Raw genomic sequence first — 72,089 nt, 5'->3', positions numbered from 1 at the left:
TTACATTCTACTATTAGTTTCACTTCTGCAAAAGTAATTTAGTTTTTTTTCTTTTCTTTCATTTCCATTCTGCAAGTGAGATTTCATTTTTATGGTTTGCAATGTGGAATATATTCTTAATTAATTGTGAGCAGTACTACAAATTAGCTAATTTGATGATCAATATCCTAGGGCTTGGAATTAGATGATTTGAAAATTATGCATTTAAGGGAGCTTGCTCTACAACTGTTTGTTTCCATGTTGTTCTTGGTGGGATTCTTCTTACAAAAATAATTGTGGGAAGTTGAACTGGTATTTTATTTGCTTGGCTCGATTGTCTCTTTATTAACGATATTACACCAACCCTCTTCGAACTGCACTTACACAGGCATTTTCGCTTCCCTGGAGTTCAGAGATTTGGAAGGCGAACCAATAAAGGTATCTACTCCAATGTTTGGTACCGGTATGTTTACATACGGTACTTGATTACTTCTTCGAACCATTCATAGAATGTGTTAATAATTCTTCTCGCTAACTAATGGAATTATTTGGAAAATTCTTTTTTAATCACACTTGTATATTTTTCTTAACCCTTCCTCTATTTACTAATTGTGACATCAATCATTCTTCTCCTTATAATGATTGATTCTGAATGTTTTCAAATTTGTGAAGTTTGCAGCCCCAACCTGAACCTAGGTTTTGGCATTTGACTATTCATGATATTGAAATGTAAAGTAGTGTTTTCGCATATTTACATCCAATGGCCATAAAGTTATGGAGCCAAGGATTTTGAGTTGTGTTTACCTAAATCATAGGGTTACGAGGGGAAAAAATTTAATGGCATCCGTTTCTATATCCTTTCTCGTCTTTTTTCTTATTTTTTATTTTATTTCCGACATTTTTTCAGTGGAACACAAGATCTGTATGGAAGTTTCTTTTGAAAAACCAAATCCAAGCTTATTAACAATTTTCGTATAGTGGCTCTGCAAAATTTGGGTTGAGGGAAATAACATAGAGTCCTTTTACAATAATATATATATATATATATATATATATATATATATATATATATATATATATATATATATATATATATATATATATATATATATATATATATATATATATAATGGGAGTGCTTAAATAAATGTGGGGGTATAACAATTAAATAATAGAATTTTCATTTGCCACTAAGTTTGATGTAACAGTTGGTTGGAGGCTACATTTAAATTAGAAAAAAAAAGAAATATTATTAGTTTTATCCCTTTATGGGTTTCCATGTAAATATATGTGTCTCATATGTGTATGATGTATCATCAATTGTGTTGTTGTGTGATTGATTAGCTATAACAAAAATAATATTAAATATTGGAAATTGTATAATACTAATTCATCCCACTCTCAATATTGTCCTAGTCTATAACATTTGTTATCAAATTCAATTCATTCAATAATAGTTTGTGAACACTAGAAGTTATATCTCAAGGGATCATGGCTAACCAATATTAGCTTTCCCCATTATATGGAGTATCATTATTGAATGGATCAGAATATGCACTCTCAAAGGAAAGAATGAAATTTATTTAAAGGATCTTGGGTTGGATGTATCACTATCCAAATGGAAAGAAGAATGACTACAATACTAAAGCTATGAAGACAATATTGAATGGGTTGTCTAAATCAAATTCTCACAAGGTAATATGTTGAGAGAGAGAAAACGAGATATGCAATAAGTTGCAATTCATCTATGACGAATATTCTCACATGGAATTTGAAGTCAAGAAATATTCTTAGAAGGAAAAAGTACACAAATATTTAAATAAGATCAAATAACATGATTGATTAAGTAATGAATCGTATAAGAACGAAGCTCGGATTGAAAGGAGGTATCACAAGAAATCAGAAAAATGTAAGCAACTTATTAAAAACTTCAAATGTGGAGAAACAAGTATGCTACTAATTTATCAAATGTCGAGACAGACAATAGAGAAGATGGAGAAGAAGTGAAATGCATAGGTATGTTTGTTTTCTTTTTTAATTGTAGAAGAATAATTTATCTTTCTTCTAAATGTTTATATGTAATTTCAGAAAATGGTAGTGATAATGAATAACATGATGTTGAGAGAAAATATTATGAGCTAAATAGGAAAAACCTTTACTCAGAAGATGATTTCTCGTTAGAAGAAAAGAGATAGATATACATCTAGTAGAGGTGAAGAAGGATATAAACTCATGACTATATAGGATCATCATATTGTTAAAGAAATTAAATCCAATCAGAAAGATATATCAGATTCATAAGAAAAGGAAGTTGAAAGTGAAATATACCTTAGATTTGAACATGTTAGTTCCCTTAATGAGCTAGATGAAGAATAATATAAAGTAAATCTTGAAGGAGAGTTGATTACTACTCTATATAAGTTAAAGAAGGCCAAAAGAGAGAACATAAGAATGAAGGAACAACTGAAAAAACCTGAAAAATAAAGTCATTCTTCTGATAAAAATTCAATGAATCTTTAAAAAGTCCATCTAGAAGAAGCAAAAAGAATTGAATAAATCCTATCAAAGCAGCTAAAGCACAAGGAAAATAGTTATCAAACATTACAAGATGATAATGCATCCTTAAGAAAGGATCTATCCAAGGAGCATGTGAAAGAAGGACACAGGTCTAAAGTTTCATTGTTCATAATCCTGAAAATAGAGTTAGAAGAATCCAAAAGAATGAAAGAAGTGATGACTAGCCAACTGATTGAAGGAGAAGGTCATTGTGAGAGATTAAAAGTTGAGATTGTATCATTTAGAAATGATTTGGAAAAGACCAATGAATAGATAAATCAATATCAAAATTTTGATAAGAGTACCAAGATTTTAAATGATATTCTTATTAGCCAAATATCTCCTCTCATCAAGACTATTCAAGGTTATGAAGAACAATGAAGCACCAACAATGTTGAAGGAAAAGAACCAATTAGCTATGTTAATCAAATCAAAGGAACTAACATCAATATAAATAAGGAAAATATAAATCAACAACATCAAAAGAGGGAAATATACAATAGTTCGAACAACTAAGAAGGTCAATAAAGAATTCAACAATATCGCTATGTCCCTCCAAGATAAATCTATTAAAGAAACAACAAACCATATCAAGAAATAAAAATTGTCGCTAAGTAGAATTTGTATTTATTTTTTTTATTTATCTTTTTAATTTATTTTTTAATGGTAGTTTTCATTCATGTACAATTTTGTGTCATAGAGTTTTCCATTATAAAACTTATTTATGAGATAATCATGTTAGAAATGAGCCTTATTAGTCGTCAAGAACTAGGGACAACATACTTGAAAATTCCCATAGCTACATTCATATAAGAAAAAAATTGTTTTCTCCTTTTCTCAATTACATTGAATGTTAGAATTGTACAAATTATGGACACAAAGCATTTGAGTGTAAAAGTGGCAAGATCAAACCTTCTTATTAGAATAAGAAAAAAAATAAGGAATAAAATATTGAAGGAAATGAGGCATAAAGAAGTAGAAGAACGTGAATTTGTACTCTATTCTTGAAGTCAAGGAAATTCGTGGCATATGGAGAATGGACATTTAGTGCACAAGAAAAGAGGTAAGAACAATGAAAACAAAGGCGCAAATCAAGCTAAGGACCAACAAATTTACATATTCGTATTAGCAGTAAAGGAAGCAGGTTAAATGGAGTAATAAATCAAACATAGATCTATTTTTTCTCATAAACCCAATTAGAGTAAAATTAAAAAAAAACTATTAAAATAATGAATTCCTCAAGAAGGCTCTCCTCATGTAACTTCGAAAGGAATAAATCGACTAACTCCCATGAAGGTGGTACTAAGTTACAATTATTTTTTTCCCTTATTGGATGTCCCTGATGGATTTAAATATGATAATCATGGACACCAAACAAGTGACTATAGAAGTTTCCAAATTAATACACCAAAATGAAACAAGTAAGGAGAAAGCACAAGGACGTGTGATCCAGAATTATGTAGGAACGCAAAATAATACAAATATAAACATAAACACATACATGAAAAATAAATAAAACTTCATTTCATTAATATCAAAGAACTAAATTACTTTACATACATAATGGAAATAAACTAGCTCGGGCGATGGTAGCTTATCTCTGAGAAGATATGTGGCAGCTACATGCCTCTGAACTATGTGACGATGAGGCTCGAAGGCCTATTTATTATTGAGAAACAATGGAAAATCCAAAAAATCCAAAAACCTAACCCTAGGAGATGAAGCGCCAAAACTATGGTCCCCATTGGGGTAAATTGGCACATCAACTTCCTAACTTTGGCATACGATCTTTGTTTGACATGCACGATACCTTGCTATAAATATATATCAAAGGAATATAAATTTTGATTTCAAACTTTGATAAAAGACTCATGTTTGCTCGTTTAAAAATAAAACATTATTTGGGGCCTCAAAACAACTCTGGAAGTTTAGGACTTGAAAAACTACCAAAAATAGTAAATTGTGCTACAATTACGAAAATTGAAAGACATAATCGTACAATGGTGGGGGTCCAAGTGGAATACGCGAGTGGCCAACAATATCCACTTGGATCATTCCTCCCCCCTTAGGAAGTAATGGATCCCATTGCGTTGAGAGCCTCCATGAGATGGGGAAACTTCATTGAACTTGGTCCTTGGTGAGCCACCTGCCTTGGTACAAGAGCTTGTTGACCTAGGTTGTCATTGATGTCAATATTCTAGATACTAGATGATCCATGAAGGGGAAGCAAAGCAGATCCATGAAGAGACAGGAGCAAGGCCATCAAGATAGCCAAGCCATAAGCAAGAGTCTGTTAACATAGGAGCTAACAAAAGAGGCATATCAAAGCTATCACTTATGCTTAAGAGTATTGCAGAATATTAGAGCAAGAGAGGCATAACAGAAAAGGCAGAAGCCATCAAGGTATGAAGGTATCAAGAGGAGGTCATTGAAAGACATTTCAAAGCCAGAGGAAGACATTGGAGCAAAAGGAGCCATATCGGAGGAACATCACATGTAATACATGCCCAAGAAGAACCAAGAGGAGTTATCATATTAGAGGAGCAAATCAGAGCTATCAGAGGAGCAAAACAGAGCTATCCATGTGTGGACCCGATGATATATATGTATGGGTGTATAAACAAGTGAAGTCCACTAAGTGTGTCGAAGCATGGTTTTTTAGTGTATTTCATATATTCGAGCTTTAAGCCTTTCCATGTTAAAACATGCGAAATGCGATAAATAAATAAATAAATAAATATATATATATATATATATATATATATATATATATATATATATATATATATATATATATATATATATGTTGCAGACCCGCTGCAACATTATGGAAGGCTTTATTGTTATATCACATCCGCCCTATTGGTACTCGCATATCACAATACACAAAGGGATTTCAGTCCTGTAAGCACTGATTTCGATGTATGTTGCGGACCCGATGCAACATTGCAGTTTGATTTAATACCACATCGCATCTGCAGGTGAATTGGCCATCAACCATCGGGAAGCTACAACTGCCGATTGTGATTACACAACGGACCCGATGCAGTTATAGATGCGGGTGTAATAAATTTGAAGTCTGGCCTTTAGTGTTTTGGTTGTTTTTCATATATTCCTGTGTATTTCGAAAATTTTATTGTGCGGTGTTTGAAGGCCAAAATGCATAAAGACATACCCAAGAGTTCAGGAGGAACTAAACAATGGCGATTGTGATTGTGGTGGTGATGTGGCATGTAGTGCCTTCCTATTGGTACAGTCTCTCCGTTAAACAAAAAAGTCCTATGTATGCCTATCATCATTGGAAAAGGGGCTCTGTTACAGTTTTAATATGCAACATGCTTTCTCTGTGTATTTTCAGTCCTCTCTTCTGGATTTACATGTCCCTAGAGTTTTGGTAAACTCGAAGAGATAGAGGAAGCCAAAATTCAGGTAGCCGAAGGATCAAGCGAGGCAGAGGAAACTACAGTGACTGAGGAGGAAGCCAAAGTGCCAGTGGAAAGAGGAAACTGATGGTTAGAGGCATCAGGAAGATACAAAAATGGAGAACAAGGAAAGTGGAAGTGTTATTGAAAAATCTGGAGGAAACAGAGGCAGCTGGAGGGTCCAACAGAATAGAAAAGGGCTGAAGGACCAACAGGACAGGAGGCATTCGAAGGGTGAGCTTCTCTACTAATCATGTTACCCTATGAAAGAATTAATTAGGTACACAATGTAGTCTGTAGAACAATTCTCGGATGTAATAAATAAAGTTTTATTTGACATTGTTTGAAGAGAGAAGTATTCAGTAGGGAAGTAGTCATGTTGAAGCATTTACTATGATAATAAGAACATATCCTTGAACAAAAAGTTGATTCTTATGTAGAGCTTAGTGAAGCTAATAGTAGACTCACTAAGGCTATGTGGAGACATTATCAGAGGTCATGAAGGCTATTGGAGACTCTGTGTGGACAATATGAAGAGTTGTAAAGACTTCTTCATAAGAAGACTCGTTGCCATTGATGTTGTAGCATGGAGACTACAGTGAAGCTGTAAATAGATAGAACTCAGTAAAGAAGAGTTCTGAGAGCAAAACATTACTATCAAACATGCCTTGACAAGATTGGGTCGAAAACCTTGGGGTTGGTGCCTCAGAAGTAAGAAGGATTGGAGTCCTTGGGGTTGATGCCTCAGAAGTAAGAAGGATTGGAGTCCTTGGGATTGGTGCCTCAGAAGTAGGAAGGATTAGTGTCCTTCGGACTGGTGTCTCAGGAACTGAAAGGATTGGAGTCCTTGGGAGTTGGTGCTCCTATGTCCAAGATTTTTGTCTTGACAAAAATAGAATTGGTGCTCTGGAGGTTGGAGCCTCACAAATAATGGGTTCAAAATTGAATTTAGTGAAGGTGACAACCCATGGTTATTAATTTATGGGCGTAGTAAACTCCTCATGTTGGCCCTATTTAAGCCATTGCATCATAAAACATAAACTATAAATACAAATTAAATGGTGATGATGTGGGTGTCACTGAGTTTATTGTGTGTGCATCTAAACCAAATCAAGGATATTAGATATAGAGAACCAAAGCAAGGGGGTTGAGTTTCTTTTTTATTTTTCTCTCTTTGTGTGACACGATTACCTTCTCACTTTACCTAAAGAACAAATCATAGAAATAATGAAGAGTGAAGAGGATGTTTAACTTATATCATTAAAAAAGTCAAATGAATTTGGCTGATGTATATTTGAAATGCATCTTGTGAATGACAATGAGAGGAACTACAAAAAAAAAGTTATCTTAAGTTCTTGTTTAAGAGATGTTGAGATCAGAGGTGTGAACCATATTATAGAGGAAGAAAAAATGACATCAAGAATCAATGAGTATACCATATGATACAATTTGAAAATTCTTATGAAAAGGGAGCCTATATTTAGACAATAGTAATGCATATTTGAGATAGAGAATAATATATTCAAATAACATGAGAACAAAAATATAAAGTATTAGATGTCTAAGCATATTTGTGTTGCAGTAAAATATCTAGCTGTGTGAGAGCTGAATAAGTAACATCATTAAAAATAAGCCAAACTATTTGAATTGAAATAAATATTATGGGTTTGAGTTTAAAAATGGATAAAAAAGGGATCTACAAGGGAAATCAGGGTGGTTCTTCCATATAGGGAGTGGGTGTTTCCATTAGGTTGCTTCCTATAAACTTCAAGGAGTTCTTTGTTCCTTTAGGTTGGTGCACGTAAAGATCATGGGGTTGATGCCTCCAATAGGTTGGTACTTGCAAACAATAAGGCTTGGTGGCACTAACAAGTGGGTGATTGTAAATTTAAAAGGGGTTGGTGCCTCCTGCAAGTTGGTGCTTGAAAATTAGGGGATGATTGTCTCCTTTTGGTTGGTGCCACTAAGTTTGATGTAACAGTTGGTTGGAGGCTACATTTAAATTAGAAAAAAAAAGAAATATTTTTAGTTTTATCCCTTTATGGGTTTCCATGTAAATATATGTGTCTCATATGTGTATGATGTATCATCAATTGTGTTTTTGTGTGATTGATTAGCTATAACAAAAATAATATTAAATATTGGAAATTGTATAATACTAATTCATCCCACTCTCAATATTATCCTAGTCTCTAACATTTGGTATCAAATTCAATTCATTCAATAATAGTTTGTGAACACTAGAAGTTATATCTCAAGGGATCATGGCTAACCAATATTAGCTTTCCCCATTATATGGAGTATCATTATGAATGGATCAGATTATGCACTCTCAAAGGAAAGAATGAAATTTATTTAAAGGATCTTGGGTTGGATGTATCACTATCCAAATGGAAAGAAGAATGACTACAATACTAAAGCTATGAAGACAATATTGAATGGGTTGTCTAAATCAAATTCTCACAAGGTAATATGTTGAGAGAGAGAAAATGAGATATGCAATAAGTTGCAATTCATCTATGATGAAGATTCTCACATGGAATTTGAAGTCAAGAAATATTCTTAGAAGGAAAAAGTACACAAATATTTAAATAAGATCAAATAACATGATTGATTAAGTGATGACTCGTATAAGAACGAAGCTCGGATTGAAAGGAGGCATCACAAGAAATCAGAAAAATGTAAGCAACTTATTAAAAACTTCAAATGTGGAGAAACAAGTCACAATGCTACTAATTTATCAAATGTTGAGACAGACAATAGAGAAGATGGAGAAGAAGTGAAATCCGTAGGTATGTTTGTTTTTTTTTTAAATTGTAGAAGAATAAGTTATCTTTCTTCTAAATTTTTATATGTAATTTCAGAAAATGGTAGTGATAACGAATAACATGATGTTGAGAGAAAATATTATGAGCTAAATAGAAAAAACCTTTACTCCTTAAAAGATGATTTCTCGTTAGAAGAAAAGAGATAGATATACATCTAGTAGAGGTGAAGAAGGATATAAACTCATGACTATATAGGATCATCATATTGTTAAAGAAATTAAATCCAATCAGAAAGATATATCAGATTCATAAGAAAAGGAAGTTGAAAGTGAAATATACCTTAGATTTGAACATGTTAGTTCCCCTAATGAGCTAGATGAAGAATAATATAAAGTAAATCTTGAAGGACAGTTGATTACTACTCTATATAAGTTAAAGAAGGCCAAAAGAGAGAACATAAGAATGAAGGAACAATTGAAAAAACCTGAAAAATAAAGTCATTCTTCTGATAAAAATTCAAAGAATCTTTAAAAAGTCTATCTAGAAGAAGCAAAAAGAATTGAATAAATCCTATCAAAGCAGCTAAAGCACAAGGAAAATAGTTATCAAACATTACAAGATGATAATGCATCCTTAAGAAAGGATATATCCAAGGAGCATGTGAAAGAAGGACACAGGTCTAAAGTTTCATCGTTCATAATCCTGAAAATAGAGTTAGAAGAAGCCAAAAGAATGAAAGAAGTGATGACTAGCCAACTGATTGAAGGAGAAGATCATTGTGAGAGATTAAAAGTTGAGATTGTATCATTTAGAAATGATTTGGAAAAGACCAATGAATAGATAAATCAATATCAAAATTTTGATAATAGTACCAAGATTTTAAATGATATTCTTAGTAGCCAAATATCTCCTCTCATCAAGACTAGTCAGGGTTATGAAGAACAATCAAGCACCAACAAGGTTGAAGGAAAAGAACCAATTAGCTATGTTAATCAAATCAAAGGACCTAACATCAATATAAATAAGGAAAATATAAATCAACAACATCGAAAGAGGGAAATCTACAATAGTTCGAACAACTAAGAAGGTAAACAAAGAATTCAACAATATCGCTATGTCCCTCCAAGATAAATCTATTAAAGAAACAACAAACCATATCAAGAAATAAAAATTGTCGCTAAGTAGAATTTGTATTTATTTTTTTATTTATCTTTTTTATTTATTTTTTAATGGTAGTTTTCATTCATGTACAATTTTGTGTCATAGAGTTTTCCATTATAAAACTTATTTATGAGATAATCATGTTAGAAATAAGCCTTATTAGTCGTCAAGAACTAGGGACAACATACTTGAAAATTCCCATAGCTACATTCATATAAGAAAAAAATTGTTTTCTCCTTTTCTCAATTACATTGAATGTTATAATTGTACAAATTATGGACACAAAGCATTTGAGTGTAAAAGTGGCAAGATCAAACCTTCTTATTAGAATAAGAAAAAAAATAAGGAATAAAATATTGAAGGATATGAGGCATAAAGAAGTAGAAGAACGTGAATTTGTACTCTATTCTTGAAGTCAAGGAAATTCGTGGCATATGGAGAATGGACATTTAGTGCACAATAAAAGAGGTAAGAACAATGAAAACAAAGGCGCAAATCAAGCTAAGGACCAACAAATTTACATATTTGTATTAGCAGTAAAGGAAGCAGGTTAAATGGAGTAATAAATCAAACATAGATCTATTTTTTCTCATAAACCCAATTAGATTAAAATTAAAAAAAAACTAGTAAAATAATGAATTCCTCAAGAAGGTTCTCCTCATGTAACTTGGAAAGCAATAAATCGACTAACTCCCATGAAGGTGGTACTAGGTTACAATTTTTTTTCCCTTATTGGATGTCCCTGAAGGATTTAAATATGATAATCATGGACACCAAACAAGTGACTATAGAAGTTTCCAAATTAATACACCAAAATGAAACAAGTAAGGAGAAAGCACAAGGACGTGTGATCCAGAATTATGTAGGAACGCAAAATAATATAGATATAAACATAAACACATACATGCAAAATAAATGAAACTTCATTTCATTAATATCAAAGAACTAAATTATTTTACATACATAATGGAAATAAACTAGCTCGGGCGATGGTAGCTTATCTCTGAGAAGATATGTGGCAGCTACATGCCTCTGAACTATGTGACGATGAGGCTCGAAGGCCTATTTATTATTGAGAAACAATGGAAAATCCTAAAAATCCAAAAACCTAACCCTAGGAGATGAAGCGCCAAAACTATAGTCCCCATTGGGGTAAATTGGCACATCAACTTCCTAACTTTGGCATACGATCTTTGTTTGACATGCACGATACCTTGCTATAAATATATATCAAAGGAATATAAATTTTGATTTCAAACTTTGATAAAAGACTCATGTTTGCTCGTTTAAAAATAAAACATTATTTGGGGCCTCAAAACAACTCTGGAAGTTTAGGACTTGAAAACTACCAAAAATAGTAAATTGTGCTACAATTACGAAAACTGAAAGACATAATCGTACAATGGTGGGGGTCCAAGTGGAATACGCGAGTGGCCAACAATATCCACTTGGATCATTCCTCCCCCCTTAGGAAGTAATGGATCCCATTGCGTTGAGAGCCTCCATGAGATGGGGAAACTTCATTGAACTTGGTCCTTAGTGAGCCACCTGCCTTGGTACAAGAGCTTGTTGACCTAGGTTGTCATTGATGTCAATATTCTAGATACTAGATGATCCATGAAGGGGAAGCAAAGCAGATCCATGAAGGGACAGGAGAAAGGCCATCAAGATAGCCAAGCCATAAGCAAGAGTCTGTTAACATAGGAGTTAACAAAAGAGGCATATCAAAGCTATCACTTATGCTTAAGAGTATTGCAGAATATTAGAGCAAGAGAGGCATAGCAGAAAAGGCAGAAGCCATCAAGGTATCAAGAGGAGGTCATTGAAAGACATTTCAAAGCCAGAGGAAGACATTGGAGCAAAAGGAGCCATATCGGAGGAACATCACATGTAATAAATGCCCAAGAAGAACCAAGAGGAGTTATCATATCAGAGGAGCAAATCAGAGCTATCCAAAAGAGATCGGAGGAGAAAAACAGAGATATCAGAGCTATCAGAGCCATATTAGGAGTAATGTATGCTAAAGGACTATCGAGAGCAATGGATGCCAAAGAGAAAAATACATACATACATATATATATATATATATATATATATATATATATATATATATATATATATATATATATATATATATATATATATATATATATATGCGAAGAGTTAAAGGAGGCAGAGTTTACATGTATATCGATATACACTATCAGAGGCGGAAAAGATAGATATATTGGAGTATAGAGGCGGCATATATATATATATATATATATATATATATATATATATATATATATATATATATATCTCGATGATATTGTAATCGGCAGGTTCTACAATGAGCCACTACTCGAAACCCTTGACAACAATATATATGTGTGGACCCGATTATATATATGTATGGGTGTATAAACAGGTGAAGTCCGCTAAGTGTGTCAAAGCATGGTTTTTTATTGTATTTCATATATTCGAGCTTTAAGCCTTTCCATGTTCAAACATGCGAAATGCGATATATATATATATATATATATATATATATGTTGCAGACCCGCTGCAACATTATGGAAGGCTTTATTGTTATATCACATCCGCCCTATTGGTACTCGCATATCACAATACACAAAGGGATTTCACTCCTGTAAGCGCTGATTTTGATGTATGTTGCGGACTCGATGCAACATTGCAGTTTGATTTAATACCACATCACATCCGGAGGTGAATTGGCCATCAGCCATCGGGAAGCTACAACTGTCGATTGTGATTACACAACAGACCCGATGCAGTTATAGATGCGGGTGTAATAAATTTGAAGTCTGGCCTTTAGTGTTTTGGTCGTTTTTCATTTTTTCCTGTGTATTTCGAAAATTTTATTGTGCGGTGTTTGAAGGCCAAAATGCATAAAGACATACCCGAGAGTTCAGGAGGCCTAAACAATGGCAATTGCGATTGTGGTGGTGATGTGGCATGTAGGACCTTCCTATTGGTACAGTCTCTCCGTTAAACAAAAAAGTCCTATGTATTTTCAGTCCTCTCTTCTGGATTTACGTGTACCTAGAGTTTTGGTAAACTCGAAGAGATAGAGGAAGCGAAAGTCAGGTAGCCGAAGGATCAAGCAAGGAAGAGGAAACTACAGTGACTGAGGAGGAAGCCAAAGTGCCAGTGGAAAGAGGAAACCGATGGTCAAAGGCATCAGGAAGATACAAAAATGGAGAACAAGGAAAGTGGAAGTGTTATTGAAAAATCTGGAGGAAATAGAGGCAGCTGGAGGGTCCAACAGAATAGAAAAGGGCCGAAGGACCAACAGGACAGGAGGCATTCGAAGGGTGAGCTTCTCTACTAATCATGTTACCCTGTGAAAGAATTAATTAGGTACACAATGTAGTCTGTAGAACAATTCTCGGATGTAATAAATAAAGTTTTATTTGACATTGTTTGAAGAGAGAAGTAGTCATGTTGAAGCATTTACTATGATAATAAGAACAGATCCTTGAACAAAAAGTTTATTCTTATGTAGAGCTTAGTGAAGCTAATAGTAGACTCACTAAGGCTATGTGGAGACATTATCAGAGGTCATGAAGGCTATTGGAGACTCTGTGTGGACAATATGAAGAGTTGTAAAGAATTCTTCATAAGAAGACTCGTTGTCATTGATGTTGTAGCATGGAGACTACAGTGAAGCTGTAAATTGATAGAACTTAGTAAAGAAGAGTTCTGAGAGAAAAACATTACTATCAAACATGCCTTGACAAGATTGGGTCGAAAACCTTGGGGTTGGTGCCTCAGAAGTAAGAAGGATTGGAGTCCTTGGGGTTGATGCCTCAGAAGTAAGAAGGATTGGAGTCCTTGGGATTGGTACCTCAGAAGTAGGAAGGATTGGTGTCCTTCGGACTGGTGTCTCAGGAACTGAAAGGATTGGAGTCCTTGGGAGTTGGTGCTCCTATGTCCAAGATTTTTGTCTTGACAAAAATAGAATTGGTTCTCTAGAGGTTGGAGCCTCACAAAAGTCAAAGTTGGTGCTTGGCAACTGATTGCAACCATTTATATATTGTATCTATTTTACTCAAATATTATATTAATAAAAGCATTTATACCTGGATGCGGGTGACTCTACCAGCATTCAATGATGGACTCTACCAGATAGACATCTGGCCTGACGGATGGCAGGCGGAAGGATCGTATGGTACACATCGTAGGATGGTATATCAAGTTCAAGTCAGAGGAATTAAATACCGCGCAGCCTCGAATTTGGTTTGAATTCAATGCAAGCATGGCTGCTCTGCATACACTTTGGCTCATTGACATGGATCCGCGCAACGCAGTTAATGACTATGTTTATTATGAAGCAAAGCTGCTTTAGATCCGCTGTACAGTCATTCGGGTCTGGATGTTAGAAAGGTTCTGGAAACGCCCTGAATTTCTCAACGCTTTCATTACTTCTGGTTTGCTCTGTTTCAATCGTTCTCCCAGTTCTTTCGCCTCTGTAACCATGCCTCGTAGACGAGGAATCCCGCGCAGAGGAAGTCACTCAGGGAACAGAGGAAGCGTTTTCGACATTCCCCTTAGAATGTTGCTCCCATTGCCTTAGCTCCTCCTTCTTCTCCGCCTTTGGACCAAGATAGGCTTCTCCCGAATAATTCTTATCAGACCTCCAGGTTTACCTTCCAAAGTTGGCTTAACAGGCCCATGGTGACAGTAAATTTTACCATATTTGTCTCGGAGGAGGAGAGCAACCAGTTCAGTTCGACTCCTTCCGTTTCCTCACATTCTCAGGATGATAGTGTTCTGCTAAGGGACCTGACGGGGAGAGTGTTTCATGCGGACCACATGCAAGAGGATGCACCTGTTTCGGAAGCGCCTCAGCAACCTGATCCAATACAGGAAGATTCTTTAGCTTGCGGGCCATCTCAACGAGAAGCTGGTATTCTACATTTGGTTACCAATCCTGATGGAGGTGCGCCGGTACTGGACGAAGACGGTCTCGTGACCTGGGTAGCTTCTACTAGCTAGGTAAAGGAGGATACGCCAGCTTCACCAAGTCATGTAGATTGATCACAACTCCTTTATGCCGGGTGGCTTTCTCGCTTATATGATATGCAATCTTGGTCTTGTGTTTTTGAGTCTGAAGTTAGAGGTCTATGTCTGGTTTATTCTCATGCTACAGGCAGTAACAACAGCCAATATAGGCTTTATTTTTTGTCTTAAAAATGCCTATGCTAGTTGCTACTTTGTTTTTTTGGTCAATGTAGGTTATGAAGATGGTAGGTCTGGTAAATTTGGTCAGTATGTCAGGAACCAAAGCCAAATTTTTGAAGTCTGTAATGTAAATCTGGTTGAAGGGCTGAACTGTAATGTCCCTGAATTTTTGGCTGAGGAAAGGCTTCGGCCTCCTCTGAGGTCTTGACCTCATTGTATATATTTTTTCACCTTTTTTAATAGAATTAGTATTTACGGAGAAAAAAAAATAAAAGCATTTATTCTTTTTGTTCATCTTATGTACTAAATATAAATATTTTTAACTGGTAAAACAATAGTTTAAAAAGTAATATTGATTCACCCCCCCTTTCTTTATTTCTATTAATTGGTATCAGAGCCAGTACCTTCATTCAAAGCCTAACAGCTCGAAGGTTGATCTTTAGAACACAAATGGTGAGGTAAAGAAAGAAAGTCTCCAATCCTCCTAAGGATGTGTCTCCCTCTACTACTAAAATAGAAAACAATCAATTTGAGGAGGCTCCATGGTTCAATCGGAACTTCGATATATGGGAAGCAAGAATGAGGAATTTATTACAGACTCAAGGCATTAAAAGCTGGAAATTAGTGATTGTTGATAGCAGGATGGATGAAGAATCCAAGAAGTACAATGCAAAAGCAATGAAGGAAATCTTGAATGGGCTACTTGATTTTATAAAGAACAATCTAGGAAAATATTCATCAGCAAAGGGTATATGAAACAAACTTCATTACCTTCACCCAAAAGGAGAATTGACCATGACCATCAGTCAAGAAGATGATGGAAGTCAAGAAAGAAATCCAAAACCCATCATAGAAGCTGAAAATGAGAATGATGACATCAAGGCTAAAGTAGACCTAGAAGATGAAGAGAATGAAAAATATTTTGTAGAAGATCTCCTTGCTTAACTTATGGCTGCCATGGAAGAGATTAAAAATCTGAAAAAGGAAAATGAGCAACTTAAGAAGGTAGCACTAGCTGGCAACCAAGATCAAACAAGGGAGAAAGTTGACCTTGTCAAGCTTCAAGTACAAGAAAGGGATTAAGAGCTTGCCAAGCTTAAGAAGGAATTTCATCAAAGCAAAAGAAAGCATCATGAGGAAGTCATATCCATGAAAAATCAATTGGATAAAGCAAAGAAATAGGAAGATACCTTTTCAAGTCAACTTGAACAAAGGCACAAGAGCATGAACAAACTTGAAGAAGAGATTGGTCAGTACAAGGTAGAGGTCTCCTCTCTCAAATCTCAACTACAAGAAGCAATGAAATAAGCACAAGGAGCTGAGAAGACAATGGAAGCATTGGAAGTCATAGAAGGACAAGTTGATGAAGCAGGAATGGAAATAAACACCATGATATGTCAACTAAAAGCAAAGGACGAAGAAATCTTCAAAATTAAGTCAGATATCATCTCCCTTAAAATAGAAGCAGATGAAGCTGCTCGTATCAAGGAAGAAACTGATAAATAACTTGCTAAGAAGAATAATGAGTGTGAAAGATTGGAAGAAGAGATTGTCTTCCTCGGATAAAAGGTTGAAGGGATGAGCAAAATCTTGAAGAGATCTCAGGCCTTGGATGACATGCTCAGCTATCACAGATGTCCATTTGATAAATCAGGTCTCGGGTATGCAGGTTAATCCTCAAACAAGAATGATAATGCTTCAAACAAAAGGGATGTGAAGAAGCCAGAAAGAAATGGTGATGTTCCCAGTTCCAGTAACGGCAAGGAGAAACATCATGGCTACAATGGAAGAAATTCTACTCCAAGAAGAAATGTAGATCATGTCAAAGATGCAAGAGGTAATGGTTATGATCAAGGGATCTCAAGGAAGAAAGGCTTTAGAAGTACATCAAGGAAATATACATCTCCCAGGTACCAAAGTTCATTTTTTTTCTATTGTTATTCTTGTACAAACTTTGATCACATGGCAAAAGATTGTAAAGCATATCATAGAGATAGATGTTATGGTCCCCAAACATCTCATAGAGACAGATATTATGGTCCCCAACAATCTCCAAGGAATAATTTTGCAGGAAGAAATCATGAATTCTTATTCATGAACAATGTAGAATGCTTCAAGTGTCATAACATTGGTCATATGGCACGTGATTGTAACTTAACCTAGGCTCTTACACAAGCTAGAACCATGCAAAAGAAGAAAGTTACACAAGTATGGAGAAGGAAGCAAATACAATCTGAAAGTCCCTTGAACTCTCTAGCCAACAACACAGGTCATTGGCCTAAATTTTGACAATCTAAGAATTTGATGGGAAGACTCTGCCAAAAGAGATGATGCATACAGTTAGGGGAAGCATGTAATTCTTGATCATTATTGTAGAAGCTATTAGTGAAAGGGTCCTTATGAAATCCTTGTTGAGCTATATTGACAATCATTCTTTGATAAAGATCATTTCTAGGAGTACTCCATTGAAGAACATGATCCTATAACCATTCTCTGGACTGTTGTTCAAGATTCTTTCCACTTAATCTCTAAGTAGTATTTGGAGCAACAAAGAAGGTCATCTAATGCTAGAGAAATAGGGAAAATAACTATGGTTATGATATTACAGATGTTAAATGTCTTGACTCAGGGATTTAATGCGAGAATAGGTAAATTATGGACACAAATAGAGGCAACCTTCAAAAAAACAGATACATCTGGAATGGATTTTGAAGTAAGAGCAGCTGGTAGTGTATAACAAAATTGAAAGAAGATGCAAATAAAAAAAATGAATTTAAAAGACAGTCATAGATTGGATATCTAAATCTGCTAGTGGAAATAACTTGCAATGATATGTACAAGAACACAAGGAAAATATGGCTCATAGAAAGGAGAATGTTGTGCAGTCAAATAGAACTTAAGCTGATACTAGTCACTTGGAAAATATAGCAATAGTGAGGCACAACCTCTCACCATTTCATCCAAATGCAATGATGTTGAACACTGGATGCAGTGACTTAAGGAGAAGCACAGAAACAGAAAGGAACTCGAATCTGAAGAAAGATAACAAGAAAGAAAATTTCAGTGGCATTTTCTCTTGATTCGGACTATGAAGGCCTCTCAATTCTGACTATAGAAACAACAATATGGATTATGGATTGAAGCATAAAAACTTGGACTTGGACACTTGGTTTATGGCTATTTGCAATCTGATTGAAAGAATTGAAGTAGAGCATCTTTAAGAATTGTTGAAGCCATGATAAAGTAGTTCTAAGACATGAAGAGGGAATAATGTGTTAATTGATGATAAAGCATCAATCCTTCTATATTGAGTAAAAAGAAGAGCACTATGACACGAGGAGTCACAGACCCATGAAGATCTACCATTCATGTAGAACAGAAGCAATTTCATATATTCGGGCTTTAAGCCTTTCCATGTTAAAACATGCGAAATGTGAGATATATATATATATATATATATATAACTACGATATGTTGCAGACCCACTACAACATTATGGAAAGCTTTATTGTTATATCACATCTGCCGTATTGGTACTCGCATATCACAATACACAAAGGGTTGCCACTCCTGCAAGCGCCGATTGCGATGTATGTTGCGGACCCGATGCAACATTGCAGTTTGATTTAATAGCATATCGCATCCACAGGTTAATTGGCCATCAGCCATCGGGAAGCTATGACTGCCGATTACGATTAAACAGTGGACCCAATGCAGTTATGATGCGGGTGTAATAAATTTGAAGTCTAGCCTTTAACATTTATGTTGTTTTTCATATATTTCTTTGTATTTCGAAAATTGTATTGTGAGGGGTTTGAAGGCAAGAATACATAAAGGCACACCTGATAGTTCAGGTGGCCTGAACGATGGTGATTACGATTACGATGGTGACATGGCATGTGGGGCCTTACTGATTTGCATAGTCTCTCCATTAAACAAAAAAGTCTTGTGTATGCCTATCATCATTCAAAATGGGGATCTGTTACAGTTTTAATATGCAATATGTTTTCTCTGTGTATTTTCGGTCCTCTCTTCTGAATTTATGAGTCCCTAGAGTGTTGGTGAACTCGAAGAGACAAAGGAAGCTGAAAGCCGAGAAGCCGAAGGATCAAGCGAGGCAGAGGAAACTACAGTGACCGAGGAGGAAGCCAAAGAGATAACGGAAAGAGGAAATCGACGGTCAGAGGCATCAGGAAGATACAAAAACATAGAACAAGGAAAGTGGAAGTATTGTTGAAAATGTTGGAGGAAATAGAGACAGTTGGAGCGTCCAGAAGAACAGAAAATGGCCAAAGGACCAACAAGACAAGAGGCATTTGAAGGGTGATTTTCTCTGCTAATCGTGTTACCCTATGAAAGAATTAATCGGGTACACAATGTAGTCTGTAGAACAATTCTGGGATGTTATAAATAAATTTTTATCTGACATTGTTTGAGGGGAGAAGTAGTTAGCAGAGAAGCAGTCATGCTGAAGCATTTACTGTGACAGTAAGAATAGATGCTTGAATAGAAAGTTGGTTCTTATGCAGATCTTAGTGCAGCTAATAGTAGACTCACTAAAGCTGTGTGGACACATTATCAGAGGTCATGAAGGCTATTGGAGACACTATGTGGACAGTATGAAGAGTTGTAAAGAATTCTTCATAAGAAGACTGGTTGTCATTGATGTTGTAGCATGGAGACTACAGTGAAGCTGTAAATAGAAAAAACTCAGTAAAGAAGAGTTCTGAGAGCAGAACATTACTATAAAACATGCCTTGACAAGATTTGGTCGGAACCCTTGGGGTTGGTGCCTCAGAAGTAAGAAGGATTGGAGTCCTTGGGGTTGATGCCTCAGAATTAAGAAGGATAGGAGTACTTGGGATTGGTTGCTCAGAGGTAGGAAGGATTGGTGTCCTTGGGACTGGTGTCTTAGGAACTGAAAGGATTGGAGTCCTTGGGAGTTGGTGCTCTAGAGGTTGGAGCCCCACAAAAGTCCAAGTTGGTGCCTGGCAACTGATTGCAACCATTTATATATTGTATCTATTTTACTGCAAAGAGTATATTAATAAAAGAATTTATTCTTATTGTTCATCTTGTGTTCTGAATATAAATGTTTTTAACTGGTAAAACAATAGATGAAAAATAAATATTGATTCACCCCCCCCCCCTTAGTATTTCCAATAGAGCTAGCCAACTTTGACAGGCCACTACATTTGGATCTTTTACTACTGAGTGTTCTTGATCTACGTGTCCATGATCCAATCAGTTGTGACCTATTTCATGTAATCTAAGTTTATCTTTGTTGGTGTGAGTTGTTCTGCAGTGTGTGATGTGTCTAGTAATGGTGGAACAATCTACATTGAACACTGGGTGCAATCCAAGGAATGGAAGAATGTTGTGCTCAAAATAATTATCTCCCACAACCTTGGTAATGTTTTAAGGCCCATATCAGAGTGGCATGAGCTTCCAATTTTCTATGGTAAGGTGTTCTTTCTACAAATGAAACCACACTTTGTTGTGCACCTGAAACTTATGTGGCACCCAATGTTGATCATGTCATTGCTTGTACTTGGAATTGAAATTCTCCAAGATGTCGTGAACCTACAGGCAGATGTGTTGGATGAATTAAATAAACCTGGTTGCTTTATCAACCTCACATAGTACATGTGTGGATTCTATCCATGTAGTCGCATGAGGCATGAAAACATCAATCAACCATAAAGGTTGAAATCCTAAACCCACTTGAAAGGGACATTGACCATTTGAGATATGGAGAGATATGTTATAACTATGTTGCACATAGGGAAGACTCTCTTACCAGTTTCGTCGATGCTTGGATTTGTACATGCAAAATATGTGCACTATCATCCTGTTGATGACCTTTATCTAGCAATCTGTCTAGGGATGGAATACAGTCAAATTGGTGAGCTTGGTTTCCAATAGTGTCTAGAGGCTTGACCAGAATGTGCTCAAGAACCTTCTATCCCGATATGATATAATGGCATGTGAGATCCCAAAATGTACCCAAACTCATTTAAAGAAGATTTTGGTAGTGTACTCTATTGTGATACTCTTCTTATAGGCTGCTAATATAACCATCTTAGAAAAATTGTCCACGATGACAAATACAAAATCATTGCCATGTTTGGTAGAAGGGAGGCTAAACAAATAGTCCATGGAGATGGATTCCTAAGGTTCGATGGGATTAGGAATAGGAGTGTACAATCCTTGCTTCTTTATGCTTAGCTTGTCAATGGTGTAGGCAATGAAGGATTTGATATATTTCCCAAAATCATGTTCGAGTTTTGGCATATTAAAGTACTTGTGTAGTACAACCACAATTTTCTCCACACCAAAGTATCCTATGACCTAACTGTAGTGTGCCTCCCAAATCAGCTTGGCACGCTCACTTGAACGAACATAAATGTAGCCTAGGTATCATAATACTGTGTCCTAGAGGTGGAATTTCGGAACTTGGTTGCCATCCACTAGCATCTGGTCTGTGGAGGTCAACTCTGGATCTAGTTGCATCCATCCAAAGGTATCGTGGCCATAAGAGTTAAGAACAATATTCAATGATGCAACTGGGAGCCGGCTGAGGCAGTATGCAACATGATTGTTTTTTCCCTTTTTATATTTAATGTCAAAGTGGCATTGTTGTAGATACGTAGACCACTTCTGATGGTGATTGTTTTGAAACTTCCATTGTGTCTGTATAAACTAAAGAGGTCGGTTATCGGTGTGGACGACTGTCTCCTTCTCAAGAATGTAATGTTTCCATTTCCGAGAAGCATGCACTATGGAACACATCTCTTTATCATATGTGGGATACTTTCAAATTGTACCAAAAAGTGTCTCACTATGATAGGTCAATTGATAACCCTCATGGGTGAGGACTACACCAATAGCATAGTCAGAGGCATCTATCTCAATTTCAAATGGTTGTTGTAGGTCTCGCAATGTGAATACCGGTTTAGAGAAAACTTGGTGCTTCAAATCAAAAAACACCTTCTATTGGGACTTGGACCAGGAAAGTTTTTTTTCACTCCACCCTTGGTAATATGACTCAAAGGCCAAGCGATATGGAGGAATCCCAACAAAAACCTTTGATATAAATTTGTAGGGCCCAAAAAGCTACGAAAGTTTGTTAGAGTGGCTGTGGCTCGAGAATCCCAAATGACTTGGATCTTAGGTAGATCCACATGCACACCTCGCTCATCTATGATGAACTATATATTGGACCTAGCTCATGTCAAAGGTGCATTATCAAAGTTGGCACATTGTTTGTGCTGCCGCAGGGTTTGAAGGACCCACCAAATGTGTTGGAAGTCTTCTTCCTAACTCTTGTTGAAGATGAGGATGTCATCTAGATAAACAACCATGAATTAGTTGGTGAAGGTCTGCAAGATTTCATCCATTAGCCTCATAAAAGTAGCAGGGGAATTTTTGAACCTGAAGGGCATAACCAACCATTCAAAAAGGCTTTCCAGGAATTTGAAGGGAGTCTTCCATACATCTATGGGATCTATTGGAACATGGTGATAGATAGAATTCAAATCGATCTTGCTGAAATACTTGGCCGCCCTTGAGTTGGTCCAGAATGTCATCCATTCATGGGATTGGATACCTATTCCTCACATTGATCTTGTTTAGTGCCTAATAATCAATGTAAAGCCTTTAGGTCTCATCCTTCTTCTGTACAAGTACAATCAAGCTTCCATAAGGCGAGGAACTTAATCAGATGTTCCCTTTTTGTAGCAACTCTTGGATTTTCCGCTTGATCTCTTCATTTTCGAAAATGGAACAATGATATCTCAGCCCATTGGGTAGAGGTGCTCTGGGAGTCATATCAATCGAATGCTTGACCTGATAGTGCAAGGGTACCCCTGTGGGTGAGGAGAATATGTCCATGTATTTTTCCACGACCTTATCCACCGGCTTCTGCTGTGTGGAGGAACCCTTCCAGAGGGCTATGGATGTGGCCATGATCTTCCCCTTACTTTGAGATTGAATAAAAAAGAAAACAAATTTCCTAATATCAGAGATGATCTTACTACATTGATTAGCAAAGATCAAAGAGATGATGGCAAGTGGGGCTACCTTCGGTATCTTGTATAACTTATTACTGAGAGAAATAATAATAGTGCAAGTCCTCGAATCATACACAACATGACACTTCCATAGTATGGTTGTCTTAATAATACATCACAAGGTTCAAGAGGAGCAACATCACACAATACCTCATCTAGGAAGGGCTTGATGTTGTAGGGAAGGTGACGCTGCTGGCTACTGTGGAGATATTTTCCTTGGTGAAGCCACCTGATGGTGTACAAATGTGGGTGTGGTGTGATCGATAAGACCAACTGCTTCATGACATCTTCTGAAATGACGTTCTTTTGGCTTCCATTGTTGACAATGAATTGCAATGATGAACCCTTCACCCACATATGTGAGTGGAAGAGACACTTCCCCTTCTCTAGGTCTTCGGGCTCAATCTTTTGGATCTTGGTGGTGGAAATAGTGGCACTGGAATCCGCATCAATAATGTACTTCCCTTTTTCATTTCCCTTGCCAGGTTCGGACTTAGACTGCTTGGCTAGTGACTTCTTGGCTCGACACTCACTTGTGTTGTGAGTGGGGCTCGTGTGGAACTCACACCACTTTCGTGTGTCCTTCTTTGTCTTCATGGTGTTGTTCTTTGATTGTGGCTTCGATGGGTTTTCCTGGGTCACCCCACCTTAGCTTTCTCATTTGTTCTATAGTTTCAGGGCTTCTTTACCTCTATTTGGATTCACAGATCCAAAGTATCGCTTCTTCTATTTAAGCTTCTTCTCAATCTTGACATCATATCAGTGGGCAGCGCCAAGCAAGGAGATGTCGAGAAACTCCATCTTGTTTTGGATGTATTTCTGCAGATAAACTCGGTACTTGACTACTAGATGCCACTCAGAATCCTTGATACCAAACTTTGTACGAAGTGTGTGAAAAATATTTGTGAACTTCGACATGTATTGGTCCCTTCCCTATTGTACTGTGGTCTGCTTTATGTACTTATCTATATATCTCCCAACAGGTTAATACTACTCCTTGATGGTGTCTCAGAAAGAGTTCCAAGTGGGTGTGGCTAGAAACAGTGAGGGTTCCTTCTCATCCTTCTGCTCACAATAGGTTTCCCACCAGTTCTTGATGTGGGGAGTGGCTTTGAGGAGTGAAAAAGTAATCTTTTCCCTATTGGAAAAATTTTGAACTGAAAAAAATACCCTTCAAACTAATTTAACCATTTATCTACAATGTTTTCATCTATCTAGCCTTCAAATATGGGAATGTCAAAGTTGACTTGTAACTTGAAGGGAGTGGTTCTTCCAAAGTGGCTGCTAGATGAAGATGCATCACCTGTGGGCATCCGTCGAAGGATCTGGGAAAATTTGTCCATCATCGTGTTCCTCTATTGCTCGAGGTATTCCTCAAACAATATTTTGAAGGGATCTCTTGCTCCTTCACCTTTCTTTTCTTTTGACATGGGAGGTCGTTGAGGTTTACCACGCTAGCAATGAAAAGGTTCAACTAGTTCAAGCCCTAACTCCTTATACCCTGACCTCATTCTAGACATGCGAAGAAAAACATAGAAAGAGCATACCGCTCTGATACCATTGATTTAGAGTTATGTAGGAACACAACAAAATACAGATATAAACATAAACACATAGATGAAATAGAAATAAAACTTCATTTCATTACATTCATAGAACTCAGATATGCTTACATACAAAATGGAAATAAATCAGCTCGGGTGATGGTAGCTTATCTCTAAGAAGAGATGTGGCAACTACATTCCTTTGAACTGTGTTACAATGAGGCTTGAATTCCTATTTATTATTGAGAAACAATCTAAAACCATAAACATCCAAAAACATAACACTCAGAGATGAAGTGCCAAAACTATGGGCCTCATTGGGGTAAATTGTTACATCAACTTTCAAGGGTTGTAACTTTGGTATATAATCTCCATTTGATGCAAATGAACCTCACTATAAATATCTATCTGAGGACTATAACTTTTGATTGCAAACATTAATCATAGAATGATGTTTTCTCATTTTCCAAAAAAACGTCATTTAGGGCCTCAAAATGGCTATGGAAGTTCAACACCTGAAAAATTACCAAAAATAGTAAATTGTGCTACAATTACAGAAACTAAAAGAAATAATGTTACAATAGTGGGGGTGAAAGTGTAATAGGTGGGTGGCAACCAATATCCCCCTGGATCAACATGGAAAAATAAAGAATAAAAGGATAAAAAAATGTATTTTAGCTCTGTGTAGTCAAGATAAAGAGGACCAATGGTATGTAGATAGTCATTGCTTGATTCACATAACATGAGACAAATAAAAACTTATCTCACTAAAGGAAGTCAAAAGTGTCAGTGTCATTCTTAGGGACAATACATCAACCAGAATAATGGGTAAAAGACTAGTTGGCCTTGATAATGAGAAAAGTAAGGCTAAAGAAGTCTTGTTTGTTGAATGTTTAAACAAAAATGTTTTACATTTAAGTAAAATGGTTGATAAAATAAGAGAGATCACATTCTCATATAAAGGATGTAAAATGAGGAAGAATCTGGTAAATTGTAGCAACAACAACTAGGACCTCAAACATTGCATACGTCCTTAATAAATGTAAACTGAAAGATTGTAGTATGAGAATGTTATCTCTCTTACCACATCAATAAAATAAAAGTGAGTGACAAAAACACGTCAATTAAAATAAAGAAGATAAAAATCATTGATGGTGAGCTACAAGAGAATAATGGTTACTTGAAAGGTCCACTAGAGATATATTGAGGGTAGTATGTAAATTTCATTTCTCTAGAAAGCAAGATGAACAAGTGAATTGAGGTAAAGATGGTGTCACAAGGTGGTGTGAATAGTAGATATGGATCCATATGAATATCTAATAAGAAAAAAGAAAGAAAATAAGACTATTATATTTATCTTTTAAATTTATAGATTATTTACATTAATAAAATTATTTTAAAATTATAAAATATTAATAAATAAATAAATATTATAAACTGCGTTGAACAATCTTTGCGTAAACTGCGTTGAACAATTTCCTTTTCCTCAAATCTTGTGTCCATTTCATAGAGTATTGTCTCATGTATAGAAGTGTCCCAAATGATTTTGTTTTAGTTATAGAAATTTCATTTTAACCTAACAAAGAAAACATATTCATTTTAAGTTTTAACCAAGAAGTGCAGCAGCCAGCTCCTGCAACCATTCCAAAAGCCTTCCTATCATGATGTGCAACTCAAACATCATAGATAGCAAGACCTTGAAGATGTTAATGAACATGTCATTGGAATTTGGTTCTTATCTTAGGGAATTCCCTTGGCCATGTGTCAAATAAATCACTCTTTTAGAGAATGCCCTTGGCCATATGTGAAATTCCTCATGGCCCCATCAAGACGCACACATTGGCCATGAGCTCAGTGCCTCTGGGTGCCCATCTGATATGATCTGATCTGTAGAACTTGTCCTTCATAACTTCACCGCATAGTTCATAGACCGACTGCTCGTAGAACTCTTCCCGCACACTGTCTGCGAATTTGACCTCAGAGTTGTGTGCAGGATTCGAACTCGCGATCTTGCGAACGTAGAGGACAAGGACCTGAGGCACTCGATGGGGCCGACTAGTTGAAATCCTGTACTTTTCAAATGTAATCAACGTTCAAAAATAAAGTATAAAACTAACCAAAAAAGTCATCTATTGTTTGTTGTGGTCTTTTCAGGCTGCTAGAGTTTCCCTTCATTGGAGAAAGCAATGTTCGGTTAAATGATGATCACTTCATTCAAAATTTTCTTTTCTATGAGAAGAATATTCAGACAATTTAATTTTAATAATGCGTGCTTTTTGTTACTTTTATATGAGAGTATTTTATGCGTTTATTACTAGTAAATGTTAGTTTTATGAAAGTATTTTATACTATTTTATGTTAGTTTTATGAAAGTATTTTATGTTAATAGGTTTTACGAGCATTACTAGTGATATGAAAAGGTTGATCCTAAGAGATCAGAACTACATATTTATCAGGTTGGAGTGTGATATGTACATGCAAAGCAATTGCTTTTGATGTAGATAATATGTTGACGTTCTTGGGTGAGAATGGAAATGTAAATAGAATGTAGGTTGCACGCTTTCACTGTAACAGTTTGTGTGTATAAGTTTATAGAGTGAACCTAAAGAGTTAATGGCGTTTTAATCCTAAACCTATGATTTTGGGTTTGTGTTTTGATATTTTACTTAGAAGGTTGCGTTCTTATAAATTTGGAATGAATGAATTTACTTTATTTAAATATTTTGAGAACAGAAAAAATACTTCTGAATAAAATATTTTAAATTTAGAAAATATTCTTAATTTAAATTCAACAATAAATAATTAAATATAAAAGGGAATTTTATAAAATTATTGAAGCACTGTTGAGGCTCTAAATTCTACTTATATTTTAGGCTTTTCATTTATATGTAATACGAATTTAATTTCTCTAACTACTTAATTGAAATAACTAGTTCTTTCTAAATGATTTTGAACTATGTAATACGAATTTAATTTCTCTAACTACTTAATTGAAATAACTAGTTCTTTCCAAATGATTTTCAACTATGTTTTTACTTCACACAATTATGCTTTTATATTTTAGAGTTCTAGAATTATTGAAGCGGTGTTGAGGCTCTAAATTCTATTTATATTTTATGCTTTTCATTTATATGTAATAAAAAATTAATTTCTCTAACTACTTAATTTAGATAACTAGTTATTTCCAAATGATTTTGAACTATGATTTTACTTCTTACAATTATACTTTTATATTTTAGAGTGATAAAGCAGGGAAGGGAATTTTATAAAATTATTGAAGTGGTGTTGAGGCTCTAAATTCTATTTATATTTTATGTGTTTCATTTATATGTAATAAAAGTTTAATTTCTGTAATTACTTAATTTAGATAACTAGTTATTTCCAAATGATGTTGAGCAATGCTTTTACTTCATACAATTATACTTTTATATTTCAGAGTGCTAGGTTAGGGTACGGTAGGGTATGGTAGAGTAGAGTAGAGTATGTTAGGCTAGAATAGAGTAGCATATAGTAGAGTAGAGTAGAGTATTAGGCTAGGCTAAGCTAGGCTAAGATCAGATAGGGTAGAGTAGGCAAGGTTAGGCTAGAGTAGGCTAGGCTAGAGTAGAGTAGGCTAGGCTAGGCTAGAATAGAGTAGAGTATAGTAGAGTAGAGTAGTGTAGGCTAGGCTAGGCTAGGCTAGGCAAAGATTAGATAGGATAGGCTAGAGTAGGCTAGAGTAGAGTAGAGTATAGTAGAGTAGGCTGGGCTAGGCTCTGCTAGGCTAGGCTAGAGTAGAGTAGAATAGGCTAGATTAGAGTAGAGTAGAGTAGGCTAGAGTAGAGTAGAGTAGAGTAGGCCAAGCTAGGCTAAGCTAGGCTAGAGTAGAGTAGAGTAGAGTATGCTAAGCTAGGCTAGGCTAGGCTGGAGTAGAGTAGAGTAGAGTAGAGTAGAGTAGAGTAGAGTAGAGTAGGCTAGGCTAGCGTAGGCTAGGCAAAGATCAGATAGGCCAGGCTAAAGTAGGCTAGAGTAAAGTAAAGTAGGCTAGCCTAAGACCTAGGTTAGACTAGGCTACGCTAGAGTAGAGTAGAGTAGAGTAGAGTAGAGTGAGTAGGCTATGCTAGGCTAGGCTAGCATAGAGTAGAGTAGGCTAGGCTAGAGTAGAGTAGAGTAGGCTATGCTAGGCCAGGCTAGAGTAGAGTAGAGTAGTAGGCTAGGCTAGGCTAGGCTAGGCTAGGCTAGGCTAAGATCAGATAGGCTAGAGTAGGGTAGGTTAGGCTAGAGTAGGCTAGGCTAGGCTAGGTTAGAGTAGGCTAGGCTAGGCTAGAGTAGAGTAGAGTAGGCTAGAGTAGAGTAGAGTAGAGTAGAGTAGAGTAGGCTAGGCTAGGCTAAGATCAGATATGCTAGGCTAGAGTAGGCTAGACTAGAGTACAATAGAGTAGAGTAGAGTACGCTAGGCTAGGATATGCTAGGCTAGGCTAGAGTAGAGTAGAGTAGAGTAGAGTAGGCTAGAGTAGAGTTGAGCAGAGTAGAGTAGAGTAGAGTAGGCTAGGCTAGGCTAGGCTAGGCTAGGATAGGATAGAATGGAGTAGGCTAGGCAAATATCAGATAGGCTAGGCTAGAGTAGAGTAAATTAAAGTAGGCTAGGCTAGACTAGGCTAGCCTAGGCTAGAGTAGAGTAGAGTAGAGTAGGCTTGGCTAAACTAGGCTAGCGTAGGGTAGAGTAGGATAAGCTAGAGTAGAGTAGAGTAGAGTAGGTTAGGCTAGAGTAGAGTAGAGTAGGCCAGGCTAGGCTAGGGTAGAGTTGAGTAGTAGGCTAGGCTAAGATCAGATAGGCTAGAGTAGGCTACGTTAGGCTAGAGTAGGCTAGGCTAGGCTAAGTCAGAATAGAGTAGACTAGGCTAGGCTAAGTCAAAATAGAGTAGGCTAGGCTAGGCTAGAGTAGAGTAGAGTAGAGTAGAGTAAAGTAGGGTAGGGTAGAGTAGAGTAGAGTAGAGTAGAGTAGAGTAGAGTAGGCTAGCCTAGAGTAGAGTAGGCCAGAGTAGAGTAGAGTAAGCTAGGCTAGGCTATGCTAGGCTAGGCTAGAGTAGAGTAGGCCAGAATAGAGTAGAGTAGGCTAGGCTAGGCTATGCTAGGCTAGGCTAGAGTAGAGTACATTAGAGAAGCCTAGCGTAGAGTAGAGTAGAGTAGGCTACGCTAGGCTAGAGTAGAGTTGAGTAGATTAGAGTGGAGTAGATTATGTTAGGCTAGGATAGGATAGAGTAGAGTAGGCTAGGCTAGAGTAGGCTAGAATAGAGTAGAGTAGAGTAGAGTAGAGTAGAGTAGAGTAAAGTAGTGTAGGCTAGGCCAGGCTAGCCTAGGATCTAGACTATGATAGGCTAGGCTAGAGTAGGCTCGAGTGGAATAGAGTAAAGTAGAGTACGCTAGGCTAGGCTAGAGTAGACTAGACTAGAGTAGGCTAGAGTAGAGTACAATAGAGTAGAGTAGAGTAGAGTAGAGTAGAGTAGAGTAGAGTAGAGTAGAGTAAAGCAGAGTAGAGTAGGCTAGGCTAGTCTAGAGTAGGGTAGGCTAGGTTAGGCTAGAGTAGAGTAAGCTAGGCTAGGCTAGGGTAGAGTAGTCTATAGTAGAGTAGGCTAGGCTAGGCTAGGCTATAATAGGGTAGAGAAGAGTATAGTACGCAAGGTTAGGCTAGGTTAAGATCTAGGCTACAGTAGGCTAAGCTAAGATCTAGGCTAGGATAGGATAGGATAGGATTGACTAGGCTACGATAGACTAGGCTAGGCTAGGTTATGCTAAGGCTAAGGTAGACTAGCCCAGCTTAGGTTAGGCTAGAATAGGCCAGGCTATGCTAGAGTAGTCTATAGTAGGCTACTCTAGGCTAGGGTACAATAGGGCAAACTAGGCTAGGCTAGAGTAGAGTAGACTAGGCTGGGCTAGGCTAGGCAAAGATCTAGTCTAGAGTACGCTAGACTAGAGTAGACCAATAGGCTAGGCTAGAGTATGTTGGGCTAGGATATAGGCTAGGTTAAGATCTAGGCTAGGCTAGGCTAAGATAGGCTAGGCTAAGATCTAGGCTAGGCTAGGCTAAGATAGGCTAGGCTAGAGTAGAGTAGGCTAGCATAAGCTAGAGTAGGCTAGTGTAGAGTAGGCTAGGATAGAATAGGTTAGACTAGCGTAAACTAGCTTAGGCTAGGCTAGTTTAGAGTAGACTAGCCCATCCTAGGTTAGGCTAGAGTAGGTTAGGATAGAGTAGGCTAGGCTTGGCTAGAGAAGGCTATTATAGGCTAGGGTAGGTTAGTGTGGGCAAGGCTAGACTATAGTAGGTTACACTAGGTTTGGAATGTGAAGGCTAGGCTAGGAGAGAGTAGTTAGGCTAGGCTAAGCTAGGCTAGAGTAGGCTAGGTCAAGAAAGGCTAAGATAGGTTAGGATATAGCAGTCTAGGATAGGTTAGGGTACAGTAGGATAAGATAGCCTAGAGTAGGCTAGGCCAGGCTAGAGTAGAGAAGGCTAGAGTAGAATAGCCTAAGTTATGCTAGGATATACTAGCCTACATAAGGTTGTGCTTGGCTACAATATAGTAGTCTAGGCTACGCAAGGCTTGGCAATGCTAAGATACACTAGTCTAGAGTAGGATAGCCTCGGCTAAAGTACAATAGAGAACCTAAGCTAGGCTAAGCTAAGCTAGAGTACAATAGGCTAGGATATACTAGACTGGGCTAGGATAAGCAATAGTAGGCTAGGTTAAGTAAGAGTATGCTAGGCCAGGCTAGAGTAGGCTAAAACATAATAGGCTAGGCTAGAGTAGGCTAGGGTAAAGTAGGTTAGGTTGGGCTAGGTGAGGTTAGGCTGGGCTAGGTTAGGTTAGGTTACGTTAGGTTAGGGTATGCTAGGCTAGAGTAGGCTTGGTTATGCTAGAGTAGTCTAGGCTAGCACAGTATAGGCTAGGCTAAGCTAGGCTAATCTATACTAGAGTAGCATAGTCTAGGCTATGATAGGCTGGGCTAGGCCAGGATGGCCTAGAGAATGCTAGGGTAAGCCATGATATAGTAGACTGCTCTAAAGTAGTTTAGGCTAGAGTAGGAAAGGCTAGTCTAGGTTATGCTAGTCTAAAAGGCTAGTCTAGGTCGGGCTAGTCCATGCTATGCCAGGGTAGGTTAGGCTAGGTTAGGCTATGCTAGAGTAGGTTAGGCTAGCCTATTTCAATCTATCGTAGGGTAGACTAAGTAATTCTGGTGTAGAGTAGGCTAGGCTAGGAAAGGTTAGATTGGGAAAGGCTAGGCAAGGTTAGATTGGCTAAGGCTAGGAAAGAGTAGGCTATGTTCGGCAAGAGTAGGCTAGGCTAGGTCATGTAAGACTAGGCTAGTATAGGGTAGAGTAGGCTAGGCTATTCTAGAGTAGGCTAGGCTAGGCTAGAGTCGGCTAGTATATAGTAAGCTATACTAAAGTAGATAAGGCTACATTAGTCTAGGCTAGATTAGTCTAGGCTAGGCTAAGCTATAGTAGGGTAGGCTAGGATAGTCTATAGTAGACCATACTATCCTAGGCTAAGCTAGCCTAGGATAAGCTAGAATAGCTCATGCTAGGCTACGCTAAGAAATTTTAAGCTATAGCAAGAAAGGGTAGAGTACGTTAGGTTAAGTTAGAGTAGGCTAGGATAGTGTAAATAAGGTAGGCAAGAGTAGGCTAGGCTAGGTCATGTAAGACTAGGCTAGTATAGGGTAGAGTAGGCTAGGCTATTCTAGAGTAGGCTAGGCTAGGCCAGAGTCGGCTAGTATATAGTAAGCTATACTAAAGTAGACAAGGCTAGATTAGTCTAGGCTAGATTAGTGTAGGCTAGGCTAAGCTATAGTAGGGTAGGCTAGGATAGTCTACAGTAGACCATACTATCCTAGGCTAAGCTAGCCTAGGATAAGCTAGAATATCTCATGCTAGGCTACACTAAGAAATGTTAAGCTATAGCAAGAAAGGGTAGAGTACGTTAGGTTAAGTTAGAGTAGGCTAGGATTGTGTAAATAAGGTTATACTAGGTCAAGTAAGAGTAAGCTAGTATAGGGTAGAGTAGGTTAGGCCAGAGTAGGCTAGGATGGAGTAGGATAGGATATAATATGTTACTATAGGGTAGAGTAGGCTAGGCTAGAGTAGGTGGCAGAAAAGTAGGCTACGCAAGAGTTGGTTAGGTTAGGAAAGAGTAGGCTAGGATAGTGTAAATAAGGTTAGTCTAGGTTAGGTAAGAGTAGGCTTGTATAAGGAAGAGTAGTCTAGGCTAGAGTAGGCTATGCTAGAGGAGGCTATGATAGATTAGGCTAGGATATAGTAGGCTAGGCTAGAGTAGACAAGGCTAGATTAGTCTAGGCTACTCTGAATTGGATAGGCTATAGTAGGTAAGCCTATGATAGTCTAGAGTGGGCCAAGCTAGGGTAGAGAAGGCTATTCTATGACAGGCTAGAGTAGGGTACTTTAGGCTAGGCTAGAGTAGGGTAGGCTAGGATGGTCTGCAACAGGCCATCCTATACTAGGCTAGGCTAGGGTAAGCTAGAGTCACTTAGGCTAGGCCATGCTAGGCTAGGCAATGTTAAGCTATCGAAATAAATGACAGAGTAAGTTAGGTTAGGCAAGAGTAGGCTAGGATAGTGTAGAGAAGGTTAGGCTAGGTCATGTAAGAGTAGGTTAGTTTTCAATAGAGTAAGGTAGGCTAGAGTATGGTACGCTACAGTAGGATAGTATATAGTAGTTAATATAGACTGGAGTAGGCTAGCATATGGTGGAGTAGGCTAGTATAGGGTAGGGTAGGCTAGGCTAGAGTAGGATATGGAAGAGTAGGTCAGGTTAGACAAGAGTAGGCTAGGATGGTGTAAATAAGGATTGGCTAGGTGAGGTAAGAGTAGGCTAGTATAGGGTAGAGTATTCTAGGCTAGAGGAGGCTAGGATATAATAAGTTAGGCTAGAGTAGACAAGGCTAGATCAGTATAAGTTATGTTGGGTTGGCTAGGCTATAGTAGGTAAGCCTAGAATAGTCTAGAGTAGGCTAGGCTAGGGTAGAAAAGGTTAGGATCAACGAGGCTAGAGTAGAGTAGGTTATGATAGACTACAATAGGTCATACAATACTAGACTATGCTAGGCTAAGCTAGAGTAGCTTAGGCTATGCTAGGAAATAGTAAGTTACAGTAGGAAAGGCTAGGTTATGCTAGGCCAGAGTAAGCTAGGTTAGGCGAAGGTAGAGTAAACTAATATAGATTAATCTAGTTTAGAGTAGATTAGGCTAGGTTAGGGTAGGATATAGTAGGCAAGGCTATGATAAATTAGGCTAGGTAGCCTAGGATAGAGTAAGATAACATCTAAGGTAGGTTAGAGTAGGCTATGCTAGAATATCATATGCAAGGCTATGGTAGGAAAGAGTAGGCTAGGCTAGGATATAATAGAGTAAGCTAGGCGAAAGTAGGCTATGATAGAATAGGTTAGTCTAAAGTAGGCCACGCTAGGCTATGTTACGCTAGGTTAGGCTAGAGTATGCTTGGCTACTCTAAGTTACATTAGTCTACTCTAGGCTAGGGTAGTCTAGGCTACAATTGCCTAGCCTAGAGTAGTCTAGGCTAGAGTAGGCAAGGTTAGGATAGATTAGGCTAGATTACACTAGGATAGGTCTCTCTAGGATAAAGCATGATTTTCTAGAGTAGGTGACACTAGACTAGGGTTGGGTATGCTAGGCTAATCTATGCTAGAGTAGGTAAGGCTAGGGTAGAGTACGGTAGCCTAAACTAGAGAAGGCTAGGCTAGGCTAGAGTAGGTTAGGCTAAGTAAGGCTAAGTTGGGCTAGAGTAGATTAAGTTAGGCTAAGCTAGGAAGGGTAGATTGGGCTAGGCTAAGCTAGGTTAGCTTAGGAAATGGTAGGGCAACCTAGGCTAGAGTAGGTTAGTCTAGAATGGGCTAAAGTAGCTTAGGAAATCCAAGAGTGGGCTAGGATAGGTTAGGCTATGGTTGGTTAGGCTATGGTTGGTTAGGCTATGGTTGGCTAGGCTAGGCAATAGTATGCTAGGCTAAACTAGGCTTGAGTAGGTTGGGCTAGAGCAGGATAGGCTAGTGTAGGCTAGGCTACGCTAGATTAGGCTACGCTAGTGTAGGCTATGCTAGTGTAGGCTAGGCTAGGCAAGGCTAGAGTAATCTAGGCTAGAGTATGCTAGGATAGGCTACATTAGTGTAGGATATAGTTTGCTAATTTAGGCTAGGGTTGGCTTGACTAGATTAGGCTAAGAAAGAGTAGGTTAGGCTAGACTAATGCAGGCTAGGCTAGAGTAGTTTAGGCTAAGCTATGCTAAAATATGCTAGGTTAGGCTACGATAATCTATTGTAGGGTAGGATATAGTAGGATACAATAGGCTAGGCTAAGCTAAGCTAGTGTAAGCTTGGCTAGAGTAGGCTAAAATAGAAAATAGTAGGCGAAACTAGGATAAGCTAGGCTAGAGTAAGCTAGCCTCACATATTCTAGAATTCAGGAGTGTATTCTACATTAGTGTAGGCTAGGCTAGGCTGGGCTAGACAAAGCTATTCAAAAATAGGCTAGGCTAGACAAAGCTATTCAAAAATAGGCTAGGTTAGAGTAGAATAGGCTATGCTAGGCTAGGCTAGGCTTAGTTAGGTAGTGTTTTTGCCCCACATGATTTGGTTATTTTATTATCTTGTTTTCCACCATAGCCATTGAGTTAGTCATTGAGATGATACTAAAATTCTGAAAGAGTGCCATTGACTAGATTGTTGGATATTGCTAAGGCTTTGACTACTCTTGCATCATTTTGGATAAGATAACTAATGGTTAATTACAAAGTTACATGTAATTTTTAGGGTTAATTATTTTTTCATTTCTCATGTTGACTATATTTTCCTTAGTTTATTCCTTTAGGAGAAAATTTTGTGTTTATTACTAGTAATGAAGTGTATTTTATATTATTTTTATCAATATTTGTTTTATTAGTTTTACTAGTAATATACAAGGGTTGATCCAAGGAGATCATAATTGCATATTTATCTTGCTTCAATGTGATAAGTACATGGGAATAGATTTTTATCCATTTACATAATATCTTGATGTAGTGAGATAGAAATGTAGTGTAGGTGACACACTTTTAGTGCGACTAGTTTCAGTTTGTGTATTTTTATACAACGAGTCTATAAAATAAAATAAATTGATTATTAATATTGAACCTTTAGCTTTACATTTGTGTTTTGATAATTACGATGTATCAAAATTTTGCATCAATAATATAACTAAATTTGTGAAAAAATAGTTATGATTCCTTAATTTTTTTATCTTGATACGTGTGTATATGATTTCTAGAATTTTAATTTAATTATCAATAATCAATAGTTTGGTGCGAGATATTCAATATTCAATAATTAATATTTTTAATATTAGCTGTGAATAGAATATTGAGATTTATTTGAATTGTAGTTATGATCTCAATTCCTTCTCAATTTAATTAAATAAATTATTTCAAACATAGTTTAGAATATAATGTATATAGAATATGATGTGTTGATATTCCATCTTCTTAAATTAATTAATGTGAGATCATTTAATTAATAGAGTATATTTAACTTGAAAATAAGTCTTATCATTGATATGTAAATTTTACCATGAATATTCCAACATATTCCGCGGGTTCAGAAATCTTATCATTGATATGTCAACATTACCATGAATATTCCAACATATTCCATGGGTTCATAAATCTTATGATTGATATGTAAATATTATCATGAATATTCCAACATATTTCATGGGGTTTAAATATCTACGATGAACCTAATAATTAAATTATAACTATGGAAGATCTATTCTTACGATTAGCATAATTATAGGCATATATATTTTTGAATTTATTTTAAATTTAAGTTAAAAGAAAATATTAACATTAAATTAAGAAAAACTAGGGAAGCCATATAAATTAAATGGATCGAAATACAAATAAAATTCAATTTCATCCATATTTCAACTACAACAAAAAATCTTAGTGGAGAATTTTAGTGGTGAAATATGTCAATATTACTATGAATGTTCCAACATATTCCATGGGGTTTAAATATATGCCATCAAATTAATAATTAAATTATAACTATGAAAGATACATTCTTTCGATTAGCACAATTATAGGCATATGTATTTTGGAATTTATTTTCAATTTAAGTTAAAATAAAATATTAACATTAAATTAACAAACTAGGGAAGCCATTGAAATTAAATGGATCTAATTGGAAATAAAATTCAATCCATGATAATCATCAAAACTGGTAATCCATAATACCTATCACATCTCCTAAATTAAAAAGAAAATAGAAATTAACAAAATTATAACTTTATTTCAAGTTATATTGTGATTATTTATAATAATATTTTTTCATGCATATTTCAACAAAAAATAATCTTAGTGGAAAATTTTAGTGGCGAAATTTAGCCCTTGGTCTAAATTAACGGGTTTTGAATTTTGAATGGAAAATGGTTTTGTATCACATTGCATTATTAATAGTAGCCCCAAGATTATTTTATAAGAGAAATAGGTATGGAGATTAGCATAGCCTTATTTCAATGGAGGAGCTACTAATTTCCATTTACCACAATTTTCAAAGACAGGGATTTACGGTACCCATTTCTCCCTTCTCATTTGATTTTAAATGAGCTCTTTATTTCATTGGCCCTTATATCATGGCATTGAGATTAATTTGCAGAGAACAACCCACATTTAAGTATTCAATAATCTTCTTTCCATTTTCTATGTTTTCATACGATTAATGATTGTCATATTTAATATAGGAGGCTTGTGTATTTTCTTTACATTCCAATACCTTGAGCATTCTCTCCTTTCCCTCCAAAATTTTTTTCCTTAATTTTTGGGAGATGTAATCATTTTCTTTTTGGAAATCCGACCAAACAAGTAACCTAAAATGTTTCAAAATATGAAAAGAAAAATATATATTTTATGGCTCTCAGATACAAGACATGACATTTATCTATATGGCCATAAAAAATAGAGCTAAGACAAGGAAACATAAATGAAAACCAAAGATACATAGGTAGATAGGCATCCATGCATATTTCAAGTGATCAATAACCTTTATTGGGATTGGATGTTAACTCCTAGGAGTGAACCAACGACTGGGAGGAGGCACCATTTTCTATAAAAAAATTTCAACCACACCACTTGTAAGAACAACATCAACAATCGAACCTTCCATATCAGCAAACACCTCAATGTTTTTTAGGATTATGTCGCTCATTGGAAAGTTCCCTTTCCACCTAAGTGATCACTTCTTGAATTGGTTAAGTGTTCAAATCTCACTAATGGTTGGTTGCACTCTCAATTCGAATTTGAGCTCTAGAATAACCTATCTCTTGGTAGTAATATGTTCCTCGGTAGACATTAGCACTTTGTCTAGGCATGGGAAACAACAACAAACAATGAGAGGGCTATGTTAGACTTGAATGGTTCAACAAGGGTGGAGAAACCCAAACACAACCCCCTATCCTTGCCAAGACCTTCTAGTGGAAGAGCTATCTTGAGGCATAAAACTTCTACAAGAGGAGAACATGGAAAAAACCAAGGATTAGGAATAAAAATGTATAAATAAATATTCTTAACATACCTAGGCCCAATGTCTATACTAGGTTCCTCGGGGGGTTTTATCACTACTCCGGATCTCTAAGGCTGAGGAAGAGTCGAGCTGAGGTAACCATAGACCAACCTTTTGACTTGGTAGCTAGCCATATGAAGTAGGAGAGGGCTCTCTCCAAAGGATCACAGCCAAGAGGGCTGGAAAGATTAGGGTTTTAGGCTAGATATGATGTGAAAAGTTTGTTTAATTTGATTTGGTGGGGTTGTTGGAAGAGGATTAGGTCTAAGAGACTAGGTGAGGGAAAATAAGGGTATGATTGTAGACATCTAAGTCTATATGTATAGATAATATCATGCGTAAAAATATTATGCAAAACATTTTATATTTTTTTAATAGACTATGTATTAATAGACTTTATGTGATAATTTGAATTAGGATTTGGTTATGCAACATAATGATAATTGGAAGGATTGTTTCAATATAGACATGTCTAGGAATAAATTGAAGATATGTAATGATTTCTAGCTTAGACAAAAAAATAAGTGATTTACACCTCCATAGTAATGCTTGAGAACAATAAATTTTGGAGATTAGTTGTTCCATCTTAAACATTATAATTTTTGAAACAATAATATAATTTGAAGTAGAAAAGTAATTTATGTTCCCTTCAATTTTTTTGGATTTTGTAAGCTTATGATGCCATTTTACTTATAGTGGAGTAGTCATCTTTGTTTTATCCTACAAAATCTCACACAAAAGTATATTAATAGTCATATAAATTGTTGTTCCATTACACATTCTATTCAAAGTTTAACTAATTGGTATCAGCTAAAACCTTTAAATTGATAAATTTGGTTGTCATATTCAACTTAAAGTTAGAGAACAAAGTATCTCCATTGACAACATACACCAAAATATAAAGATGTAAAAAAACTAAAATTTAAATACTCTTACAGAAGTCTACGATCCATATTCAAGAAGTTCATAACGTTATTGAGAAGAAAGTGTTGTATGCCCAACTAGATCACAGGGTTATATGTCAAGTAGATTTGATTGAATTTATTGTTCTTCTGCATTCAAGGTATGTTCTAAATTATTTATTATAACAAGATTACTATATGTCAATATCAAGCTACAATTTAGATAGAAATAGGTTCTACAATTTATGTTTTATTTTGAATTCCAATTTCTTACTCTAAAAGGAAATCAATGTTATTTTAAATTTTAACTTTTAACTTTGCCATCAACAATTTGTTCTTACTAACTTTGAAATTATCAATCTTTTACCTTAAAAGACATTAACTGTTTTTTTTTTTTAATTTAGCTTTTAATTTTTGAGTTTACATTTTTTAAAATTGAAAAGTTAATTATTTCGGTTTGTTTATTTTTTATTTTTTTAATTTAAGGTTAAATGTTATTTTTGTTTGTGAAACTTTCAAGAATGTAATCAATATTCAGCGTTGTAAATTTAGATAACTTTTTGTTTTTTTCGAGGTTGTAATTAATATTTCTTGAATTCAACTCTAACATTTAGTTGAATTTGAGCCATTTATTCCAGGTGGATTTCACCATTGCAATTTTTTTGTTTTGTTTTTGGAACATTCAAGAATGTATATAATATTTAGCTTTTTAAATTTAAGTAACGTTTTGCTTTTTTCCGTTTTGGTTTTTTTTAGGGTGGTTGTAATTAATATTTCCAATTCAACCCTAACATTTAGTTAAGAGTTGCTAGAGGAATTCGAGCTATTTCCTCATTGTTCAACGCGGATTTCACAATGCAATCTTTTCAACCGTAGCATTTAGTTAATTGGGAATTAATAGTCGTTTCCTCATTGTTCAGACGGGATTTCAAAATACCAATCGCTCCCACTTGTTTCAAGGTGTGGCCATTAAAGAAAATAAGTCAGACAGAATATATGAAGATCGTGTGTTCGATACACAATGTTGTTGCTTCGGTATTTTTGTTGGGAGAGGGTTGTGTGTTTGATCCACAATGTTTTTGCCTCTGTCTTTGTTGCGAGAGCGTAAGACTGAATATATGAAGGTCGGATCCACAATGTTGTTGTTGTTTATCTTGGGAGCCTGTTCACTTCCAAACGTTCAATTTGTTGTTTATCTTGGGAGCCTGTTCACTTCCAAACGTTCAATTTGTTTATCTGGGGAGGACGTTATCGTGTGGATCGATTTTCTATTGAAAAGTTTGCATTACTCCATTTCTCCGAAGAAATTATTGAAGTTTTTTTATGAAGTCTACGGGAGAGGAAGATCGCATGGAAGCTGTCAAATCGCTTCAGGAATCCATACAGGTTTTCATCAAGTATTTGATCTTCTTCTGCGTTTTAAAATTTCTTGATGTGCTTAATTTCTTATTTCCAGGCAATGGAGTGATTGTATTAGTTTAGAAAAAATCAAATTATTAAGTATATAAATGCAATAGCACAAGTTTAATATATATATATATATATATATATATATAAATTATATATGTACTGTCCAGAGAAAAACGCTGAATATGTTGTAAACTAAAAACTCTTAGCTCAACCCGCAGGGTCTTCCATGACAGAAATAGAACCCATAACATAACAATAACCTCCACTAAGTATGATGGAAAACGACAATAATAACGCTTATGACCAGTGGAGATTTTATGAAGTTTTATTGTGTTGTGTTTGTATGTTACCACAATTTACGTCTATGGTAATTCTGCTTTTTGTTTATCTTATTTTTTAAATATTTTGTATAATTAATATATTGATTTTCAATAATCTTGGACATTAAAAATAAACATTGATTTGGATGTGATTTTTGTCAATAGTTTTTGATATTATTTATGTAATTTTTACAATTTTTTTTAATTAAATTGTTTTTCTCATAATTACTAATTTATATTGCAAATTTCTATACATGTTATTTGTTATATTATCATGCATATATTGATATCTGAATTATCACTCTAAAGAATGTATTCTAAATAAATATAACGAAATGATATGCAGTGTTATAAATAAAGAGAATGAAATGATATGCAATTTTGATTTTTTTTTAGGTTTTGTGATGAGCCAAAGGCGAAGGCGAAGGCCGAGGCAGAGGCAAAGGCGGAGGGAGAGGGAGAGGTGGAGGTGGAGGTGGTGGAGGAGGAGGTGGAGGTGGTGGTGGTGGTGGAGTAGGAGGAGGTGGTGGAGGAGGAGGTGGTGGTGGTGGTGGAGTAGGAGGAGGTGGTGGAGGAGGAGGTGAAGGCGGAGAAGGTGGTGGTGGTGGTCAAGGTGGAGTAGGAGGAGGAGGTGGAGGAGGTGGTGGAGGCCGAGGCAAAGGAGGAGGTGGTAGTGTTGGTGGAGCAGGTGGTGGTGGAGGAGGAGGTAGAGGTGGTGGAGGAGTGTGAGGTGGACGAGGAGGTGGCAGAGGTGGAGGAGGAGGAGGATGGGGTGGAGGTGGAGGAGGGGGTTGAGGAGCTCGTGGAGGAGCTTGCAGAGCTGGAGGTGGTTGTGGAGGTGGAGGAGGAGGATGTTTAGAAGGTGGTGGTGTTGGCAGTGATGGAGGATGAGGAGGAAGAGGTAGAGACGAAGGCGGAGGTGGAATTGCGGAGGGAGAGGTGGAGTTGCGGAGGGAGAGGTGGAGGTGGAGGTGCAGGAAGATGAGGTGGAGGAGGATGAGGTGGAGGTGGAGGAGGAGGTGGTGGATGTGGAGGTGGATGAGGAGGTGTTTGTGGAGGTGGAGGACGAGGTTGTGGAGGAGGTGGAGTTGGAGGAGGACGAGATGGTGGTGGTGGTGGAGGTGGAAGTGGAGGAGGAGGGCTAGGTGAAGGACTAGGAGGATGAGGTGGAGGAGAAGGAGGAGGTGGAGGATGTGTTGAAAGAAGAGGTGTAGGTGGAGGATGAGCAGGAGGAGGACGTGGTGGTGGAGGAGGCGGTGAAGCTCGAGCTGGAGGAGGAGGGGGTGGATGGTGTGGAGGTGGAGGTGGTGGAGGTGGAGGTGTAGGAGGAGGTGGTGGAGGAGAAGAGGGGGCGAGGCAGTGGAGGTGGATGTGTCGATGGAAAAAGAGATGGATGAGTTGAAGGTGGAGGTTGAGGTGGAAGTAGAGGAGGTGGTGGTGGAGGTGGAGGAGGTGGAGGAGCGGAAAGACGTGGTGGTGGATGAGGAAGCAAAGGCACAAGAGGAGGTAGAGGGGTAGGCAGAGGTGGTGGAGGAGGTTGATTTGTAGGTGGAGGTGTTGGAGGAGGAGGTGGAGGAGGTTGTGGTGTAGGTGGAGGAGGTTGTGGTGTAGGTGGAGGTGTTGGAGGAGGAGGTGGAGGAGGTTGAGGTGTAGGTGGAGGTGTTGGAGGAGGAGGTGGAAGCAGAAATGGGGGAGGAGGAAGCATAGGTGGAGGAAAAGGTTGTTGACATGGAGGAGGTGGAGGTGGATGAGGGAGTGGAGGTTAAGTTTGTTGAGGTGGAGGTAGGAGGTGGTGGAGATATAGGTGGAGGTGGAGGATGTGGATGTGAAGGTGGTGGAGGAAGAGGACGTCAAGGAGGAGTAGGATTGGGATGTGGAAGGGGAGGAGGAGTAGGTGGAGGTGGAGGAAATGTGGAGGAGGAGGTAAAGGTGGAGGTCAAGGAGGAGGAAGTAGAGGAGGAGGAGGTGAAGGTGGAGGTGGAGGTGGCGGTGGATTTAGAGGTGGATGTGGGGACAAGGCAGAGGAGGTGAAGGTAGAGGTGGAGATCAAGGTAAAGGAGGTGGTGGTGGAGGTGGAGGAAGAGGATGAGGTGGTGGAGGAGGCAGAGGCGGAGGAGGAGGAGAAGGTGGTGGAGGTGGAGGTGGAGGTGGAGATATGCAAGTTAATTTAAGATTCATGACTTAAGTTCAAATATTAAATTGTCACCCTCTTCTCCATAGTTGGCAATAAAAACTACAGTCTCATGAATCCAAAACATATCTATTCACATACATAATATCCTACTATTAAATGATAAGTAATACATTTAGGAGTATTTCATCCATGCACAAATATAGTCATTCAAGTACATGAAATTTATTTAATGTTTAGATCTGATGCCTGAGCCAATAATTTGAAGCATTTTTAAAGATTAAAATTTTGTGTTTATTTCATTTAAAACTTTTATTAGTCCCTTAAACACTTATAGTTCTAATTTTTTTGTTCAATACCGATTGTTTGGGAATGACTGGTTTCATCTAATTATCATTGACTTTAAAAGTAGTGGGTAAAAGTTAATGTTATTTCTTGATTAAGAAGCCTTATGTTCTTCTGTTTTTATGTTTACTTGAGAAACCTAGGATATTAGGAATCATATATGGCTTTGTTTATTGATTTGTTTTTCCACATATTTTGCGTAATTAATATTACTTTTTTATATATCTAATAGTTTAAGGAAAGAAAATTAATTTATTATTCACTTTTTTGCATGACCTAAGCTTCTTCACCTTTTAGAGAATCCACTCTTTATCTTGTATTTTATTTCAAAATATTTATTAGGAAAGGGAAATATGTTCTACTTGGATATTTGTATGGAAAAATTACCTATGCTCTAGATTCCTAGGTGTTCATTGTAGGGGATCTATTATCATGGGGAAAAAATTCTTTTAATGAAATTATACTTTTGAGGGAAAGGCTAAACGAGCAATACATGCAATTAGTGGAGGATGAGAAATTGTTTAGTCTATTATCACTTTTGAAGTGGAAATCCTTTGAGGATACTTATTTTGTAACATGTTATACTAAGTAATGAATTTTTTTTTGTGGGTTATATTTTTAAACTTGAAAATTGTGGCTTTATATGAGTTTGTGTTAATTGATTTTTTTTATCATATAGGAAATTAACTTTCATTATATATTTTGTCTTTTAGTCAATCTCATTGTGAATTTTGTGTAGTTTCAAAAAATTATGTATTGATCAACAATTATTAGAGTTTTGATTGAAGATGGAAACACAATAGTTACTATAATAGTTACACACCAAGGAGTTGAAAAACTTATAGATGGTGATGAACCAGAAAATCCTAAAGATGTTGGTTTATTTGAAGTGAAGTAAATGGATAACTATTTTTCTATTAGAGAATCAATGCATAAGAAGGAAAAGTAACTTGATGTAAAGATTAAATGAGGGATTCACCAACGATTTACAAGATTTTATGACTAAGTGAATGATTCATTGAAAGATCCACAAATATTTTACAATATTTTTTAATTTAGTAAAATATTCCAAAAAAATTGATTTATACTTGTTGTATTGTAGTAGACAATGACCATTGGTTACTAGTATAAAGGAAAACAAGAAATCACATGAAGATAAGGAACATAGGAATGGAAGAAGAGAAACAATGTAGAATAGAGCCAAGAAAGTGTTACTTTATATTATATTCTTTTGAGAAGCCAATCACAATAGATACAATGATTCATACATTTCCCCATATATTATGTTGAGATAGTCACACCAATTTAGTTTAGCAAATTCTTTCGGTAGAAATCACATAAGAGAAAATTTTGGTCGACACGTTTTGAGCCAACAAGTGTGGTTCATCATGAGGACTAGATTAAGAGGAAGACCATGGAAAAGGCTTAAATAGAGAGAAATGTAGAGACATAATTTCAAGTAAGGGCTATATTTAACAATAAAATTAAATTATGATATCAGTTTATTAATATATTAAGAACAAATATTATTAACGGCAATATTAAACAACCATTTTTGAAAAATAATATTTAAATAAGGATATTAGTTTATTGATTTATTAAAAACTATTAATAAGTAAGGGCTACATTAAATGACTAGTTTTTGAAAAATAATATTTAAATAATGATATTAGTTTCTTAATTTATTGAAAACCAATATTAATAAGTAATCACTATATTAAACAACTAGCTTTTGAAAAATAATATTTAAATTAATTTATTTAAAAAAAAAGTCAAACTCTTAAGAAGGGGGGAAGTCAAAAATTATAAAAAAGAGTCAAGACCCTAATGGAAATAAAATAAATTAAATTAAAAAAATTTAATGGAAAAAAATAAAACAAAACAAAAACATACACTAGTCAAAATATATATATATATATATATATATATATATATATATATATATATATATATATATATATATATATATATATATATTCAAAGAAAAGTAATCAATAAATAAAACAGGATACATAAAAAAACACAAAGGATCGAGAAAATAAACTATAATGAAAAATAAATCAACAAAAAATACTATTAAAAAGGACACCAATACCTACAAATAAACAAACAAACAAAATAAATCTAAAAAAGAAGCCTAACAAAGATCTAGGAGGAAAGGAAAAGGACCTAATTTCCTCTCCTCCATGAAAATATTTCATACTAGTCATAAGAATAGATCTTCCATAGTTATAATTTAATTATTAGTTTCATCGTAGATATTCAAACCCTATGAAATATGTTGCAATATTCATGGTAATATTGACATATCAATCATAAGATTTATGAACCCATGGAATATGTTGGAATATTCATGGTAATATTGACATATCAATGATTAGATTTCTGAACCCACAGAATATGTTGGAATATTCATGGTAAAATTGACATATCAATGATAAGATTTATTTTCAGGTTAAATATACTCTAGTAATTAAATTATCTCACATTAATTAATTTAAGATGGCATATCAACACATCATATTCTATATACATTATATTCTAAACTAATTTTGAAATAATTTATTTAATTAAATTGAGAAGGAATTGAGATCATAACTACATTTCAAATAAATATCAATATTCTATTCACAACTAATATTAAAAATATAAATCATTTGTTATTGAATATCTAGCACCAACTATTGATTATTGATAATTAAATTAGAATTCTAGAAATCATATACACACGTATCAAGATAAAAAAAAATTAAGGAATCATAAATATTTTTTCACAGATTTAGTTATATTATTGATACAAAATGTTGATACATCGTAGATATCAAAACACAAACGTAAAGTTAAAGGTTCAATATTAATTATCAATTTATTTTATTTTATAGGCTCCTTGTATAAAAATACACAAAGTGAAACTAGTCCCACTAAAAGTGTGTCACCTAAGTTACATTTATATCTCACTACATCATGATATTATGTAAATGGATAACAATCTATTCCCATGTAGTTTTCACACTGAAACAAGATAAATATGCAAATTATGATTTCTTTGGATCAACCCTTGTATATTACTAGTAAAACTAATAAAAAAATTACTCTTAAGAATAACATAAAATACACTTCATTACTAGTAATAAACACAAAATTCTCTCCTAAAGGAATAAACTAAGGAAATTATAGTCAACATGAGAAATGAAAAAGGAATTAACCCTAAAAATTGCATGTAACTTTGTAACTAACCATTAGTTAGCTTATCTAAAATGATGCAGGAGTAGTCAAAGCCTTAGCAATATCCAACAATCTAGTCAATGACACTCTTTCATAATTTTAGTATCATCTCAATGACTAACTCAATGGCTATGGTGGAAACCAAGATAATAAAGACACCAAATCATGTGGGGCGAAAACACTACCTAACTAAGCCTAGCCTAGCCTATCATAACCTATTCTACTCTAACCTAGCCTATTTTTGAATAGCTTTGTCTAGCCTAGCCTACTTTTGAATAGCTTTGTCTAGCCTAGCCTATTTTTGGATAAGTTTGCCTAGCCTAGCATATCCTAGTGTATTATAGGCTAGCCCAACCTAGCTTAGCCTACTCTAATGTAGAATACACTACTCAATGATAGAATATGTGAGGCTAGCCTACTCTAGCCTTGCCTATCCTAGTTTCGCCTACTCTTGTCTATTTTAGCCTACTCTAGCCAAGCCTACACTAGCTTAGCTTAGCTTAGCCTATTGTATCCTATTCTATCCTACCCTACAATAGATTAGCATAGCCTAACCTGGCATATTTTAACATAGCTCAGCCTAGCCTACATTAGTCTAGCCTAAGCTACTCTTTCTTAGCCTAATCTAGTCAAGCCAACTCTAGCCTAAATTAGCAAACTATATCCTATGCTAATGCAGCCTATCCTAGCTTACTCTAACCTCGCCTAGCCTAGCCTACACTAGCATAGCCTACACTAGCATATCCTACTCTAGCCCAACCTATTGAAGCCTAGTTTAGCCTAGGATATTATAGCCTAGCCTAGCCAACCATAGCCTAACCTACCCTAGCCCACTCTTGTATTTCCTAAGCTAATTTATCCCATTCTAGACTAACCTACTCTAGCCTAGGTTGGCCTACCATTTCCTAAGCTAACCTAGCTTAGCCTAGCCCAATCTACTCTTCCTAGCGTAGCCTAACCTAGCTTACTCTAGCCTAGCTTAGCCTTGCTTAGCCTAACCTACACTAGCCTATCCTATCCTTCTCTAGCATAGATTAGCCTAGCATACCCCACCCTAGTCTTGTGTCACCTACTCTAGAAAATCATGCTTTATCTTAGATAGGCCTATCCTAGTGTAATCTAACCTAATCTATCCTAGCCTTGCCTACTCTAGCCTATAATACTTCGGGCTAGCCTATTGTAGCCTAGACTACTCTAGCCTAGAGTAGACTACCGTAACTTAGAGTAGCGTAGCATACTCTAGCCTAACCTAGCATAACATAGCCTAGCGTGGCCTACTTTAGCCTAACTATTCTATCATAGACTACTTTGGCCTAGCTTACTCTATTGTATCCTAGCCTAGTTGGTCTACTCTAGCCTAGCCTAGCCTAGTCTTTGCTAACATAGCCTTGCATGCGATATTCTAGCATAGCCTACTCTAACCTACCTTAGACGTTATCTTACTCTATCCTAGACTACCCTGGCCTAATTTATCATAGCCTTGCCTACTATATCCTAACCTATCCTAGCTTAAACTACTCTAAACTAGATTAATCTAGAGTAGTTTACTCTACCTTCGCCTAACCTGGCTTACTCTGGCATGGCATAACCCATCCTTTCCTATTGTTACGCTTTCCTATCCTAGCCTACCCTAAGCTACTCTAGCTTAGGCTAGCATAGTCTAGGATAATATGACCTATTGTAGTCTATCATAGCCTACTCTACTCTAGCCTAGTCGATCCCAACCTTTTCTACCCTAGCCTAGCCTACTCTAGACTAGTCTAGGCTTACCTACTATAGCCTAGCCAACCTAACATAACATATACTGATCTAGCCTTGTCTACTCTAGCCTAAGTTATTGTATCCTAGCCTCCTCTAGCCTAGAATACTCTACCCTATACTAGCCTACTCTTACCTCACCTAGCCTATCCTTATTTATAGTATCCTAGCCTACTCTTGTCTAACCTAACCTACTCTTCCATATCCTACTCTAGTGTAGCCTACCCTACCCTATACTAGCCTACTCCACCATATGCTAGCCTACTCCAACCTATATTAACTACTATATACTATCCTACTGTAGCATAGCCTACTCTAGCCTAGCTTACTCTATTATAAACTAACCTACTCTTACTTTACCTAGCCTAACCTTCTCTACACTATCCTAGCCTACTCTTGCCTAACCTAACGTACTATACCCTTTCTTTTGATAGTTTAACATTGCCTAGCCTAGCATAGCCTAGCCTAAGTGACTCTAACTTACCCTAGCCTAGCCTAGTATAGTATGGCCTCTTTTAGACCATCCTAGCCTACACTACTCTAGCCTACCCTACCCTACCCTACTCTAGCCTTTCACAGAATAGTCTTCTCTACCCTACCCTAGCCCACTCTAGACTATCATAGGCTTACCTACTATAGCCTAGCCAATTTAGAGTATCCTAGACTAATCTAGCCTTGTTTACTCTAGCCTAGCCTACTATATCCTAGTCTAATCTACCATAGCCTCCTCTAGCCTAGCCTACACTAGCCTAGCCTACTCTTCCCTATACTAGCCTACTCTTACCTAACCTAGACTAACCTTCTTTACACTATCCTAGCCTACTCTTTCCTAACCTAACCTACTCTTGCATAGCCTAATTTTCTGTGACCTACTCTAGCCTAGCCTACTCTACCCTATAGTGGCCTACTCTACCCTATAGTAACATATTATATCCTAGCCTACTCTAGCCTAGCCTACTCTACCCTATACTAGCTTACTCTTACCTGACCTAGTATAACCTTCTTTACACTATCCTAGCCTACTCTTACTTAACCTAACGTACTCTACCCTTTCTTGCTATATCTTAACATTTCTTAGCATAGCCTAGCCTGAGCTTTTCTAGCTTAGCCTAGGCTAGCTTAGCCTAGGATAGTATGGTCTGTTGTAGACTATCCTAGCCTACCCTACTATAGCCTAGCCTAGCCTAACCTTCTCTACCCTAGCCTAGCCTACTCTAGTTTAGCCTAGGATTACCTACTATAGCCTAGCCAACACACCGTAGCCTAGACTAATCTAGCCTTGTCTACTTTAGTATAGCCTACTCTTGCCTAACATAGCCTACTCTTTCCTGGCCTTACCCAATCTAACCTTGCCTAGCCTTTCCCAATCTAGCCTTTCCTGGCCTAGCCTACTCTAGCCTAGACTTGCCTAGTATACTCTAGGATAGCTTAAAATAGCCTAGCCTATCCTACTCTAGCATAGCATAGCCTAGCCTAACCTACCCTAGCATAGCATGGACTAGCCTAACCTAGACTTTAAACTACCATAACCTAGACTAGCCTTTCCTACTCTAGCCTAAACTACCTTAGAGCAGTGTACTATATCGTAGCTTACCCTAGCATTCTCTAGGCCTCCCAAGCCTAGCATAGCCTATCATAGCCTAGACTATTCTACTCTAGTATAGCTTAGCCTAGCTTAGCCTAGCCTATCCTATGCTAGACTAGAATACTCTAGCATAACCAAGCCTACTCTAGCCTAGCATACCCTAACCTAACCTAACCTAACCTAGCCCAGCCTAACCTAGCCTAGCCCAACCTAACCTACTCTACCTTAGTCTACTCTAGCCTAGCCTACTATGTGGTAGCCTACTCTAGCCTGGCCTAGCATACTCTTGCTTAACCTAGCCTACTATTGCTTAGCCTAGCCCACTCTAGTCTATCCTACCCTATTGTACTCTAGCTTAGCTTAGCCTAGCCTAGGTTCCCTATCGTACTCTCGTCGAGGTTATCTTACTCTAGACTAGTGTATCCTAGCATTACCAATCCTTGCGTAGCCTAGACTACTATATTGTAGCCAAGCACAACCTTATGTAGTCTAGTCTATTCTAACATAGCTTAGGCTGTTCTACTCTAGCCTTCTCTACTATAGCCTGACCTAGCCTACTCTAGAGTATCTTATCCTACTGTACCCTAACCAATCCTAGACTACTATATCCTAACCTATCTTAGCCTTTCCTGACCTACCCTACTCTAGCCTAGCTTAGCCTAGCCTAGCTACTCTCTCCTAGCATAGCCTTCACATTCCTAACGTAGTGTAGCCTACTATAGTCTAGCCTTGCCAACACTAGCATAGCCTAGCCTACCCTAGCCTTCTCTAGCCAAGCCTAGCCTAGTCTATCCTAACCTACTCTAGCCTAACCTAGTCTACTCTACTATAGCCTAGCCTAGTGTAGCCTACTCTAGCCTACTCTAGCATAGCTTGACCTACTCTAGCCTAACCTAGTCTATCCTAGCCTACTCTACTCTAACCTACTCTAGCCTACCATAGCCCACTCTACTCTAACCTATTCTAGCCTAGCCTACTAGTCTACTCTACTCTAGCCTACTCTACTCTAGCCTAGCCTATCTTAGCCTAGCCTAGCTTAGATCTTAGCCTAGCCTATAGCTTAGCCTAACCTACTCTAGCCTAGCCTTTTGGCCTACTCTAGTCTATCCTACTCTAGACTAGATCTTTGCCTAGCCTAGTCTACTCTACTCTAGCCTATCTTAGTTTGCCCTCTTGTAGCTTAGCCTAGAGTAGCCTACTCTAGACTACTCTAGCATAGCCTACCCTATTCTAGCCTAACGTAAGCTAGGCTAGTCTAGGCTAGCCTAGCCTAAGCTAGTCTAGGCTAGCCTAACCCAAGCTAGTTTAGGCTAGCCTAACCTAGCCTGGCCTAGTCTATCGTAGCCTAGTCTATCCTATCCTAGTCTATCCTAACCTACTGTAGCCTAGCCTACTGTAGCCTAGATCTTAGCCTAGCCTAGCCTACTGGAGCCTAGATCTTAGCCTACCCTAGCCTACTGGAGCCTAGATCTTAGCCTAGCCTAGCCTACTATACTCTACTCTAGCCTACTATAGCCTAGCCTAGCCTAGCCTACTCTACTCTACTCTAGCCTAGCCTACTCTACTCTACTCTACTCTATTCTACTCTAATCTATTCTACTCTAATCTAGCCTACTCTATTGTACTCTACTCTAGACTAACCTAGCCTAGCCTAGCCTACTCTAATCTACTCTATTGTATTCTACTCAAGCCTACTCTAGCCTAGCCTAGCATAGTCTAGATCTTAGGCTAGCCTAACCTAGCCTACTCTACTCTACTCTACTCTACTCTATTCTAGCCTACTCTAGCCTAGCCTACTCTACTCTATCCTATCCTAGCATAACCTACTCTACTCCACTCTAATGTACTCTACCCTACTCTACTCTACTTTAGCCTACTCTAGCTTACTCTACTCTACTCTACTCTACTCTACTCTACTCTACTCCAGCCTAGCCTGGCCTACTCTACTCTACCCTAGCCTAGCCTAGCCTACTCTAGCCTATCTGATCTTAGCCTAGCCTAGCCTAGCCTAGCCTACTACTCAACTCTACCCTAGCGTGGCCTGGCCTACTCTACTCTACTCTACTCTAGCCTAGCCTACTCTACTCTGCTCTAATTTAGCCTATCCTACTCTATGCTACGCTAGCCTGGCCTACTCTACTCTACTCTAGCCTAGCTTAGCCTAGCCTACTTTAATTTACTCTACTCTAGCCTACTCTAGCCTAGCTATCTGATCTCTGCCTATCCTACTCACCTCTATCCTATTCTAGCCCAACCTAGCCTACTCTACTCTACTCTAACCTAGCCTAGCCTAGCCTACTCTACTCTAATCTAGCCTAGCCTAGCCTACTCTAGTCTAGTTTCGCTTACTCTACTCCACTATACTCTACTCTAGCCTAGCCTAGCCTAGCCTACTCTACTCTATTGTACTCTACTCTAGCCTACTCTATCCTAGCATATCTGATCTTAGCCTAGCCTAGCCTAGTCTACTTGACTCTAGCCTAGCCTAGCCTAGCCTAGACTAGCCTAACCTAGCCTACTCTAGCCTATCTGATCTTAGCCTAGCCTACTACTCTACTCTACTCTAACCTAGCCTGTTCTAATCTACCCTACCCTAGCCTAGCCTACTCTACTCTATGCTAGCCTAGCCTAGCGTAGCCTGGCCTAGCCTACTCTACTATACTCTAGCCTGACCTAGCCTAATCGAGATATTAGGCTAGCCTAGCTTATCCTACTTTACTCTACTCTACTCTAGCCTACTCTAGCATGGCCTATGTGATCTTTGCCTAGCCTACTCTAGCCTGGCTTATGTGATCTTTGCCTAGCCTACTCTACTCTACTCTACTATATGCTACTCTATTCTAGTCTAGTATACTCTACTCTAGTCTACCCTACCCTACTGTACCCTAACCACTCCAAAATATAAAAATAGTATGAAGTAAAATCATTGCTCAACATCATTTGGAAATAACTAGTTATCTATATTAAGTAGTTCATTGCTCAGGAAATTAATCTATATTAAGTAGTTAGAGAAATTAAACTTTCATTACATATAAATGAAAAACATAAAATATAAATAGAATCTAGAGCCTCAACACCACTTCAATAATTTTATAAAATTCCCTTCCCTACCGTAGCACTCTAAAATATAAAAGTAAAATTGTAAGAAGTAAAAATATAGTTCGAAAACATTTGGAAATAACTAGTTATCTAAATTAAGTAGTTAGAGAAATTAAAGTTTTATTGAATATAAATGAAAAGCATAAAATATAAATAGAATTTAGAGCCTCAACATTGCTTCAATAATTCTAGAACTCTAAATTATAAAAGTATAATTGTACGAAGTAAAAACATAGTTCAAAATCATTGGAAAGAACTAGTTATTTTGATTAAGTAGTTAGAGAAATTAAATTCGTATTACATATAAATGAAAAGCCTAAAATATAAATAGAATTTAGAGCCTCAACATTGCTTCAATAATTTTATAAAATTCCCTTTTATGTTTAATTATTAATTGTTGAATTTAAATTAAGAATATTTTCTAAATTTAAAATCTTTTATTGAGAAATATCTTTTATGTTCTCAAAATATTTAAATAAAGCAAATTCTTTCACTCCAAATTTAGAAGAACACAATCATGTAAGTAAAATATCAAAACACAAACCCAAAGTCATAGGTTTAGGATTAAAATGCCATTAACTCTTTAGGTTCACTCTATAAACTTACACACACAAGCTATTATAGTAAAAGCGTGTGGCCTACATTACATTTACATTTCCATTCTCTCCCAAGAACATCAACATATTATGTACATCAAGAGCAATTGCTTTGCATGTACGTGTCACACTCCAACATGATAAATATGTAGTTTTGATCTCCTCGGATCAGCCCTTCCATATCACTAGTAAAACTAACACAAAAAGAAACGCTCGTAGAACCTATTAACATAAAATACTTTCATAAAACTAACATAAAGTAGGCTTCATTACTAGTAATAAACGCATAAAATACTCTCATATGAAATTAACAAAAAGTAGGCATTATTAAAATTAAATTGTCGGAATATTCTTCTCAAAGAAAAGAAAATTTTGAATGAAGTGATCATCACTTATCCTAACATTGCTTTCTCCAATAAAGGGAAACTCTAGCAGCCTGAAAAGACCACAACAAACAGTAGATGACTATTTTTGGTTAGTCTTATACTTTATTTTTTGAATGTTGATTACATTTGAAAAGTCCAAGATTTCAACCAGTCGACCCCATCGAGTGCCTCAAGTCCTTGTCCTCTATGTTCGCAAGATCGCGAGCTCGAATCCTGCATAGAGCTCTGAGCTCAAATTCGCAGCCAGTGTGCGGGAAGAGTTCTATGAGTAGTCGGTCTATTAACTATCCAGTGAAGTTATGAATGACAAGTTCTACAAATTAGACCAAATGGGCACCTAGAGGCACTGAGATCATGGCCAATATGCACATCTTGTTGGGGCCTTGAGGCATTTTTTTATATTCACAAAGACGTTGCAATGCTTTGTGCACATAATGGGAGCAACGCGATGTGCACAGAGACATGAAGGTGAGCAATATGTTGATGGATGCAGAGCTCAATGGCCGATGCGGGGAATTCAGGCTCGCTCGCCTATACGAGCACAGGAAAAATACTCAGACACACAAACTCACCAATACTTCAAGGTGCCTTACTTCTAAGCTCAGCGCACCAGAAAGGAAACCGTGAACTCCGATGTGTAAAACTATGTTGCTCTACTTCTGGAAGGAGGCCCGTTGAGCACAATCGGTGTTCAGAAGAGTGTGATTTTGTAGAAATGGTTTTGGGGATTTGGATCAGAGGCTTCATGGTGAATATGTAGTCAAAGAGATGGAAATTGTGTTCAAGTTGGGGTAAGTTTGAAATAAGGCAACATATTGCCGAGGGCATTCTCTAAAAGAGTGATTTATTTGACATATGGCCAAAGGAATTCTCTAAGAAAAAAGAAGCTACGAACCAAATTTCAATGACATGTTCATTAACATCTTCAAGGTCTTTCTATCTATGATATTTGAGTTGCACATCATGATAGGAAGGCTTTTAGACTGGTTGCAGGGTGCAGGAGCTGGCTGCTACACTTCTTGGCTAAAACTTAAAATGAATATGTTTTCTTTGTTAGGTTAAAATGAAATTTCTATAACTAAAACGATCATCATTTTGGACACTTCTATGCATGAGAAAATACTCCATGAAATGGACACAAGATTTGAAGAAAAGGAAATTGTTCAATGCAGTTTACACAAAGATTGTTCAATGCATTTCCTGCAACAAAGATTTTCGCAAACAAGGATATCGTTCAACAATAACAGGTTTCTTTTTGTAGCAAACAACTCAATGTTTTTTAGGATTATGTCACTCATCGAAAAGTTCCCTTTCCACTTAAGTGATCACTTCTTGAATTGGTTAAGTGTTCAAATCTCACTAATGATTGGTTGTGCTCTCAAGTCGGATTTGAGTTCCAAAATAACCTATCTCTTGGTAGTAATATGCTCCTCGCTAGACATTAGCACTTTGTCTAGGCATGGAAAACTACAACAAAAAATGAGAGGCCTATGTCAGACTCGAATTGTTCAACATGGGTAGAGAAACCCAAACACTACCCCCTATCCTTGCCAAGACCTTCTGGTGGAAGAGCCATCTTGAGGCTTAAAAATTCTACAAGAGAACAACGTGGAAAAAAACCAAGGATTAGGAATAAAAATTCATGCATAAATATTCTTGACATACCTAGGCCCAATGTCTATACTAGGTTGCCGGGGGGTTTTATCACTCCTTCGAATCTCTAAGGCTAAGGAAGTGTCCAACTGAGGTAACCATAGACCAATATTTTGACTTGGTAGCTAGCGCTACAAAGTAGGAGAGGGCTCTCTCCAAAGGATCATAGCCAAGAGGGTTGGATAGATTAGGGTTTTAGGCTAAATATAATGTGCATAGTTTGTTTAATTTGATTTGCTGGGGTTGTTGGAAGAGGATTAGGTCTAAGAGACTAGGTCAGGAAAAATAAGGGTATGATTGTAGACATCTAAGTCTATATCTATAAAGAATATCATGCATAAAAATATTATGCAAAACATTTTATATTTTTTTAATAGACTATGTATTAATAGACTTTCCATGATAATTTGAATTAGGATTTGGTTATGCAAGATAATGATAATTGGAAGGATTGTTTCAATAGAGACATGTCTAGGAATAAATTGAAGATAAGTAATCATTTCTAGCTTAGACAAAAAAGAAAGTGATTTACACCTCCATAGTAATGCTTGAGAACAACAAATTTCAGAGATTAGTTGGTCCATCTTAAACATTATAATTTTTGAAACAAGAATACAATTTGAAGTAGCATTTTTTTTTATGTTCCCCTTAAATTTTTTGGATTTTGTAAGCTTGTGATGCCAGTTTAGTTATAGTGGAGTAGTCACCTTTTTTTATCCTAAAAAATCTCACACAAAAGTACACTAATAGTCATGTAAATTGTTGTTCCATTACACATTCTATTCAAAATTTAACTAATTGGTATCAACTAAAACCTTTAAATTGATAAATTTGGTTGTCATATTCAACTTAAAGATAGAGAAAAACGTATCTCCATTGACAACATACACCAAAATATAAAGATCTCAAAAAGAAAAATTTAAATACTCTTACTAAAGTCTACCATCCATATTCAAGAAGTTCACAATGTTATTGAGAAGAAAGTGTTGTATGCCCAACTAACTTACAGGGTTACATGTCATGTAGATTTGATTGAATTTATTGTTCTTCCACATTTAAGGTATGTCATAAATTATTTATTATAACAAGGTTACTATATGTCAATTTAAAGCTACAATTTAGATAGAAATAGGTTCTATGTTTTATTTTTTACTTACAATTCCAATTTTTTACTTTAAAATAAAATCAATGTTATTTTAAATTTTAACTTTTAATTTTGCCATCAACAATTCGTTCTCACTAACTTTGAAATTGCCAATTTTTTACCTCAAAAGAAATTAAGTGTTTTTTTTTTTTAATAATCTAACTTTCAGTTTTTTAGTTTACATTTTTTTAGATTTAAAAGTTAATTATTTCACTTGGTTTGTTTTTTTCGTTTTTTAATTTAAGTTTAAATGTTGTTTTTGTTTGTGGAACTTTCAAGAATGTAACTAATATTCGGTGTTCTAAATTTAGATAACTTTTTGGTTTTTTGGGCTGTTGAAATTAATATTTCTTAATTCAACTCAAACATTTAGTTGAATCTGCGCTATTTCTTCTAGGTGGATTTAAAAAAATGTAAACTAAAAAATTAAAAGTTAAATTAAAAAAAGAAAAAACACTTAATTTCTTTTGAAGTAAAAGATTGGCAATTTCAAAGTTAGTAAGAATGAATTGTTGATGGAAAAATTAAAAGTTAAAATTTAAAATAACATTGATTTCCTTTTAGAGTAAGAAATTGGAATTCAAAATAAAACATAAAATATAGAACCTATTTCCATCTAAATTGTAGCTTGAAACTAACATATAGTAATCTTGTTATAATAAATAATTTAGAACATACCTTGAATGTGGAAAAACAATAAATTCAATCACATCTACTTGACATATAACCCTGTAATCTAGTTTGGCATACAACACTTTCTTCTCAATAAAATTATGAACTTTTTGAATATGGATCCTAGACTTTAGTAAGAGTATTCAAATTTTTCTTTTTTGACATATTTATAGTTTGGTGTATGTTGTCAATGGAGATACTTTGTTCTCTATCTTTAAGTTGAATGTGACAACAAAATTTATCAATTTAAAGGTTTTAGTTGATACCAATTAGTTAAACTTTGAATAGAATATGTAATGGAACAACAATTTACATGACTATTAGTATACTTTTGTGTGAGATTTTGTAGGATAAAACAAAGGTGACTACTCCACTATAAGTAAAATGGCATCACAAGCTTACAAAATTCAAAAAAAATTGAAGGGAACATAAATTATTTTTCTACTTCAAATTATATTCTTGTTTCAAAAATTATAATGTTTAAGATGGACCAACTAATCTCCAAAATTTGTTTACAATTTTTTTAATTAAATTGTTTTTCTCATAATTACTAATTTATATTGCAAATTTCTATACATGTTATTTGTTATATTATCATGCATATATTGATATCTGAATTATCACTCTAAAGAATGTATTCTAAATAAATATAACGAAATGATATGCAGTCTTATAAATAAAGAGAATGAAATGATATGCAATTTTGATTTTTTTTAGGTTTTGTGATGAGCCAAAGGCGAAGGCAAAGGCCGAGGCGGAGGCGGAGGGAGAGGGAGAGGTGGAGGTGGAGGTGGTGGAGGAGGAGGTGGAGGTGGTGGTGGTGGTGGAGTAGGAGGAGGTGGTGGAGGAGGAGGTGAAGGCGGAGAAGGTGGTGGTGGTGGTCAAGGTGGAGTAGGAGGAGGAGGTGGAGGAGGTGGTGGAGGCCGAGGCAAAGGAGGAGGTGGTAGTGTTGGTGGAGCAGGTGGTGGTGGAGGAGGAGGTAGAGGTGGTGGAGGAGTGTGAGGTGGAGGAGGAGGTGGCAGAGGTGGAGGAGGAGGAGGATGGGGTGGAGGTGGAGGAGGGGGTTGAGGAGCTCGTGGAGGAGCTTGCAGAGTTGGAGGTGGTTGTGGAGGTGGAGGAGGAGGATGTTTAGAAGGTGGTGGTGTTGGCGGTGATGGAGGATGAGGAGGAAGAGGTAGAGACGAAGGCGGAGGTGGAGTTGCGGAGGGAGAGGTGGAGGTGGAGGTGCAGGAAGATGAGGTGGAGGAGGATGAGGTGGAGGTGGAGGAGGAGGTGGTGGATGTGGAGGTGGATGAGGAGGTGTTTGTGGAGGTGGAGGATGAGGTTGTGAAGGAGGTGGAGTTGGAGGAGGAGGAGATGGTGGTGGTATTGGAGGTGGAAGAAGAGGAGGTGGAAGTGGAGGAGGAGGGCTAGGTGAAGGACTAGGAGGATGAGGTGGAGGAGAAGGAGGAGGTGGAGGATGTGTTGAAAGAAGAGGTGTAGGTGGAGGAGGAGCAGGAGGAGGACGTGGTGGTGGAGGAGGCGGTGAAGCTCGAGCTGGAGGAGGAGGGGGTGGATGGTGTGGAGGTGGAGGTGGTGGAGGTGGAGGTGTAGGAGGAGGTGGTGGAGGAGAAGAGGGGGCGAGGCAGTGGAGGTGGATGTGTCGATGGAAAAAGAGATGGATGAGTTGAAGGTGGAGGTTGAGGTGGAAGTAGAGGTGGTGGTGGAGGAGGTGGAGGAGCGGAAGGACATGGTGGTGGATGAGGAAGCAAAGGCACAAGAGGAGGTAGAGGGGTAGGCAGAGGTGGTGGAGGAGGTTGATGTGTAGGTGGAGGTGTTGGAGGAGGAGGTGGAGGAGGTTGTGGTGTAGGTGGAGGTGTTGGAGGAGGAGGTGGAGGAGGTTGAGGTGTAGGTGGAGGTGTTGGAGGAGGAGGTGGAGGCGGAAATGGGGGAGGAGGAAGCATAGGTGGAGGAAAAGGTTGTTGACATGGAGGAGGTGGAGGTGGATGAGGGAGTGGAGGTTAAGTTTGTTGAGGTGGAGGTAGGAGGTGGTGGAGATATAGGTGGAGGTGGAGGATGTGGATGTGAAGGTGGTGGAGGAAGAGGACGTCAAGGAGGAGTAGGATTGGGATGTGGAAGGGGAGGAAGTGTAGGTGGAGGTGGAGGAAATGTGGAGGAGGAGGTGAAGTTGGAGGTCAAGGAGGAGGAAGTATAGGAGGAGGAGGTGGTGGTGGAGGAGGAGGTGAAGGTGGAGGTGGAGGTGGTGGTGGATTTAGAGGTGGATGTGGAGGACAAGGTAGAGGAGGTGAAGGTAGAGGTGGAGATCAAGGTAAAGGAGGTGGTGGTGGAGGTGGAGGAAGAGGATGAGGTGGTGGAGGAGGCAGAGGCGGAGGAGGAGGAGAAGGTGGTGGAGGTGGAGGTGGAGGAGAGGAGGAGTAGGTGGATTTGGAGATGGAGGAGGAGTTGGAGGTGGACGTTGAGATGGAGGTGGAGGTGGAGATATGCAAGTTAATTTAAGATTCATGACTTAAGTTCAAATATTAAATTGTCACCCTCTTCTCCACAGTTGGCAATAAAAACTACAGTCTCATGAATCCAAAACATATATCACATACATAATATCCTACTATTAAATGATAAGTAATAAATTTAGGAGTATTTCATCCATTGACAAATATAGTCGTTCAAGTACATGAAATTTATTTAATGTTTAGATCTGATGCCTGAGCCAATAATTTGAAGCATTTTTAAAGATTAAAATTTTGTGTTTATTTCATTTAAAACTTTTATTAGTCCCTTAAACACTTATAGTTCTAATTTTTTTGTTCAATACTGATTGTTTGGGAATGACTGGTTTCATCTAATTATCATTGACTTTAAGAGTAGTGGGTAAAAGTTAATGTTATTTCTTGATTAAGAAGCCTTATGTTCTTCTGTTTTTATGTTTACTTGAGAAACCTAGGATATTAGGAATCATATATGGCTTTGTTTATTGATTGTTTTTCCACATATTTTGTGTAATTAATATTACTTTTTTATATATCTAATAGTTTAAGGAAAGAAAATTAATTTATTATTCACTTTTTGGCATGACCTAAGCTTCTTCACCTTTTAGAGAATCCACTCTTTATCTTGTATTTTTGATCCGGATTTAAACAGGAATGCAACAAATTACAGAGATAACCATATACACAAAGATGCAGCGGAAATAATACTTCATTTCATTAATGGAAAATATTGAAATATGCTTACAACCAGAAATGGAAATAAACCAGCTAGGGCGATGGTAGCTTATCTCTGAGAAGAGATGTGATGGCTACATGCCTCTAAACTGTTCCAAAACTGTGTTACAATGAGGCTCGAAGGCCTATTTATTGTTGAGAAACAATGGAAAACCCTTCACATTCCAAAACCTAACCCTAGAAGATGAAACGCCAAATTGTGGGCCCCATTTGGGTAAATTTGTACATCAATTTCCCGGGGTCGTAACTTTGGCATACGATCTTTGTTTGACGCGCACGATAGCTCGTTAGAAAGATCTATCCGAGTACTACCACTATGGACCGATGATGCCCCAGATTCCGAAAAAAAACGTCGTTTAAGGCCTCAAAACGGCTCCGGAAGTTCAGGACCCGAAAAACTGCTAAAAATAGTAAATTGTGCTGCAATTTAGGAAACTGAAAATACTGAAAGAGACAATTGTGGGGGTCCAAATGGGATAGGTGGGTGACCACCAACATCCACCTGGATCATTCCTCCCCCCTTAGGAAGCAATGGTCCCCATTGCGTTGAGTTCCTCCTTGAGATGAGGAAGCTTCTGCTGAGCTGGGTCTCTGGTGAGCTGTTCGACACTCTCTGATGTGACCAGAAATGGTGGGAAGCATGGTCGACAACGGTCCACATTGAACACTCGGTGCAAGCCAAGGAATGGAGGAATGCTGTGCTTCGAAGCATTGTTGCCCGTAGCCTTGGTACTGGTGTAAGGACCATGTCGGCGTTGCCTGAGTTTCTGATGGGTTCTGGTAAGGTGTTCTCTCTGCAGATGTAACCAAACTTTGTCGCTCACCTGAAACTTGTGTGGTACCCCTGTGGGTGAGGAGAAGTTCTTCCTGTGTTCTGTCATGACCGTATCCCTTTGCTGCTGCTGCTGCGTGGAGGAAACCTTTGCAGGGGTCATGGATGTAGCAATGATCTTCCCCTTATTTTGGGAGTGAACCAGACAAATGAATTTCCTGGTTTGTGATATGAGCTTGCTGCCTTTCTTAGCAGTGATCAAAGATGTTGCAGTAGGTGGGGCTACCTCTGGTATCATGTATAATGAATTACTCAAAGAAATAATGACAGCACGAGGCCTTGACTCATACACAGCATGTTGCCTCCATAAGTATGGTTGGCCTAATAATACATCACAAACATCCAGAGGTGTAACATCACACAATACCTCGTCTATGAAGGGTTTGATGCTGTAGGGAAGGCGGCACTGCTGGCGAACTTTTAGATCTCGTCCTTCATGAAGCCACGCGATACTGTATGGCTGCGGGTGCGGTGTAGTTGGTAGGCCCAACCGCTTCACCACCTCTGCTGAAACGAGGTTCTTTTGGCTGCCACTGTCGACAATGAATTATATCGGCGAAACCTTCAGCCACATCTGTGAGTGGAAAAGACGCTCCCCTTCCTCTGGATTTTCGGGCTCATCTTTCTGGATCTTGGCAGTGGTAATAGTGGCGCTGGGATCCGCATCAATGATCTACTTCCCTTTGCAATTCTGCTTGTCGGGTTCTGGCTCAGGGTCGAAACATGCATCTGATTCGGAAGCCTTCAACTCAGCCACCAGTGACTGCTTGGTCCGACACTCACTTGTGTTATGAGTGGGACTCTTGTGGAACTCACACCACTTCCCTGTGTCCTTCTTCGGCTTCATGGTGTTGTTATTTTCTTGCGGCTTCGACGGGTTGTCTTGGGTCACCCCGCCTTGGCTTTGTCCTTTGGGCTTCGGATTTGCAGATCCAAAGTCTCGCTTCTTCTGTTTTAACTTTTTCTCGATTTTGACAGCGTATCGGTATGTTGTGCCGGGTGAGGATATGTTCAAGAACACTATCTCTTCCTGGATGTATTTGTGCAGGCAGCCACGGTATTTGAGCACCAGATGCAGCTCAGAATCTTTGATACCCAACTGTGTGCGAAGGGTATGAAAAATTTTTGTGAACTCTGGCACATCTTGGTCTCGTCCCTGCCGCAGTGTGGTCCATTTGATGTATTTGTCCTCATAGCTTCCGACAGGGTAGTACTGCTCCTTGATGGCATCCCGAAAGTCATTCCAAGTGGGTGCGGCTGAAAATAGTGAGCCTGTACTTTCATTTTTCTGCTCGCAATAGGTTTCCCACCAGTCCTTGACGTGGGGGGCTGCTTTGAGAAGAGAAAAAACAATCTTTTCCCGACTTGAAAATTCATGAACAGAAAAATACCCATCTAGCAGATTTAACCATTTATCTACGGCATCTACAACTATTTGACCCTCGAAGATGGGGATTTCAAAATTAACTTGTACCTTGAACGGTGTGGCGTTTCCAGAGTCGCTGTTGGAAGCCGATGCGTCGCCTCTGGGTAGCCGCTGAAGGATCTGCGCAAAGCTATCCATCATCGCGTTCCTTTGCCGCTCGAGCGCTTCTTCGAGCAATATTTTGATAGGATCTCCTGCCCCCTTGTCTTTCTTCTCATCCGCCATGGGAGGCCGTCGGGATTTGCGAGGCTGGTCTTGCAAAGGTTCGACCAGTTCAAGCGCTAACTCCTTATATCCCGACCTCGTTGGGGACATGCAAAGAAAAACAGAGAAAAAAAAGCAGACCACTCTGATACCACTGATCCGGATTTAAACAGGAACGCAACAAATTACAGAGATAACCATATACACAAAGATGCAGTGGAAATAATACTTCATTTCATTAATGGAAAATATTGAAATATGCTTACAACCACAAATGGAAATAAACCAGCTAGGGCGATGGTAGCTTATCTCTGAGAAGAGATGTGATGGCTACATGCCTCTGAACTGTTCCAAAACTGTGTTACAATGAGGCTCGAAGTGCAGAACAGCTCTGATACCACTGATCCGGATTTAAACAGGAACGCAACAAATTACAGAGATAACCATATACACAAAGATGCAGTGGAAATAATACTTCATTTCATTAATGGAAAATACTGAAATATGCTTACAACCAGAAATGGAGATAAACCAGCTAGGGCGATGGTAGCTTATCTCTCAGAAGAGATGTGATGGCTACATGCCTCTGAACTGTTCCAAACCTGTGTTACAATGAGGCTCGAAGGCCTATTTATTGTTGAGAAACAATGGAAAACCCTTCACATTCCAAAACCTAACCCTAGAAGATGAAACGCCAAATTGTGGGCCCCGTTTGGGTAAATTGGTACATCAATTTCCCGGGGTCGTAACTTTGGCATACGATCTCTGTTTGACGCGCACGATAGCTCGTTAGAAAGATCTATCCAAGTACTACCACTTTAGGAGGCAACATCGGTCCATGCATCCATGTTTCCCCAGATTCCCAAAAAAAACGTCGTTTAGGGCCTCAAAACGGCTCCGGAAGTTCAGGACCCGAAAAACTGCTAAAAATAGTAAACTATGTTGCAATTTAGGAAACTGAAAAGACTGAAAGAGACAATTGTGGGGGTCCAAATGGGATAGGTGGGTGGCCACCAACATCCACCTGGATCAATTTTATTTCAAAATATTTATTAGGAAAGGGAAATATGTTCTACTTGGATATTTGTATGGAAAAATTACCTATGCTCTAGATTCCTAGGTGTTCATTGTAGGGGATCTATTATCATGGGGAAAATTTTTTTTTAATGAAATTATACTTTTGAGGGAAAGGCTAAACGAGCAATACATGCAATTAGTGGAGGATGAGAAATTGTTTAGTCTATTATCACTTTTGAAGTGGAAATCCTTTGAGGATACTTATTTTGTAACATGTTATACTAAGTAATGAATTTTTTTTTTTGTGGGTTATATTTTTAAACTTGAAAATTGTGGCTTTATATGAGTTTGTGTTAATTGATTTTTTTTATCATATAGGAAATTAACTTTCATTATATATTTTGTCTTTTAGTCAATCTCATTGTGAATTTTGTGTATTTTCAAAAAATTATGTATTGATCAACAATTATTAGAGTTTTGATTGAAGATGGAAACACAATAGTTACTATAATAGTTACACACCAAGGAGTTGAAAAACTTATAGATGGTGATGAGCCAGAAAATCCTAAAGATGTTGGTTTATTTGAAGTGAAGTAAATGGATAACTATTTTTCTATTAGAGAATCAATGCATAAGAAGGAAAAGTAACTTGATGTAAAGATTAAATGAGGGATTCACCAATGATTTACAAGATTTTATGATTAAGTGAATGATTCATTGAAAGATCCACAAATATTTTACAATATTTTTTAATTTAGTAAAATATTCCAAAAAAATTGATTTATACTTGTTGTATTGTAGTAGACAATGACCATTGGTTACTAGTATAAAGGAAAACAAGAAATCACATGAAGATAAGGAACATAGGAATGGAAGAAGAGAAACAATGTAGAATAGAGCCAAGAAAGTGTTACTTTATATTATATTCTTTTGAGAAGCCAATCACAATAGATACAATGATTCATACATTTCCCCATATATTATGTTGAGATAGTCACACCAATTTAGTTTAGCAAATTCTTTTGGTAGAAATCACATAAGAGAAAATTTTGGTCGACACGTTTTCAGCCAACAAGTGTGGTTCATCATGAGGACTAGATTAAGAGGAAGACCATGGAAAAGGCTTAAATAGAGAGAAATGTAGAGACATAATTTCAAGTAAGGGCTATATTTAACAATAAAATTAAATTATGATATCAGTTTATTAATATATTAAGAACAAATATTATTAACGGCAATATTAAACAACTATTTTTGAAAAATAATATTTAAATTAATTTATTTAAAAAAAAGTCAAACTCTTAAGAAGGAGGGAAGTCAAAAATTATAAAAAAGAGTCAAGACCCTAATGGAAATAAAATAAATTAAATTAAAAAAATTTAATGGAAAAAAATAAAACAAAACAAAAACATACACTAGTCAAAAGATATATATATATATATATATATATATATATATATATATATATATATATATATATATATATATATTCAAAGAAAAGTAATCAATAAATAAAACAGGATACATAAAAAAACACAAAGGATCGAGAAAATAAACTATAATGAAAAATAAATCAACAAAAAATACTATTAAAAAGGACACCAATACCTACAAATAAACAAACAAACAAAATAAATCTAAAAAATAAGCCTAACAAAGATCTAGGAGGAAAGGAAAAGGACCTAATTTCCTCTCCTCCATGAAAATATTTCATACTAGTCATAAGAATAGATCTTCCATAGTTATAATTTAATTATTAGTTTCATCGTAGATATTCAAACCCTATGAAATATGTTGCAATATTCATGGTAATATTGACATATCAATCATAAGATTTATGAACCCATGGAATATGTTGGAATATTCATGGTAATATTGACATATCAATGATTAGATTTTTGAACCCACAGAATATGTTGGAATATTCATGGTAAAATTGACATATCAATGATAAGATTTATTTTGAGGTTAAATATACTCTAGTAATTAAATTATCTCACATTAATTAATTTAAAATGGCATATCAACACATCATATTCTATATACATTATATTCTAAACTAATTTTGAAATAATTTATTTAATTAAATTGAGAAGGAATTGATATCATAACTACATTTCAAATAAATATCAATATTCTATTCACAACTAATATTAAAAATATAAATCATTTGTTATTGAATATCTAGCACCAACTATTGATTATTGATAATTAAATTAGAATTCTAGAAATCATATACACACGTATCAAGATAAAAAAAAATTAAGGAATCATAAATATTTTTTCACAGATTTAGTTATATTATTGATACAAAATGTTGATACATCGTAGATATCAAAACACAAACGTAAAGTTAAAGGTTCAATATTAATTATCAATTTATTTTATTTTATAGGCTCCTTGTATAAAAATACACAAAGTGAAACTAGTCCCACTAAAAGTGTGTCACCTAAGTTACATTTATATCTCACTACATCACGATATTATGTAAATGGATAACAATCTATTCCCATGTAGTTTTCACACTGAAACAAGATAAATATGCAAATTATGATTTCTTTGGATCAACCCTTGTATATTACTAGTAAAACTAATAAAAAAATACTCTTAAGAATAACATAAAATACACTTCATTACTAGTAATAAACACAAAATTCTCTCCTAAAGGAATAAACTAAGGAAATTATAGTCAACATGAGAAATGAAAAAGGAATTAACTCTAAAAATTGTATGTAACTTTGTAACTAACCATTAGTTAGCTTATCTAAAATGATGCAGGAGTAGTCAAAGCCTTAGCAATATCCAAAAATCTAGTCAATGACACTCTTTCATAATTTTAGTATCATCTCAATGACTAACTCAATGGCTATGGTGGAAACCAAGATAATAAAGACACCAAATCATGTGGGGCGAAAACACTACCTAACTAAGCCTAGCCTAGCCTATCATAACCTATTCTACTCTAACCTAGCCTATTTTTGAATAGCTTTGTCTAGCCTAGCCTACTTTTGAATAGCTTTGTCTAGCCTAGCCTATTTTTGGATAAGTTTGCCTAGCCTAGCATATCCTAGTGTATTATAGGCTATCCCAACATAGCTTATCCTACTCTAATGTAGAATACACTACTCAATGATAGAACATGTGAGGCTAGCCTACTCTAGCCTTGCCTATCCTAGTTTCGCCTACTCTTGTCTATTTTAGCCTACTCTAGCCAAGCCTACACTAGCTTAGCTTAGCTTAGCCTATTGTATCCTATTCTATCCTACCCTACAATAGATTAGCATAGCCTAACCTGGCATATTTTAACATAGCTCAGCCTAGCCTACATTAGTCTAGCCTAACCTACTCTTTCTTAGCCTAATCTAGTCAAGCCAACTCTAGCCTAAATTAGCAAACTATATCCTATGCTAATGCAGCCTATCCTAGCTTACTCTAACCTCGCCTAGCCTAGCCTACACTAGCATAGCCTACACTAGCATATCCTACTCTAGCCCAACCTACTGAAGCCTAGTTTAGCCTAGGATATTATAGCCTAGCCTAGCCAACCATAGCCTAACCTACCCTAGCCCACTCTTGTATTTCCTAAGCTACTTTATCCCATTCTAGACTAACCTACTCTAGCCTAGGTTGGCCTACCATTTCCTAAGCTAACCTAGCTTAGCCTAGCCCAATCTACTCTTCCTAGCGTAGCCTAACCTAGCTTACTCTAGCCTAGCTTAGCCTTGCTTAGCCTAACCTACACTAGCCTATCCTATCCTTCTCTAGCATAGATTAGCCTAGCATACCCCACCCTAGTCTTGTGTCACCTACTCTAGAAAATCATGCTTTATCTTAGATAGGCCTATCCTAGTGTAATCTAACGTAATCTATCCTAGCCTTGCCTACTTTAGCCTATAATACTTCGGGCTAGCCTATTGTAGCCTAGACTACTCTAGCCTAGAGTAGACTACCGTAACTTAGAGTAGCGTAGCATACTCTAGCCTAACCTAGCATAACATAGCCTAGCGTGGCCTACTTTAGCCTAACTATTCTATCATAGACTACTTTGGCCTAGCTTACTCTATTGTATCCTAGCCTAGTTGGTCTACTCTAGCCTAGCCTAGCCTAGTCTTTGCTAACATAGCCTTGCATGCGATATTCTAGCATAGCCTACTCTAACCTACCTTAGACGTTATCTTACTCTATCATAGACTACCCTGGCCTAATTTATCATAGCCTTGCCTACTATATCCTAACCTATCCTAGCTTAAACTACTCTAAACTAGATTAATCTAGAGTAGTTTACTCTACCTTCACCTAACCTGACTTACTCTGGCATGGCATAACCCATCCTTTCCTATTGTTACGCTTTCCTATCCTAGCCTACCCTAAGCTACTCTAGCTTAGGCTAGCATAGTCTAGGATAATATGACCTATTGTAGTCTATCATAGCCTACTCTACTCTAGCCTAGTCGATCCCAACCTTTTCTACCCTAGCCTAGCCTACTCTAGACTAGTCTAGGCTTACCTACTATAGCCTAGCCAACCTAACATAACATATACTGATCTAGCCTTGTCTACTCTAGCCTAAGTTATTGTATCCTAGCCTCCTCTAGCCTAGAATACTCTACCCTATACTAGCATACTCTTACCTCACCTAGCCTATCCTTATTTATAGTATCCTAGCCTACTCTTGTCTAACCTAACCTACTCTTCCATATCCTACTCTAGTGTAGCCTACCCTACCCTATACTAGCCTACTCCACCATATGCTAGCCTACTCCAACCTATATTAACTACTATATACTATCCTACTGTAGCATAGCCTACTCTAGCCTAGCTTACTCTATTATAAACTAACCTACTCTTACTTTACCTTGCCTAGCCTTCTCTACACTATCCTAGCCTACTCTTGCCTAACCTAACATACTATACCCTTTCTTTTGATAGTTTAACATTGCCTAGCCTAGCATAGCCTAGCCTAAGTGACTCTAACTTACCCTAGCCTAGCCTAGTATAGTATGGCCTCTTTTAGACCATCCTAGCCTACACTACTCTAGCCTACCCTACCCTACCCTACTCTAGCCTTTCACAGAATAGTCTTCTCTACCCTACCCTAGCCCACTCTAGACTATCATAGGCTTACCTACTATAGCCTAGCCAATTTAGAGTATCCTAGACTAATCTAGCCTTGTTTACTCTAGCCTAGCCTACTATATCCTAGTCTAATCTACCATAGCCTCCTCTAGCCTAGCCTACACTAGCCTAGCCTACACTAGCCTAGCCTACTCTTCCCTATACTAGCCTACTCTTACCTAACCTAGACTAACCTTCTTTACACTATCCTAGCCTACTCTTTCCTAACCTAACCTACTCTTGCATAGCCTAATTTTCTGTGATCTACTCTAGCCTAGCCTACTCTACCCTATAGTAACATATTATATCCTAGCCTACTCCATCCTAGCCTACTCTAGCCTAGCCTACTCTACCCTATACTAGCTTACTCTTACCTGACCTAGTATAACCTTCTTTACACTATCCTAGCCTACTCTTACTTAACCTAACGTACTCTACCCTTTCTTGCTATATCTTAACATTTCTTAGCATAGCCTAGCCTGAGCTTTTCTAGCTTAGCCTAGGCTAGCTTAGCCTAGGATAGTATGGTCTGTTGTAGACTATCCTAGCCTACCCTACTATAGCCTAGCCTAGCCTAACCTTCTCTACCCTAGCCTAGCCTACTCTAGTTTAGCCTAGGATTACCTACTATAGCCTAGCCAACACACCGTAGCCTAGACTAATCTAGCCTTGTCTACTTTAGTATAGCCTACTCTTGCCTAACATAGCCTACTCTTTCCTGGCCTTACCCAATCTAACCTTGCCTAGCCTTTCCCAATCTAGCCTTTCCTGGCCTAGCCTACTCTAGCCTAGACTTGCCTATAATACTCTAGGATAGCTTAAAATAGCCTAGCCTATCCTACTCTAGCATAGCATAGCCTAGCCTAACCTACCCTAGCATAGCATGGACTAGCCTAACCTAGACTAGCCTTTTAAACTACCATAACCTAGACTAGCCTTTCCTACTCTAGCCTAAACTACCTTAGAGCAGTGTACTATATCGTAGCTTACCCTAGCATTCTCTAGGCCTCCCAAGCCTAGCATAGCCTATCATAGCCTAGACTATTCTACTCTAGTATAGCTTAGCCTAGCTTAGCCTAGCCTATCCTATGCTAGACTAGAATACTCTAGCATAACCAAGCCTACTCTAGCCTAGCATACCCTAACCTAACCTAACCTAACCTAGCCCAGCCTAACCTAGCCTAGCCCAACCTAACCTACTCTACCTTAGTCTACTCTAGCCTAGCCTACTATGTGGTAGCCTACTCTAGCCTGGCCTAGCATACTCTTGCTTAACCTAGCCAACTATTGCTTAGCCTAGCCCACTCTAGTCTATCCTACCCTATTGTACTCTAGCTTAGCTTAGCCTAGCCTAGGTTCCCTATCGTACTCTCGTCGAGGTTATCTTACTCTAGACTAGTGTATCCTAGCATTACCAAGCCTTGCGTAGCCTAGACTACTATATTGTAGCCAAGCACAACCTTATGTAGTCTAGTCTATTCTAACATAGCTTAGGCTGTTCTACTCTAGCCTTCTCTACTATAGCCTGACCTAGCCTACTCTAGACTATCTTATCCTACTGTACCCTAACCAATCCTAGACTACTATATCCTAACCTATCTTAGCCTTTCCTGACCTACCCTACTCTAGCCTAGCTTAGCCTAGCCTAGCTACTCTCTCCTAGCATAGCCTTCACATTCCTAACCTAGTGTAGCCTACTATAGTCTAGCCTTGCCAACACTAGCATAGCCTAGCCTACCCTAGCCTTCTCTAGCCAAGCCTAGCCTAGTCTATCCTAACCTACTCTAGCCTAACCTAGTCTACTCTACTATAGCCTAGCCTAGTGTAGCCTACTCTAGCCTACTCTAGCATAGCCTGACCTACTCTAGCCTAACCTACGATGGGCTAGTCTACTCTAGCCTAGCCTAGCCTAAGCTAGTTTACGCTAGCCTCTAGTCTATCCTAGCCTACTCTACTCTAGCCTACTCTAGCCTACCCTAGCCACTCTACTCTAGCCTATCTCTAGCCTAGTCTACTCTACTCTAGCCTACTATAGCTACCCTAGCCCACTCTACTCTAGCCTATTCTAGCCTAGCCTACTAGTCTACTCTACTCTAGCCTACTCTACTCTAGCCTAGCCTATCTTAGCCTAGCCTAGCCTAGATCTTCGCCTAGCCTATAGCTTAGCCTAACCTACTCTAGCCTAGCCTTTTGGCCTACTCTAGTCTATCCTACTCTAGGCTAGATCTTTGCCTAGCCTAGACTAGCCTAGTCTACTCTACTCTAGCCTAGCTTAGTTTGCCATCTTGTAGCTTAGCCTAGAGTAGCCTACTCTAGACTACTCTAGCATAGCCTACCCTATTCTAGCCTAACCTAAGCTAGGCTAGTCTAGGCTAGCCTAGCCTAAGCTAGTCTAGGCTAGCCTAACCCAAGCTAGTCTAGGCTAGCCTAACCCAAGCTAGTCTAGGCTAGCCTAACCTAGCCTGGCCTAGTCTATCGTAGCCTAGTCTATCCTATCCTAGTCTATCCTAGCCTACTGTAGCCTAGCCTACTGTAGCCTAGATCTTAGCCTAGCCTAGCCTACTGGAGCCTAGATCTTAGCCTAGCCTAGCCTACTATACTCTACTCTAGCCTACTATAGCCTAGCCTAGCCTAGCCTAGCCTAGCCTACTCTACTCTACTCTAGCCTAGCCTACTCTACTCTACTCTACTCTATTCTACTCTAATCTATTCTACTCTACTCTAGCCTACTCTATTGTACTCTACTCTAGACTAACCT

Source organism: Pinus tabuliformis, chromosome 4_2 (assembly GCF_031772625.1).
Source record: "Pinus tabuliformis cultivar Carrire ecotype Pingquan chromosome 4_2, CPIR1, whole genome shotgun sequence".
In the NCBI taxonomy this organism is placed as follows: domain Eukaryota; kingdom Viridiplantae; phylum Streptophyta; class Pinopsida; order Pinales; family Pinaceae; genus Pinus; species Pinus tabuliformis.
The sequence above is the reverse complement of the archived record's forward strand: the minus strand, read 5'-3'. Positions refer to the sequence as shown.